General features: G+C 37.1%; 3 protein-coding genes across 3 annotated transcripts; 1 reads left to right on the forward strand and 2 right to left on the reverse strand.

The window, feature by feature from the left end:
• Positions 1 to 2,210: 2,210 nt before the first annotated feature.
• sec63 (SEC63 homolog, protein translocation regulator) lies at positions 2,211 to 14,470 on the reverse strand (the record flags this gene model as incomplete). Its single annotated transcript, XM_015394502.1, has 18 exons — positions 14,221 to 14,470; positions 13,545 to 13,644; positions 10,683 to 10,797; positions 10,431 to 10,543; positions 10,256 to 10,317; positions 9,026 to 9,084; positions 8,861 to 8,911; positions 8,675 to 8,783; positions 8,450 to 8,544; positions 5,825 to 5,957; positions 5,292 to 5,384; positions 5,050 to 5,195; positions 3,471 to 3,618; positions 3,219 to 3,301; positions 3,023 to 3,091; positions 2,768 to 2,920; positions 2,496 to 2,678; positions 2,211 to 2,411 (listed from the first exon to the last, which is right to left on the reverse strand). Coding segments are annotated over exons 1-18 (2,037 nt in total), but the record flags the coding sequence as incomplete, so codon positions are not given.
• Positions 14,471 to 15,271: 801 nt separating this feature from the next.
• On the reverse strand, positions 15,272 to 21,032 carry iyd (iodotyrosine deiodinase). Its single transcript, XM_015394505.1, has 5 exons — positions 20,774 to 21,032; positions 17,915 to 18,112; positions 17,581 to 17,740; positions 17,294 to 17,450; positions 15,272 to 17,164 (listed from the first exon to the last, which is right to left on the reverse strand). The coding sequence occupies exons 1-5, from the start codon at positions 20,970 to 20,972 to the stop codon at positions 16,982 to 16,984; spliced, it is 897 nt and encodes a 298-aa protein (XP_015249991.1). The 5' UTR covers positions 20,973 to 21,032; the 3' UTR covers positions 15,272 to 16,981.
• Positions 21,033 to 23,821: 2,789 nt separating this feature from the next.
• On the forward strand, positions 23,822 to 47,140 carry ppp1r14c (protein phosphatase 1 regulatory inhibitor subunit 14C). The gene is made up of 4 exons (XM_015394512.1): positions 23,822 to 24,147; positions 43,914 to 43,997; positions 44,815 to 44,847; positions 46,651 to 47,140. The coding sequence occupies exons 1-4, from the start codon at positions 23,914 to 23,916 to the stop codon at positions 46,723 to 46,725; spliced, it is 426 nt and encodes a 141-aa protein (XP_015249998.1). The 5' UTR covers positions 23,822 to 23,913; the 3' UTR covers positions 46,726 to 47,140.
• Positions 47,141 to 58,349: the final 11,209 nt, after the last annotated feature.

The following is a 58,349-nucleotide window of genomic DNA, read 5'->3' on the forward strand; positions in this document are numbered from 1 at the left end:
TTTGTTCTCAGAATTCTGACTTTAATCTCAGAATTCTGACTGAATTCTGACAATAAAAAAAGTCAGAATTCCCATTCTAAATTCCCATACTAAACTGAAATAGAATTTTAAAATCAGTAAACTTTTTTTTTTTTTCAGTGGCCCTAATCCTCTTCCGTATTTAACAGCTGGTCACAAACCAGCCATTTTTCTTGGTAGGCAACTGAGCTCTCCTTGGTCCAGGACAATCCCCTCTCCCCCTTACTAAGTTCTTCTGCTCTGATAATAAACCAGAAATTAATCCAGTGACCTGTCATTGGTGCCAGATTAACCAGGCTAGTCTAATCTGATCTACTGATGTGTGATTTGAGATCGCTCCAAACTTAAATTTTAGCTGTTTTTCCATTTTACACTAGTGTTAATTCCAGCCTCTTATTATCCTCAATAAGTCACAAAAAAAACTACTGAAAAAAATGTCATTATTTGGTTTGCAAAGAGGAATCTGACTTTAGACAATTTATGTATTTTCCATAAAACATGCCAACACTGCTTTGTTCCTAATAGAATGTGTTCCTCTCGTCAGCTTAGACATAGAGAAGTTGGTTTAAGATAATTAATTTACCATTATACCTGAAGCTATAATAGTTTAATCACATTCCAAAAATATTAGGAAAAAAAATAAATAAAAAACATTTTGCCGTAGCTAAGAGAGAAAAAAAAATGGTGGGCCTTTTAGACCTTTTAGAATGTGCCTTTTAGAAGGAAGAGGCAGGGATGTATGCAATCACTAATTAAACTTATGGTGATAATGACGTCTGAATAATTTGTATCAATCCTATGAGGCTGCAATTGCAAGGTTGTGCAATTACAGAGTAAACATGTAATTATCAGCACAATGAGGCTATTCATTATTCAGCGTAAGCAAACTGAATATAGCTGCCTGTAAACAACCTGGGAAAGCAGCCAATCTAGATTTCAGGAAACACACTCCTCGCAAATGCAGGATATAAATCTCACGATGCAAACAGGAGAAACTGTTGAGGTGACAGACTGATTGGTAGCCATTGACCCATCATGCATGAAAGGGGGTGGCTCCTGCCGTCCCGTCCGTTCTGAGCTGTGACAGCTGGCTGCGCAGCGTTCCAGCAGGGCCCTCATTAAGTTTTTACCCTGCTGTCAATCTGGCTTGTTGTTAGAGAACACCAGACTGAGAGGGGAAGCACTTTAAGATAAACACAAACTCCCCAGAGGGAAAAATGGCAACTGCAAAGGTTTGTCTAGCAACATGTCAGGAAATGTAGATGAGTAAGGTGTAAAGAAAAGCTGAAGATACACTGATTAGAAGTTCATTTAAACAAAATAACCTAAAAACTCCAATAAATTACATTGCTTTGCACGCTTCATGGTTTAAGGTGGCTAGACCGTAAAATACTTGTTTTAAACCAAATCAGAGGCAAAAAAAGACTAAATGGACCCTTAAACTCAAAGATGTCGGAGGAAGATGGCATCTTCCTCCGACTTTCTTTTCAAAGCATCACACTAATACTGAAGGCAACTTTAGATCACAACTTCCAAACTAAAGAGCGTTGTCAGACTAATGTGTTAGCATGATGCGTTCACTGACAGTAAGATAAGATTGGCTCTGTAGTTCCTACAAGTTGATTACCAGATTGAACTGTTGAAAAGTCATCATTGCAGTCAACAGCTGATTTTTCAGTTATCCTTCACAGAAAACAAAGAAAGAAGCAAACTATCGATTTTACAAAAAACAGCTGTCATGCCATTAAGGCTGAAACAATCGATTATTGAAATAACCGTCAACTAATTCAGTTATTTATTAATCGTTAACTGGAGTATAGAGACTGTAAAATATGCCTTTAGTTGACAGAGCAACATACTTGGAGCAGGAATTATACCAAAATTATAAATATATTATAGTATATAAACATTTTTCATTTAAGATGAAAAAAATATATATTTTTTTTTGTTTCACCTGGTTTGATTCTTAAGACTTAGACAGTAAAAAAAAATCTTTGAGCAACCTTTTGATATTTGATTATTAATCATTTAATCAAGAAAATAATCCACAGATTAATCGATTAGCGAAATAAGAATTACTTGCGACACTAGATGACATAATGTTTTTAAACCAAGGTTGCCATAAGAGGAAAATCTAAATTTGTTGGTTTTTTGTTGATATTTTGTACAGCATCTCTTCTTGAAGGTCTCACCTCTTCAGAGTCTTTTAGCGTGCAGACGTGGTAGGGCATAGAGACGAGTGTCTGATCTCGGCGATCAGCGATGTACAGCCACCACCACTCTTGCTTCTCTTCTGGGAAGTAAAGGCTATAGGCCGAATGCGTCACCTTCGACTTCGTTTCCAGCAGCGCCCGTTCTCGCCGCTGGATGCTCTGCTGCAGTGCCTCCCACTCCTAAAAGGTTGGATGAAGAACAATCACTACTCAGTCGTTATGACAATCTAATAAGAATCTGAGAATAAAAACAATCATGCCGACCTCTTCGTCGTCTCCAGCACCCTCATCAACCTCAGTGTCGCTCTGTTTGTCGCTTTCATCGTCTCTTTCGCTGGGAGAGTCCTTGTTGGCTTCACCTTCCTCTGACTCGCTGCCCTTATCTGAGGCTTCATCATCTTCCTCTTTCGTTGCGGATGCTGCAGATGATGCTACAGCGGCCGTTTCCTGAGAGCAGAGACGGAACAATAAACTGATCCCAGACGGTTGACATTGTCGGAAGGAGATTCTTTCAGACAAGATTTGGGGATGCTTACATTTCCTGCCACATTGCCGTTAGCCTGCTTGGCTTTAATAGGAGCAGGCGTGGCTTTTTTCTTGGTCAATTTCTTCTTCTTGGACTTGGCTGTCTTTTTGGCCCCTTTATTCTTGTTTTGCCAAACTTTTGTTTTGGCCTTATTCGTGTCTCCCTGATTAAAACCAGACATGATTCATAGTTGTGTTTTATTGAAGGTAAAATGTTAAAAAAAACTTTTTCTATCTGCAGATCAAAGTTGCTATGGTATCCTTACTGCTTCCTCTGTATTGGTAGCCTCCTCTCCTTGACATGTTGATGCTTCCTGCTCCTTCTCAAACATATCCTACAAACAGATAGCAGCATTTAGATAGGTTAAACAGCACCCTCTAGGGTTGAACATACATAGAGTATGCTCAACAAAGCAATTTCTTTCTATTAACTCAAAGTGTTAAGCCAAATGAAATACTCACTGCCATACGCTTTCTGGTTAAGGTAACAGTTACTGTGACGATTGAGCCTGCGGTGATGTTATGGCTGTCTTCATCATCAAGGACTGTAAATGAAAAGGAAGAGAAACTGCTGAATTAAAACAAAACGTCAAATATTGGGCCAAGAAAAAGACGGCATCGCATTAATCTGTCTAATCTTTCAAACATGTTTCCTGACAAGGAAATTCAATTTAAATGAAATGGTTTTATCATGGATTGAGCATTAAGACTAACCCTGGAGCTTGATGTCCATGGTGATATGAGGGAAGCTGCCCAGCACAGCAATGACCTCATCGTACTTCTCCTCCCCGAGGAAACGCAGCATGTTGCGTCGGTCTGAGTCCTTTAGACTGACCAGGTCCTGCAGGGACCGCACCTTATACTGAAGGGAACAGGAAGAGAATGCCTCCTCAGTGTATCACAGAAAACATTGGTTGTCCTTATAGAATTAACCATTAAATGTTTTTTGTATTCTAGGAGATATGGTCATTGGACAGGCTGTGTGCAAAAGGTTGATCAACCACCTGCACCGAGAATAATAAGGTCATGTGAACTTATACTGGCATTAAAATATAACCGATTCATTCCTTTAAAAAACAAAATGGCAGCCTGCTTAAAAAGGGACATACATTGTGCGTTTAGAGTTGTTGTTTATGATGTTCTAAATTATATTAGATGAATAAATATAGTAAAAAATGTGCTTTAAAAGTTATTAAATACATATTTATAAAAAAAAACTTAATTGCATTTAAACAGCTTATATAATAAGACATTAAATGTCTGTAACCTGGAGGATATGTTACCCAGTTAGGGGTATGAAACACCTCTATTACTCACAGACTTTATGAGTGAGGGCGCCCCCCACAGGATCAGAAAACACTCCAAAATCATCAAGGATTCAAAAGTCTCCAGGTCCCTGGATGATATGTATCATGATGGGATAGGACGCTTCACTATTCTGTCAGTAAAGGGCCGATGCAGGATGTGCCAGAACTGACTGACCTCAATCACACACCAGAAGTGAAAAGAGACTTTGCATTGTTACTGGCAAAAAGGCTCACAACTGTTTCCTCAGCTTTCAACAGTTAAGTTTACATGGAGATAAATAATCAGAAGAAAGTTCTGATCAGATCGAAAGTTTCATGTAAAAATCAGACTTAAGATTTTAATCCGACTCTGTCTGATCGGAAAAAAATTTTCACCCCAAAAGAAGAATTTGATAAATAAAATATTACAAAGATGTTTAAGTGGTATTTTGTAATGCTAAACAAAGGGTCTATATATAAAAATAATAATAATAATTGTGCCATTTAAACCTAGATCAGTTAGAAAGTGTAAAAAAAAAAAAGGCGGCATCTAAAAGGGGTTTTTGAGTGAGCTTCAAGCTAAAAATAACTCCTTGTTTTGCAGTTTCTACCATCAAAGAGAAAATCCAAGGTGTTCTCTAGTTAAAAGTATAATTCATATGACTGGTGCCTTTTAACATCCGTATATTCTGTATTAGGCTGATGTTTGTTTGAAATATGTTTCTAATATCAAAGCAAAAACAGTTTCTACTTATATGGTTAATATTTGCTGCATTGCATCGACCAGTTAGAAAGAATGTTAAAAATCAAGAGGAACCAGAAACTGGGACCAGCGGCACTATCAGGTAACACAACAGAACAGCTTTACTAAAGCCTCTGTTGCATTACATGGCAGACTACTAGAACTCCTCTACAGTGTTAGGATGTCCACATTTGTTGAAGCCCTGATTATCTGCTGATACAGACTGAAACTTAAGACAGAGACCAATAAAGGTGTTGATGGGTACCTTCTTTGAAATGCAGTAGCGGAGATTCTCCTCTTCGAAATGAGGCAGTTGCAGCAGCGGTGACTTGGACTCCTGCAGGCCCTGCACGATCATTTGGGTCAGCTTCATAAAATTCTCAATGGTTGTCAGTCTGGGAGCGTGGAAAGCTGTAAATGAGGTAACAAGTGCACAGCTGATTTATAAAGGAAAGAAAACCCAGACATCATGATGCTGATTGAGTTCGGTAATCAGGCTGTGTGAACCTCCTCTGCTGTTTGCCATCATGGTGAGCTGGCAGCCTATGTTGATCATCTCCTGGAGGAGAGCTGGAGTCTTCCTCAACACAAATCTCTGATCTGATGAAGAAACATACACAACTTGCTCACTGTTTCTTAATGTAAACAATTTTTACTTTAAATGACCTTTAAACATAGCTAATAGAAGAAATGTGATCTTATTTCTGCATGACTAGAATGTCTAATGACTTTCCCTTTAGTGTGTTTTAATTTCTTCCAGTTTATTTAAAGCTCATTAAGCCTCAACAACCAGAGCTACTTTCTTTATTACCCAACCAGAGCCTTTAAGATCTCAGGCACTTCTGCTACTCCAGAGACTTTTATAGACATATGCCTGCAGTGCACAAATTTATATTAACAGAAGTACAACCCAACTGAGAGCCTGGTTGGAAAATACAGTATTAATTTAGCTACAAACCAGAAGCTTCATAAAAGCTTTACATTTAAAGAAGTTTAAGAACTTTATGTCAAACATATTTAAACACATCAGTCAGTCCTACCTTCCTCTAACTCCTCTGACACCTCCATGCGGGCCAGATGTGAAAGCACCAACACCCTGGCCTTTAGACTGTATGGATAACAGAAAGGAGGCTCCTTCTTCTTCACATTGATATTCCCCAATTCACGGATCAACTGCAACAAATGTTTAAGCATGTTAAATGTTAAATCGGAATCCTGAATATTTGGGTGTTAATGCTTCTTAGTTCTGGTCTGGCTTAGTTAGAGGGTTGTAAAAGTACAGAAACCCAACTGTTTTGTTTTCTCTCCAAATATACTTCTTTGGGAAGGGGTTTATAACAATACCCCAAAGAGTAATGCTTATGCAGATTATCTTTCATCGATTACCTAACAAATGTGATGCACCAATACATTACTTTTTTAGATTAATGTAATCATTAACTTTAATTCTCATAAATGATAAAAATTCAAAGATCTTTTCTGCCTTTTAATCCTAAATATCAGTTGTTTTTCCAGTCCAAATCTGGTGTTAGAAATATTTTGTTTCCTTATTTAAAAAGTGGATTTTTATATGTAGTTTGTTGGAAGGTTGGCAGACCGAGCTTGGTGTCCACAGCCAGGGCAGTGGATTTACATTGTACCCCTAAATAAACTGCGTGGTGAAGGGCGGTTAAGAGGCCAGCGGTGAATCCCACAAGCTGAGAGCGTTCGCAGCTCCGCTCTCACCTCATGCTACTAGATAGAACTGGGGTGTTGTCAAACAGCAGCATCGCACGGAGAGAGAAGGGATGATCGGTGAAGTTGAAAATTCAGAGCTTTTCTTTGAAATCGCGCCGTGGCACCAATCAGGGACTTGTTGTGACGTAGGTTGAAGAGTAGCAGCTAAGGCAAAGCTTCTTTCAATTAAAGGAAAGTTGTAGGACAGTCATATTTAAATTTCAAATCATTCTGGCTTAAACATAAATATTAATGTACCTTTTAACAGACGATATTGTCCCAAAAAATTCTATTTAAAAAAAATAACCTGTCTTAAAATCTGTGTTTTTTTATTTATGGAGGCCAGTTAGTTATATGTCAGCCTGAACATCTAAATTCGGCCAATCATATATCAATGATCATCTGTCAATCAAATTTCTTCGGTCATATAATCTTGATTCATATGTCGCAGCTCATATATACGAAACAGCTGAAAAGCTAACATAACTGGCAGCGTTTTAAGGCAAGGGCTCAAACATGTACGGCTGTAAGCCTTCTACACCAAACCAAGCTTCTGCCGCCCTGGCCGTCCTCTTCCACAACAACTTCGTCCCTGCTTTCCTCCTCTAAATAAAAAATGTATTATGGAGGAGACTCTTCCACGACCTCTGACACTAAACTCTCCTCCTCTTGCATGTTTCCGCTGTCCATAGCGTTCCTTGACAGTGTAGTTGCTAAGTGCTACTTGGTCCTAATGTAATTTCCCATTGGGAATAGCACTAAGTTGCTAACTGGTTAGCAAGAAGCTAACCACAACTAAAAAGCTTGCGAACCTTACGCCACAAAAATCCCGCCCCCTTGATAATCGACTAATCACATTCACTTTATTCACTCGTGTAAAGTCCTGCACCACTCGGGAGAATTCAGAACTGCAGCTGTTGGAACGGCCGCTTCCCTACGAACATTGAGGAAATCATGTTTACTTCAGCCTTAGAAACCCTGTTCATCATCCTCCCTTACCTCCAGCACAGAGCCTGGACTGTCACTGCCCATTGCCCAGCATCTGTGCTTTCTGTGTTGATAGATTTAAAAGGAAGTCCCACCAAATCCGACCGTCATCCAGATGCAGCTCTGGATGAACCAAAGTATACTTATTTTATCAGCGCTCCCAAGACTTTTCCAAAAACTGAGCGTCTCCCCAAGCTAATTCAAAAGTTGTTCATAGAGAGCAATTAGCTTTTTTTTTTTTTTTTTTTTAAATGCCGACAATTAGATCTTGACAGGAAATGCTGTGGGGTTGCCAGGGGCAGCGGCAGGTCCAAACTGATGAGGCTGGGGAATTACTAAACTTAAATAATAATTCCAGCCACTAAATAATAAACTGTAAAACTGCCCGCTGTTACATTTAATACAAGCACAGGAATGACGTGATGTTATGCAATAACTTTATTCTGGAAACAAGCACAGCACTAACGTCTGCAGGGATGGTGACGTCATCGGCCAAAATTAAAAATGATTCTGTCTTAAAAACAAAATCAGCACAACCAACAATTTTGCTTGGACAAACTTAAGTAGCACTGAAAATGCAGGTGATTTTCATTCAATTTGGAGCTTAACGAGGGATAGTTGACCTTTGGATGATCTAAAAAATTATCTTTATTATCTCTGAAAATAAATGATTTATTTTTAGAAATGTAAATTCAACAGGACAAAAATGCACTAATGAAACAATAACCATTTAGTCTATTTGCTGAGTGTTTTTCACATGGGTGGAGTGCCAGCTTTACACAACTGAAACTCCTATTCAATGATGAGGTCCAGGGTTTAAACACGGTGCATCTGAAATGCAGAGCTGTGAACTACCTGCAATGCTCCTGAAATCACTGGGGACATCGCAATAGGTCTGAATGAACCTTAAGGGTGATGAAATATTTTCGGTCAAAATGCCCCCAAAAGAAGGTTTGTTTTACCTGTGGCACTTCAGTGTTGTCTGTGGGTCTTATGGTGGCTTCTTTAGTGCTGCGAGGGTCAAATTCAAAGGCTGCAGTCAGCACCATGATTAAACCTGGAAGGAAGATTTGGCATAAAGATTAAACAATGATATTCTTTTTACTTATATACACATATACATATAGAGCTGAATGAGAAGTGTGATGGAGTTCAAAGAAAATACAAGCATTAAAGAGGAAACTCACGTTTCATGTTCATGTTTGGTGTCTTGCACATAAAATGCATAAAAAGCTGAGTGGTGCTGATGAGAATCTGGTCTCCACTATATCGGATTGAGCGGTACCACCACGTTCCCTGAAGAAACAGGCAAAATTAGAACATACACTAAAAAATGCCAAGTTTAAAACGTAAAAATCCTGTTTTAAACTTACCACAACTACAGGAAGGATGACCATGAAGGCAAGGCCATAGACTAACAACACCTGAAGAAGAAAAGTGTCACTGTCACCATAGAAAAGGTGCAAAATTGACAAGAAAAAAAAAAAAAACAGCAGCTCATAACATTGTTTGAATAATTCATGCTACTATTTTTATACCAGCATTGAGTTCTTTTGGTCAACAATCCAAGCAGGCAGGGCGATGCCAAAGCTGGTGGCTGTGAAAAGAGAGACAAAGCAGACCAAAGCAGAAAGGTTATACATCTGGGAAGGAATCTTTTTATACATCTAGACCCCCCCTGTTGGTTTGGTTTTCAAGACCTATTCTGTGGGGTGGATAGGGCTTTGTCTGTGAGCATTTATTATGTCGAAAAGGGATTTTTTTTCCTGAACTAAACAGAAATAAATCCACCTTTCAACACAACAAACTATCCTCTGTGAGAAAAACAAGAAAGAATATTTTTACTTTTCTTTCCCTCTAACAAAAACAAAGCTTGTCGACCCTCATCAACACAAATAAGTCTGAAATAATAATTAGGAAGGTTTTTTTAGTCAATGCATACTTTTCATGTTATAAGATTTTTTTCCTCTCAATCAAAAACCTTTCAACTCTAACTTCGGCTGCCGAGGCTGCAGTCTGATGGAATATCTACACAACAACAAGCTGGTAAAGAGTTCAGTTAAAAGAACTCTTCCAGAACTTCTGGAGATGGTTTCAAAAAGAAGAATTATTCATAAAATGAAGAACATTATGGACAGCAGTGCTGAAAACCTCTTCAGAAAACTGTTTATTAACAGAGCATCACCAGCAAGAGGCTTCCTGCCAATGGCTATCGACATCTACAATAACTTGTTGAAAAAAAAAAAAAACACTATACAGTTGTTACATTTAATTTCCGTTTAGGATCAAAAAATTTTTTTTTCCTATTTAATTTGTTGTCACCATACCGGTGTGTATTATCGTACATACAGTGCCATCTACGATTCAACTATTTTGCTTTGATCGTGTTACATTGTGAAAAGTATGTCACTGTCCAATTAAAACACATTTTATCCCAGGAAATAGTGCACAAGTACTATTATGTTAAAGTGCATAAATAACTAATTAGAAATGTTACAGTCTTCATTATTTGGCATTTAGACTAATGATCGCATGAAGAACAAATGTTTGTTATTTAGTTGAATCACCTTTTTGACCTTATACAACTGTCATTGGTTGTTTTTGTAGCAAATAAATAACTAATGTGGAGGAAGTTCTTTATCATGATGGACGTAGTTCATACTTGAAAAATCATCTCTGTTTACATCTAACATTTTGGTATGAAATAGAAAAAGTTGTTTTAAAGAAATAAACTGATAGAAATAGATTGTTTTAAAGCTTTAACTGACCTGTTGGGCCATCTGGGTTACCGTACGTTTCCCAGATGTATCGCGACTTTTCATTGGTTAAACTGCAGAACACAGAAAAAATAAATAAATATGATCCATTGATGCAAAATACAGAAATATGATGTTGATTTGACTGAAAAAGAAAAAAAAAGAAATAAGAAAAAGCAACACCTACGCAGAATATGCTTTGGCAATTGCCATAAATGTGGCCTCATCACCACCTTTGTCAGGGTGGTATTTTAGAGACAGTACACGGTACTGCTTTTTGATTTCTGGCAGCGAGGCACCCTGGAGACAAGAACACAGTTATATCTATATGTTCACTGTTCAAGAAAAAGCTAGGATTTTTATGGTAACTGCAAAAAAAGAACATTTTATTAAAGTTTCTGGGAAAAACACACAAATTAATCATTCAGACGGATTTTACCGGGTCCAAGTTGAGGACTTCATAGGGGTTGTATTCCTGGTACTCCCTGTCCAGTTTGGACACCTTGTAGGCTAGCAGCAGGAACACAGCCCACCCAAACAGCAAGGCTGCTTTTCTGAGGGAAAAAAAATAAAATAAATAAAAAAATTACAATAACTAAAGCCTTGTTTTGTTTTCTGTAGAAATTCTGAAACTTGTTTTGCTTTGTGTTTGATGAGCAAAGCTGGAAACGCACTCAAAGGCTTTGTCTTCTCCAAAGAATTAAGATTTGACAGAGGTTTTCTGCACTGACGCATAATACTAATCCATAACCTTACTAAAATAAAGAGATGGTAGTAAAACTGTTCCTTATAAAAGCTAATCAATAAAAAAAAAATTAATAACACAAAAAGTGAACAGATATAAAAAACAAAAAAATGAATGCCTTCAATTTTTTTATACAGTTTTTTCATCATTAGAGGCTTGTTATTGTAAACTAGTCTCACGGGAAGGCAGGTACAGGGCGGCGTGCTTTGGTGGTGCAGTGGTTAGCGCACATGACCCATTTATGGAGGCCTTAGTCCTCAACACGGGTGACCCGGGTTCGAATGTGGCCTGTGGTCCTTAGCTGAATGTCTCTCCCCCTCTCTTATACCTTTCAGGAGGACTAAGGCCTCGGTACATGTGCCATGCGGGCTAACCACTGGACTAACAAAGCACGCCCAAATATCAATGCTTTCGAATTTAACAATCTGCTGTTGTAATTCGTTTTTGACTCAAACTCTCTTAACAGAGAACTCGAGAATTTCCTCTGACAAAAGACTGTGGAAAGGCAGAAGTACTTAGAGGAAAAACACAAAATATTTTTCTTTATCAGACAGGGAAGAGCCTCTAATTTCTAACCGGATGATTGTGGTGGCACCGTTACGACTGGAAGTTAAAAAACCGAGTACCAGCTATCTATCGTAGTGCAGCCGAAGGGCACAAAGGTTCTGGTAAAGTTGTTGTTTATCATTTACGCACGGATGTTAAACTTGTTACCATGACAATAGCAAAAGTAAGGAAATATATGCCCGATGTACCACAGCATCTGTTGCCATAACAACAGCTCACTTGCTTACACCACCTCAGATGTCTGAGACACACGAGATGTAGTCCCATAGAGATTGTAATAAGCGTGAAACAAAAGTGATTAGCTGGCAAATGAAAAGATTTCTTCAACAGCCTTCTTTAAAGCTGTGCGGTGTTTGAAACTCAAACAATAGTGACACATTATTATTCTGTGTGATCTTTACCATTCGGGATGTCATCAGCTCTGTGCTCCGGAGAAACAGCAGCATATTTTATTGGCACGTTAAATTTTGTTGAAACTATTAAAAAAAAACTAGGAATATAACACTGAAATAGTTCATAACCAGTTAATTTTGCATCTATCCCTGATCAATGTTGTCGAAAAATCTGATCTTAGTGGAGGCTTTCTAAAAACCAAATATTAGATTTTAGTATGTAAACAAGATGCAATATAAATGACGGAGCAAGGGTCTAATGTGGGCGTCAGAAGACAAACTGCTTAAAAGCTGCAAGAGATTAAATGTAAGCAGCTCATGGAAAACATGGGGGGGGGGTTATGTCAGGCGATGAAACATGTTTAGAGAGACTGCAAACATCACGAAGAGATTAAGACAACAAACTGAAAGAAAAGTCTGTTAAATTAGGGTGTGGGTGTGTAGTAAATGTCACCCAGCTGCAGTGAAGTGGTTTATCTGCAAGCCACAAATGAATTTTAACAAAATAATCTGGAAACAAAACTAGCAGGTGGTCAGCTTTTCATCAGACAGCTATGTAATGCGCCATTTTAAATTAACAGTCATGTGACCAATAAGGATCGCACAGTTGGTATATTACACATAATAACAACTGATCATTACAGTGCTGCAGTGGGCAGCACTGCTGCCTTGCAGCAAGAAGGTTCCTGGTTCAAGTCCCAGTGTTCTGTCAGATAAGCACACCCGGTCAGACCAGCATACACATAGTCAATATCCGTTTATCCCTTTAGTTTTGTATGAAAAGCACACTTAAAACTACCTCAACAGGCGTATATCCCTTTAGTCATGTACAAAAAAAACTACTTAATTACTTAAGTTTTGGTGTTTTGTGAAGCATAAGGCGATCTGACCTTAAATTTAAAGTTTCTTTAATGACTAAAGGGATACATGTCCATTGAGATAGTTTAAAGTATATTTTTCGGACAAAACTAAAGGGATAAACGCAAATCTGATGTTTTGCGCATGCGTTTTGACTATAGGTATGCTGGTCTGACGGGGTATGCTCATCTGACAGAACACCAGCACAGGGTCTTTCAGCATGGAGTTTGCATCTTCTCCCCATACATGCTTGCGTTCTTTCCGGGTACTCGCTCACAGTCGAAAAACATGACTGTTAGGTTAATTGGCTTCCCTAAATTCCCCTTAGGTATGATTGTGTGTGAGAAAGGTTGTTTGTCTCGTTTGTGTCTGTGTTGCCCTGCGATAGACTGGTGACCTGTCCAGGTTTTACCCTGCCTCTCGCCCACTGATACCTGGAGATAGGAACCAGCACCATTCGGAACCCCAGCAGAGATAAGCGTGACAGAAAATGGACGGACGGATAAATAATTACAGCATTCGATCAGACAACAAAGATAACAGAAGTTGTAAACTTTTAAAGAGTAAAAGGATGTGTTGACACCCAAGCAGGAAATAAACTAATCTAAAAAGCCAAATGCTGAATATTTCACTATGGTGCAATAACGTGCTGCCGTAAATCAGTCAGAAGTGGTGTCCCGTAGGGTACCAGCCTTTTTGTTCTTTTTAAAAACCATCAAGCCCAGCTTTTTGCACTCACTTTAGTGTTGGGACCATGCTCTGCTGGGATTTGACCAGCCTGAGCCGATACCACAGACACCTGCCATGCACCCTCCTCAGGCTCTTCAGACGCAGTTGCTCTGCAAGGAAGATGCACAGGGAGCAGTTATTGACACATCAGCACAATCAGAAAGATGACAACATTGTATTCTTAATAGGATACCCTTTGCTAAGTCTGATCAAAATATGAGGAAATGTTCAACACTCCAGTATAGGTTGATTTCAGTCAGAAAGAGCTTTTATTTAACAGATCGAATCATTTTAAGCATCAACAGAGAGACTCAATAAGCAACAGCAACCAATGAACTTTGTCAGATTAAGTTACATAAGAGCATCTCTGTTGTTTACAAACAGATAGCAGAAAAATCCTGAAGGATATCAAAACAGATCCTAAGAAAACAACTCTAGGACTAACATTGGAGCTTTAAATAAAGCATTAGCGACATGGTTTTATACAAACACATGAAGCTAAATGCCTAAACAGACACAAAAGACACAAGTGTATCATCTTTCTGGCGTGTTTCTTCTACCACAATAATATATGAAAATAACAACACGTCCACAGGTATAATTATTTTACAATACAAAAGCATCCAGTGCTCCTCTGGGAGTCACTGGGAAATAAGTGACCCAAGTTAGCAGCCACCAGGCCTTACCAGCGTTCTGATCCCGCGGCCACAGGTAATATGTGGCCGGGATCACAATAAGTCCAACGAAGGACGTGAGGAAGTAGAAAAACGTATTGCCGCTGTCATCATACTGGAACTGTTGTCCGGCCATTTTGAAGCGGCTCTGGGGTCGCCCTTGTTCCCCACCGTTGCGTGTTGCCCCCCGTCAGAGCCCCAAATGTGACAGGCTTTTCGTTCACTAGCCTGCTAACATCCAGCCAAAGAGCTCGATGATTCGGTGTACGTGGTGTACGCATGCGCAATGTGTCTTCTCTTCTTCTCCTCCTCAATTAGCGCAAAGCAGACACAACGATAGCGCGCTGCTGCCCCCATCAGGTCACTGTTTAAAAACTGGACGTGAACCTTTTTTTCTTTTCTTTTCCTTTTTTTAAATAACTTTATTTGGAACAGTAACAATGACAAACTCAATCAATACAGTATAATAAAGCACAACATATAGTCAATCATACCTCCTAACACTTTTCTTGATATTTTTTCTTTTCTTTCAAGTTGCGAGGTAAACAGATGTTAAGTTTATGCCATACACTTCAAAAAGAGAGAGAGAAAAAAATCGAAAATCAAGGATATCTATAATTACATACGTCGAATATAACAGAATTATAATGAAAGATAAATGAATACGTAAAAATAATTAAAAAAAAATACATAACACACACAAAAAAAGCCAAGTAAGCATTATTCTTTAATTTGTATCGAGGGAGGGCTGAAAAAAAACAAAAAACAAAGAGGGGATATGACAAACCTTTTGCTTTTGGTTTCTGAATTTTTTCCAAGGAAAGATTTAAAAGATGGTTCTCCTGTTTAAATACAGACCATAACGGCCTGGATGTGAACCTACATGTCAAAGATATAGCTGTCTCCCATTTTGACCGGCAGTACGGAAGAGTAAAAGGGCCACTAAAAAAAAAAAAATAATAAAAAGTTAACTGATTTTTAGACATTATGAGAAAAAATACTTTAATCTCAAAATTCTGACTTTTTTTCTCAAAATTCTGACTTTAATCTCAGAATTCTGGATCTTAATGTAGATGGGCACCATGAAGAAAGAGAGATGTGGGAGCACTTAGCTTTACTGACTAATATGTGAGTTGTTTGGGAGGGTCAGTAGATGAAAAATGACGGAATCAGGCAACTTTTTATGTGCCTGAGGGGTCCCAGGTGATGCTATTTCATTAAAGGAAGAGCAGGAAGTGATTAAAACAAGAAAGCTAGTTTAGTGTCTAAACTCCACACAGTGAGACAGCTGCGTCAGAACGCTCTCTATGGTGCTTCTGTAGAAGGTGGTGAGGATATGTGGGGGCAGGTGGGCTCTACTCATCCTCCGCAAGAAGTACATGCGCTTTTTGCCCTTTTTGGTTCATAATTTAAGTTTCTACTACAGGAAAGGTGTGGTTTACAAAACTTAATTCATTTAGCTTCCAAAAAACTATCAAAGCTGTTCAACCGTACTATTTTGAACAAAAAATTTAACAAAATGTCTTTATAGTGGCAATATTTCATTCAGTGTCATGCTTCGTAAGCAAATTTATGGTGCCCAACTCTGATTCTTTTCTTTAACGTGCTTTTGATGACTGCATATTTATAGCAAGAAAAAAAAAAAGAGTTCAAATATGCCCAAGTGTTCCATATGCATTGCTTTCTCATATCTTTATTTGGCTTTTCTTTTTTATTTAACTAACATAAGTCTAAGCTGTCATGCTGCATGTCACCTACCTTAAATGTAACATGCATAAAATCAACATTTTGTGTTGGAGACAGCCGAAAGTTGCACAATCACACATGAAAGTGAAATGATAGATACCTTCTTAAAATGCCATGTGCTAATTATTACATTAGATCATCTTTCACTGTTCACCTCAGCACCATATAACTGTGTATTTTAAAGTCTGATGGCAATTGTGCTTATACACTAAAAAATGTTGCAACTGCTTTTGGCATTTACTTAATCATATCTAGTTACGTTAACGCAAAACTTTTTATGTCCTACCCTGCTAACGTGAAACAATTGTGTTAAAGTAACTAAATATGATTAAGTATATGCCAAAAGCAGTTGCATTATTTTTTCTGTGTATTATGTTATTAACTACAAGTTAATAACATAATCAACAAGTTGTATCCCTTCAGAATCTAGATATATATGCCAGAGTAATTGACCCCTCCAATTGTCCCATTAGGTGTGTTTGTGTTAATAATGGAATTAGTGTGTTTGTGAATTTGGCCTTTTGACTGATTGTAAATAGAAAATAATATATACATTTTTGCATGGTGGAGTTTGCAGTACTGGTACCCTTCAGCAAGAAGTCACCGGGTTTGGAATCCTGGCCTGATAGACAAGTGGTAGAAAACAGATCTATAGGTTTTATAATTATAACATTGAGTATCTAAAATATTGTGTTTACAAAAAGAAAATATTATTTTTTTCAAAGCAAAAAGGAGCTAAACGATGTAAATATTTTAAAGGACAGGTTCACATTGCATTAAAAACTCATGTCCAAGAGAGACGCATTGATAAAACAGCCATGCAGCAGCTACTTTGGACATTTATTCCATCTTATTACTGTATACCCATGATTTAAAGTGTTTAAAAAGAGCAAAAAACATTGTTTTAACAATTGTTTTAACAACAACTAAAATGCATCATTTTTCTTTGCAGCTGTTGATAATATTTAGATTAACAAATTTTATATTTAAAAAAACTGATATACTTTTACAGATGTTACTAATTAGTTCAGATGGCCACCAGGATATCCTCCAGATGTTTCCGTTTCAAGTCCGGCACCGTAGCGTCAGCAGCTGGATAACCCACAGGAAGCAGCATCAGCAGCTTCTCATTGGCTGGTCGTTTGAGGAGGAGCCTGAGCTGTGGGCCGCAGTTCAGGGGTGTGGATGTGACGGTAACAAGGCCTACATTCTGACAGACACACATTCATTTTTTAATTTTTATTTAACTATGTAGATGCTTATTTTGAAGACTGACGAATTTAAGTTTGTACTAAAATGAATTTGACTTTGACCTATATTTTATAATAGTATTCCTGACCTGTAAAGCTGCAAGAAGGATCCCACAGGATATGGAGACACTGATTTCATTGTAATAGTGGGTCTTTTTTTTGCCATTTGGTAGAATCCCATAAGCCTGTTTAAAAATGAGGATCAGGTACGGAGCAACATCCAAGTATTCTTTAATCCAGTTTGTTCTGAAATGCAGAAAAACGCAAGATACATTTTGGATTAGTATTTTTGCAAAACCATATAAGTTGCTTATTTCTTCCTTTTTTTCTAGTAAGCATATTAATGAAAAGACATGGAGTAATTATGTATATTAACCTTAATGGGGCCAAATCATGGACCCACTTATCTCCCATCCTCTGGCGGTAGTTCACCTCCTCCTCTTCCTCAACAATCAGCCTGATCTGGTGCTTTGTCTCTGGATCAGACACAACAACAAATGTCCAGGGCTCTGTGTGAGCTCCACTTGGCGCCGTCCCTAACAAGAAAGTGTTTATGAGCATATTTATAAATGATGATTGAATAATCAGCTGTGTGCTCATTATAAATGATAATAATAAATACAGTCTAAAAATATTTAAATCAGTTATAATACTTTTATTGGCCTCTTAAATACAGCAAACGTGTGAACAGATAATTGTTTTACTTTCACCTGCAGTGAGGATGACATTATTGATGACTTCTCTTGGGACTGGTTCAGGGCTTATGAATCGGACAGATCTCCGCTGGTTCATCAGGCAGTAAAAATCACTGGACCTCTGCAGCATGGCCTCCTCTGGGTAACGTTGGGGTGAATAGGGCACATGCGCTAGTTCCTTCTCTTCGTCGTTTTCCACCCATTCATCTTCATCTAAAAGGATGACAAAGCAAATACACCTGAGGCTTATGATGTTTAAAACGAATTAATTAAGTTAGATCTGTTTAATGAGGAGTTTTTTTCAATGGAAATTATTTCCATATCGAAAAAAAGGGACAAATAAAGTTTTGACTTTCAAATATCACTCAAGGGTTTCATGATAAAGAAGGAAATATTATTAAATGCTGTATTTAAAAAAAAAAATACTGAAATTTAAAAGGCTGACATTTTATTTAATACCAAAAGCCTATATCTAATGGTACATGTGCATATATTTTTTAATACCAACTTTACTGACTTTACAAGCAGAAAACATAAATATAAGAGTATTTGTATACACCCATAAAATGTAATGGACATGGTAAAAAAAAAAAAAGAAATAAACAAAACATGCATGGAAAATGTATGTTGACTGATTTGTCTATACACTAGATTCATGGATTTATTATGATTCTTGTAAAATGAATTACAAGAATTGACAAAGAATATATGCAAAAGGGGATACTTTTGAGAGTAAATCATATAAGCTTTTTATTATATGCAATTCATGAAATATAAATTGAAGATGATTTAATGCTTAAGTTTTTTAATATGTTTCTCTTTTCCATCTGGCACGTAACACAGAATAGAGCAAAAACAATATAATTATTTATTTGGGCATTTAGTAATTAAATAATATAGGCATTTTAATAGACATATGCAAAACAGAAATGTTGGGCACATAAGAGAAATGGTTATGTGAGAATTTATACAACAGGTAATTATTTGGGCTCGTATTGACACTAATATTTATACTGAAAGTGGCCCTTAGTGACAATATTTCTGAAAAAAAAGGATGTAATTTCTCAATATGTAAGATTTTTCTTAAAATGATACTAAGATTTAATAAAATCTACTTATAGAGCACCATAGGCTTTATGGCAGCTTCTAAATGTAACAAATGTTTGGAGTAGCGAGGACGATATTTATTGGGCTCAGTATATTAGGCATAGAAGATGACAGAAACTAAGAGAACTATCTAGGCATCTAATAATTTTAGAAATATAAATATGGACACTAGATAAACTGTATGATCCTGTTAGGGGATATGAATTACTTTAGCTGCTGGATAAGTTAAAGGTTACCTTTGGTAACATAATTTATTGAGGATAAATTATTCTTAGGAGAAGTGTAAAGCAGTATTTAATGAAAATTTGACAAAATTTGAAAAAATCTAAAATACTGAGGAATTCTAATACTATTATACACTCTAAAACGGTCAAAATATTTCTAAGGACTTTAGAAAAAAATCACAGGAAAAAAAGTAAATATAATATATAAAGTAATAATAGTTATATGTACATAGTGGCAAGATGTTTTAGAAGTGAGAAAATATTTAGTGTATTTGGATGATGTCAGCATCTACAGACTAAATGGCCGTAAAGAAAATGTATTGTGTGACCAATCTTCTCTTTGGCTCTTGATTAATGCATTAATCTCTTCTTTCGTCGCAGCCTGGTGCATAAAAGTAGAGAAAAAGAACAACTGATCTGTCACAATTAACATACTTCTAGGGCTATTTTCACGCTGCAGGCAAATGCAACCCGAACCCGATCCATTGGCAATACGAAACACATATCTAACATATCATACAGTATTTTTACATGAATCTGAATGGCTAAATTCAGATTTTTTCACCTCCCAGAATATCCAATTTGGGCCACTTCCATATGTGTTACTAAACCGGTACTCAATTTTGCCAAATCAAACCACTTTTTATAAGCAAGCTGTCTCAGTAAAACACAGGTGAGTGAACCATGGGCGGTTCTAAAAAGGGGCCATCAGGGGCCAGTGCTCCTGGAGACTGAATCCATAATACTTAATACAATTTTTATGATATTATGCACTGACAGAATCGATTGCAACTTATTTGTCCTTTGGGCCAGCTTCATTTTTTTAAATTTACAGGTTACTCATACAACTATTTAGAAGCTGAGGTCAAATGAGCAAGATAGTAAAATGGCAAGCAAGAAGAGTAAACATTACGACAAGCAAAGCAAAAAAAACCCAAACATTTAAATAAAGTATATTCAGCCATTTTGATGCTGTGTGACAATTTGCTTACTTTTTCTAAGTAACATCTTGACAACAATTTCTAAATCCAGTCTTCATTCTATGAATTCATTCTTCAGAATTGGAGTCGACCACACTTCCTTGCTCAGAAAGGATTTTCTGTCTCCTTCTTGAGCCGCTCTTAGCAACCAGTGAGCCAGAAAACTCCTTGGCTGTCATTTTTAGACTAAGTTAGAAGCTCTATGAGAGGACTCGGAGAATCTCTGTGGATATGGACCCTGGGTTTAATGGAAAAATGAAGGCCTGGAAGTCTTGATAATTCTTGTGCATAAAGTATGAAAGTTATAATCATCAAGTTATGTCATCATCATCACCCTATATCATCTCAGTCCTTCAAATCACCTCTGTATGTTTTCCCCATGTAAAGCCTGTTTAGGGCATTATTTATTTTTTTGCAGTTTGACTGCTACGCTTTAATATGCTTTTAACTGTTTTCTTTTTCATTTTATGTAAAGCTTTTTGCAGTCTCTGCAAATCCAAAGCTTTAAACAACCTTTTATCAATGGTTAGAAAGTGAACTCTGCTTAGATAAAAGGCACTCACCTCCTCCTCCTTCTGCTAATATTGTGTCATCCTGCAAGTCCTGATCCACCCAGGGTCTGAAGCCACTTTTTGAGGGCCCCTTACCTTGTCCCCCTTCTTTCAGGTTGGATTGCGGTGCACGAGATTTCAGAAACAGAAAGCCTGCCACCATGCAAAGGACCAACGCGAGGACGGGTGTGAGGACGGACAACAAAGCCATGTCCGACTGAGTAGCTGCCTGAATAAGTGGGACTACATAAGCTGAGTGTGTGACCACGTGTAAAAAAAAAAAAGAAAAAAACTTCTTCTGTTATCTGAAGTGGGCCTTTATGCTGAGTCAGGTCATGGGGAAAGACAGATGGGCTTGGTACTCTGGTGTTGAAGAAAAACAGCATACCCCAGGTTGACTGGGTCATGAAAAAATTACAGCAACATACAAGTCGACAGGTCTGTGTTTCAAAGTCCTGCCCGGTAGGTTAATGTTCCACTTTGTTCTTTTACAGTGCTGGGTTGCCTGAGTAGCCTACATACAAGCTGAAATATCTAACAAAATTCCTAAACATAGTATGAATTTTACTTGAGCGATCCTAAAAAGCATTTTGGACATAAAGCAGCCAATTGAATGTGTTTCGATAATTTATTAATATCCAAATTGCAATAAAACCCAAAGAAAAATAAAACCCTTGTAAATATCATTGAGATGATGTTTGTTCTGTACTGACACTATATGAATAAACTCAACTGAACTTAGACCAAAATTTGTTATTCTTTAAGCAATTGCAGGGTTCATACAATAATTAGTAACTCTAATTAATGCTTTTTAATGCTGTATGAAATAATCTTGCCATCCACCAGGGTTGCCATATATATGGTTCCTAAATCGTATATATATATATATATATATATATATATATATATATATTTGAATTTGCATTTTTGCCTCGAGCTTCTTTTCTGAACATACGGCTTTACGATCAACTGGAAGCCATTCAGGGCAAATATATTACGATACAATATATCTGAAGAAATTGTTTTTAATAAACCTTTTATACTTTTTTAAATAAAGCATTTTAAATGCCGCAATCTATCACTTTTAATTAATTTTAATGCAAATAAAGGCCTTAATTTTAAAAAATAATAATTTAATGACTTTTATGATTTTTTTAATGATCTGCAGAAACCCTGAATTGTTACTTTGAATATATCAGCTTTAGTTTAGGGATGGATCCAGGTCAGGTTTTGAGGAAAGATTTCTGTTTTTTGGAAGTAGTAATCAAAATTCACATTAAATTAAATTAGAAAAGCACTTGGAGAGTCAGAAGTCTGCCAAGCAACTGATTTTGCCCCATATTATGACTTACACTTATAGATAAAACTCACACATGATTTGGGTCATTATCAAATGTTCCTTTTTCATCTTCTTTATTCACTCTGCTTTCTTGCTTGATCAGTAGATCTAGACTTTGAGCAAGGCATGTTTCAACTTTCCTGTGTTTTTGTCTTCAGTATAATACTTGCTTAAGCTGTCAATAGTCACTGCTGCCACGCTCTGGTTTAGGGGGAAACTGCTTGTTCTGCCAATGTTAAAGAATCCTTCTTAAAAAAATCCTGGATCTAGATTATGATGTATAGATCAACACCAAAATTGAATGTATTGTTCCTTGGACTGAGGTGCACCTTTGGTTAAAATAAATCTTGTAAAATCTGTTCATAACTTTTCAAGTTATCCTGTGCACAAACAAACATGCAACCTCACCCACAAACTCAACTAAAAGCACAATCTCCTTGGTGGAGGTAAAAATGCTCCTTCAAGACAGAGTCCTAAATAAAAAAAATAAAAAAATCTATTAAAAGGTGACCTATGAAAAAAAAAGATCAAATACCCCTGGTAGTGGGACAAATGTGAATGAGTCATGAATGTGCTTTTACTTTTACTATTTTTACCCTTAACAATAAGTGTGATCCTTAGTTATTTGGTTTTCCTTTTTGACCCCTTTCTCACTTCCCTGTTTTTGCTAATATTTTTGTGTATTTTTTCCATACTTGTCTACTTTTAAAGTAATTTCTTTTAGACACCTAATTAGTCATCCTCCTTCAGCTGATTGCTTTCTCTTTGTCTAAGCTGCTCCACATACACAGAGTCCCTCATGTTTTTTAACTTGCATCCTCCCTCCTCCAGATCCTCATGCTCTTCAGAATTTGTTGCCAGTTTCTTCTCAAGTGTTCCTTGTCCTGTTCTCCTCATAGGTTTTCTGTCCTTGTCGGTTCAGCTACCATCATGTTCATGATCAAACATTCATGCCTGGGTCCTTTTTTGCACCCTCTCAACATATTGGCATATTGATGTAATGGAGTTCCCGCGATAGAGTTCACACAAGGTCAAAATGTTTGTCCAAAAAAAAACACATCTTCCAGAATTTTATTAATCCAATTAAGCAAAAGATTTTGCAGGGGTTATTTTAAGAAGAAAATTCTGTTAGCATTTATAAGAAAGTGCCAGTAATAACTGGACAGAGATTTATCTTTTTGTGCAGGCAAAATGATCTGAACAATTTTCTTAATAGTCTCTGGGGCATCTTCAAACCCAAAAACTACACTGGAATATATATATATTTTTTTATTTTTTTTACTTACTCCTGCACATATAGTAGCCTGGGTGCCATATAGGACCATTTCAATTAGAATTTATTGGAGTTACCATTTGCCTCCTCTTGGTGGCACCACTGTTATTAAGACTGGTGTGACTCTCATAAGACCATTGAGGGGAATCGGTTCATCCACTGCAAGAAAAGACTGACGTCTATAAACCTCACCCGTTCCTGAAGATGTCACTATTTGAACTCTGACATTCTAATATCACCTGTCATAGGTACATTGAATTATTTGATTCACATCTGTGTATCCAGTGATTATTTTTACCAAAGTTTCCTCTGTTTTTTTAAACTGAGAAAATGTCACCCCCAAATCGTCGTCTACCATCCTGCATTTCTTGCAGCGCAGGCTCCGCCCCCTCGTCTCTCTACGGCGCTGCGCTTTAAATAGCAACTGTTTAAAAGCTGCTGCACATTCTCCTGTCTGCCGCGCAGCTCTGCAGTGTTTCTCTCCCCCCTTATCACTCCATTAACACATTTATTCAAGCAAAAAAACCCTTTCATCCTGACATGTCGGCCGCCAGCACCGAGACCAGTGCCCCTCTGCCCACCGCAGGCAGCCGAGTCTTTTTCCAAGGTGCGCCCGGTGTGGGCTGCGTGAGCTCTGCTCCTATCAACGGGGAGGACCCGGTGCAGAAGAAGCAGGGCAAAGTGACGGTCAAGTACGATAGGAAAGAGCTGCGGAAGAGATTGAACCTGGAGGAGTGGATCATCGAGCAGCTCAGCGAGTTGTATGACTGTGAGGTGAGTGATGGATGGGGAGGGGGGGCGCCCTTCAAATCACCTGGAGACAGCTGGGTTAACTACAACACCTGCAATATCAGCATAATTAGGCTTAATTCAGACGTTTTCATCATTTTTTGGTTGTAGTGGGACTGATTTAGTGGACAGCTGCAGGACAGCATTCAATGAAAAACTGAAAATCAATACAATAAAATAAAACTTCACATTAAACTCAAATTTTTTAAATCCAGGAGCTTGAATCTTTCATTTCTTATTTTGCGGTATCACTACTGAGATATTCAGCGGTCTAAATAAAATAGTAATTAGTTATATTTGATTATAAATAGTTATATTATCCTTGATCAGGGTATGGATGGTTTCGGGGCCGCAGAAGGAAAGCAGCATCAGAAAAAACGGATGGTTTCCTTTTACGCACCAATCGCTCCCCACCTCCCGCGAAGCTTGCAGCTATTAAAAAAAAGGGAATAATTTGTGCCTCCAATATAGAGTATACAGGCTGTGTTATTTCTTGTTAAATGCACACAGAGACTCCTTTCATAAAAAGAGAGAGAGCAAAGCCCCTGCTGCTTGTTTTTTTATTTTTTATTATGCGTTCGTCGCAGCTCTTTCTGGTGTTTATGGAAACGTTTTTATTTCCTTAACCTTTTTTTTTTTTTTGGCCTTTTTTACTTTTTGTGGATCTGGTTCTGCGCCTTAATGACTGTCCAATTACTGTGCGCTCGCATGTCGGCGCGTCACATTCATCATTGTAAAAAAAAAAAAAAAAAAAAAAGGGGAGGGGCGGGGGATGCCATGTGCTCGCATGCGGAGAGAGAGAGAGGGAAGGGGGGAGGGGGGTCGTGGGGTCCGATAGCAACAAATCCCCCTCCCTCTACTGCTGTCTGCCACATACAGTGTGCTACCACGCATAGCTATGTAGGGGGATGGGGGTGTTTGAGAAGCTGGAAAGAAGGGCACTGGGTTAAAGGATGCTGATGCTGTGACTCTCCTCACCAGCCAATCACCTCCTCTGATGCTCCTCTGAGGATGGAACACACTGTTGTGCAAAATATCTCAACTCTAATCAACTATTTAGATAATTACCTATACCATAATCAGCACCAAGGACGTAGGTTGGATTTCAACTTTGGTAGGGACACTATTGGTCTGATGTCATTGGTCCTGTGCTTGATATGAAAATCAGGGTGTATTAGTTTAAAGAGAAAAGCAACGTTTCTTGCTACATTTGTACAAATTTTATAAGCGCTACACACACTAGATGCTGTTTATCAATGTTTGAAGCATCATCGGCTATGATGAATGAGGAAGTAGGGCTATTTTCCTCTTTGAAAAGGTTTGCATTTGAAATTAAAAGCGACTAAGACAGAAAGTAAATATGTTTAACTAAATATAGTCTAAATGTGTCTGTTATATGTGGATTTATCCTGTTTTTTCTTTTGAAGATATACAATTGTGCAGTGGTAAAACCCACTTTTCTTTTAAATCGTCATGATGGGTTTTAAAGATCTCACCCACATGCAGAGATTCACTCAGAGAGACAGGGGAAACATTAACAGGTTTATTGAGAGGTTGACAAAAAACAGAGATGGAGATTATATGCAGGGTTATCGCAGTGAGACTTCAGCGGTCTGGTGAACCGGAAAGTTAGGGAGAATCTTGGTTTCCCTTGGGTCCAGTTTGTAGGGGGGTTTAATCCAGAAATGAATGAACTAGTTGGAGGGTGGACAGGCAGACTTGCGTTGGGTCCAGAGGAGCAATGGAACAGACTGTCACCGGGATTTCCTGAAGTGGGCTTGAACAGATCTGGTGAAGGTTTCCACGTGCTCAGTGTGACTCTTATTCCTTCCAAGGAGGGTAGAAGGACCAGGCTTTTAGAGTGGATCAGGAGGGCTTCCTACTGGAGAACAAATACAAAGGCAAGGCTTAGACTCAGAGAGACTAGGCAAAGGTTAGACTCAGCTAATCTCAGTAAAGCTAGAATACCCAATACTGGCAAACACTCTGGCGTTGAGGTGGTGACAGTCCGTAGCTCAAATACTCCTCTGGTAATGACCCAACGAGCCGCAGGTGTGCAGGGAGGCCCAACGAGAACAGGGCACCGTACAAACAGGGCACCCACACAAACTGGAACCCTAACATAAATATTCTCCCTGTATCATGAAACAAAGCAAAATAATAGATTCAAGGACCCAACACTCCATTCAAGGGACACCAAATAAATGTATTGTATTTACATGAGCACTGGAACTGACACTTAGCATTTAGAATATTCATTTCACTCTACAAGTCATCTGGGCTGTAGTTACTCTATTTAACCCATATCATTTATTTTACCTTGCTCTGAAACAATTCATTGGAATCGATTATTGAAATGTCAACAAATTTAGTAATCAATTAATCGTTAACTGGAGGATAGAGACTCTAAAACATGTCTTTAGCTCACAGAGCGACCCACTTAGAGCAGGAATTGTACCAAAATTGTAAAAAAAATTTATAAACAAAAATGTTTTCTTCTCTCAATATTCTCCATCCCCTCAACTGCTGCAACAAAGCTGTATTGTAAATTATAAACATGTTATTCACATCTAATTGTTGGTAGGGACAAGTAGGTCGGTCCAAAATGTTGGTAGGGACATGTCCCTATGGTCCCTATGCAAACCTACGCCCATGATCAGCACATGGATTTTATATTTGGTTATTAAAAGCAGAGGATGTATGAAGCTATAGTTACTAGTGTGTGTTTAGTTGGTGTTGCCAAACTGCATATAGACACCATGAATTCTTTTGCATTGTGACCAGTTACAGGTGCAAAGGTTAATGTTAAAATCCAATGCAAACAGCAGCCTAAAAAATTCATGAGGTGCTAGAATGTGTTAGAAGGAAGGTTCATAGTTACAGAATAAAAGGTATAAAAAAATTCAGTTATTTTGCAGCAGCCATTTGCCATATAGGGGAAACAGAAAATATTTTTCATGAATATGCAACTATTAGATTTGCTGGGCAGTCCCAGATCAGAAGCTGTGAAACGCTGCAAAAAGCACAAGGCTGTGGTTTACCCTCCAGCAGACACTGACCCTGAACATAAATTCAGAAAAGGAGTGGAATGGAACAGATCAAACCATTTTTGTCTTTGAATATTTTGAAGAAGAAAAAAATGTGAAAAAAAAGACTGAAATGAAATGTATGCCATGCTTTCCAGATTCTTCTTTTTAAATTTTATTTTAATAAAAACGCAGTGTTGGCTTCCTTTCACTTTGCCATTTTGATCCATCAAATACAATCCAGTTAAGTTTGTGGTTTTAGCAAAACACAGTTTCACACTTTGCTTTGTTAAAAACACAAATATAAAGTTGTGTATAACCGCAGGACTGGATTTGCTCATTTGACATTGACTGCCAAACCTGTTCTGTGAATTTGCTCTTCTGTGAAGAGAGAGCATTGCAATGCAAATATTTCCCACAATGGAGGCCAATAAATCTCTGCATGTGTGCATCGATTCCTAAAGCTCCAAACTTCTACATCCCCTATGCTGAAAATGCCAAATGAAAGCATAGAAATCGAAATGTGAAATCTGTGGAGCTCTCTAACACAGGCTGATATGTTGTTTAGGAGCTTCTTCCTTCCTTTATAGCCCTCTTTATTGCTCTTCTGTTGTTTTATTTGAGCTCTAATAAGCTATAGTCTTGTTTCCAAGTGCAATTGTTAAAACCTTTAAAGTTGACTGAACTCTCGGCTACTTGTCGGTTTAACATCAACAGGATGTAGTTAATGCAAATAAATTTTTGGATTTACAAAAGAACTAGAACATTTCATTTCTTTTTGTTGCATGACATCCTATCCTTTTGACCTTAGTCCATGTGGTAAAGACATACCCAGTAGTATGACAACTTGTCATATTGTTTTACACAGTAAATAGGATATTATTACATTATAATATCCTATTTACAGGCTCATCTCACGGTTTCAGTTAAGTAGAGCTTTATTAGTCTGTGTCCCAGAGTTTGGAAGGGTTTCAAGAAAAGCAGGAACTGAAACCGGTGCCTGATGATGTTGACATGTTGTCATTTCATTGCATTGTTAAAGCTGTCTCTCAGCTCATCAGGATGCCATTGTTTAAGCAGGTGGTTTTTATTGCTTACCAGTGATCTTTGCTCATACGCCTGTGAACAGGAAGTCACACTCCATCCAGGCCTGTAAATACCTTTAAGCTCAAACCCAAAGTGGATTCAGGGGCTTCAATATCTGTGTGTGTAAGAGAGACATGTAGGTGGAAAGGCTGAAGATTTGACCATGCTTGCTTAAAGGTCATCCTCTGGATCAGTTTCAGAAGAACAGCCCATTACATTAGAGACATCATATAGGGGCTCGTTTCTGTCTCTTATTTTTTTTAAAGAGATGTGATAGAAAAAGATAAATGTTATCTTGGGCTAAAAATGGTACTGGGGTTTTCAGGGTTGTTAGGTAGAATGCAGTGTCATTCCTCTCTCTGTTTACACTGTTATGGCAAAGGCTGAAATGATATTGGTTGGAAATGGGGTTCTTGGAGAAAATGAAGTTGGTTTAAAGCTAGCAACATCCATCTGCTGGAGGGTTTTTTTCAGAACTGTTTCTTAGGCAGTTCTGAAACACAATGTACTCTAAATGTGGAAGATTAGGGATGGAATTAGCAATTGAAAATGTAAGACTTTTAGAATAATTACACAATCTAGATTGTTTAATCAAGATTCAAGTAGCCCAGGATAAGGCTGTCCCAGTCCGCTATTGATTAGTATTGCGCTGATGCCATTTTTTCGCCCCAATACCTTGCTGTGCAGTATTGGCCGATACTGATACCATACCAATACCATCTGTTTGAAATTGATGTGTGTGTGTTTATATATGAAGAACTGCATACTACTTGGATGTAAAATAATTACCATCATGGCTTTGTCAAGCAAGCTGCCGCCTGCCTTTGTGAAGCAGGAAGAAGACTAATACAAAGTGAATCCAGTAAAGCTTTTTATTGCCTACCTTGAATGGGTGACAATACTTGAATACACTTTTGGCTCTCAAAATTGTATCTGTGCCATATTTGTTGGTACTATTTTTTGGTCGGTATCGGTACAACACTACTATTGATATCAGAAATCGGTCCGATATTAGCCAAAAAATGAATGTCGGAATATATAATAGCCTCCCTCTAAAATCCTTGATATTAGCTCATAGGAACACTCTGCTTCTATGCTGTTTGTTTATAGTTTATGCAACTGTTTCGTGAATAAGAAATGGATCAGTTGTTCTCATTCCTGATGTTGTTGACCATGTTCTCTGTTTGAGAAATATCATTTGATCAAGACTTTAAATAAAATAAGCAATAAAATAACAAAATAAAGCAAGCAATAAAGGTATATATGACTCATGCTGATATAGTATTGGGTCAATACTAGTATGGGTCAATATTCAAAGCTACATTATCGGTATCGTATTGAAAATGAAAATATTACATGAGATATCTCCAGTCCAGGATATTACGTGCATGTTAAGATTTTATTATTTGTGGTTCATTGTAAAATTTTGATTCGGTAACATCAATTGTTTTTGTTACACCTTAATAGTCATATAGTGTGTTTGATACTGGTGCAGATAGTAAACAACACGTAAGCAAAGGTTGAGATTAGATTAGAGGTATTGTTGAATAGTGATATAAATCAATTGCTTTTTTAAATAATAAGGCTGAAGTTTCTGTTTAGCTTGTATTTCCTACTGCTTGCACAGATACAATCAGGTGAATTACTGGTTATGTTATTTAAACTTTGAACAGACTGAGAAGGAGTTTGAGATTAATCAAAACCAAATGAATTTAGATCATTTCCATTTGCATGTCTTTCCTTTGTAAAATATAGGACCTAATTTTAGTTTTTTAAAAGATTATGATAATTGGGTTCATATTGTTCTTTTTAAGTCTCTAGTAGGAACCATAAGTATTGCGTTTTTCTGTGCTTTAAGTTTTTTATTACAAATTATAATTAAATTATAAAGCAAAGGGCATTATTATTAACTTGTGCACAAGACCTTTTTTTTTATTTTTTTATAGCTTTTATTGTCATTACACTGTTGCAAGTACAGAGCAACAAGATGAACTCTCTGCATTTATCCCATCCCTTTGGGGAGCAGTGGGCTTCCATCGTGGGGCATCCGGGGAGCAGTGTGAGGATTAAGGCTCTTTGCTCAGGGACCCAGAGTGGCAGTCTGTGGGAGTGGGGTTTGAACTAAGAACCTCAGGATTCCAAGCTCTATGCCCTAACCACTAGGCCCACCTTTAAAAAAAAAAAAATCTGCGCTACAAGTAAGAAAACTCAAACTGAACGTTTCCTAAAGTTTCAGACTTGACTTGTAAAATAGAATGCCTTTTATCTACTTTGAGTGTAGACTCATTAGGAAGCAATTTTTATTTAACCAATGTTACCATAAAAGAGTATCTTGACTGAATGTTTTTCTATGGTTTGAACACATAAACTGGCAAGAGATTTGTTATTTAGTTTGCATTGCTAATAGCTGTTGGCACAAATATGGCCAAGCTATCTTAATTTGCACCTTTCGATGCAGATAAGCTGCTGGTCCATTTCTTTTACCCAACAGACCACAGCAAAGCCCCATTCTGTCCACCAATCAGTTTTTTACCACTCCAGTGCATTATGAAGATCATTTCATAGGGCTGCTAGAATCATAAACAACAACTTAAAAAGATCACATTTCTCTAAGGAGATTTTTTTGACAAACACCTATTTTTTGTTGGCCTGTATGTGTTTTTCTCTTCTCCCTGACTGCAAACACTTTCTGTGTTTGCAGTCAGGGAGAGGTGCCCCTCTGCTCTCTAGGGATTCAATGACTGTTCATCTTTCTGTTTAAATAATATAGGAGTAAGCATAGGGACCAGTAGGAGGTCTAATATTGAAGCTTCAAATACAGTTTAATGTACTTGTGATTGACAGATTTTCTCCATGCCCCGTTTTTATTATTGGTTGTGTTTTGTAATTCTTGCCTAAAACAGGTCATAGTTCCTTGTCAGTTTGAAAATACTGACCCGCCAACACATCCCCACTTTACTTAAGAGATGAGCTGGACTCTAATGGAGTGCCTGTTAATGCTGAGGTCCAGTCTAGGTAATTAAAAGGCTGAGACTGTCAGCACACTGATGGATATGGCTGTCTAAGACCAATCAATGAAGATACTGCAAGACTTAAACCCCTTTTACTTGACAGCTGTAAGTGCATTTGCACTTTGCATCTTGTGTTATGTGTATTCCTTCCAGATGCAAATGAGTCAAAGTAATGCCCTACTTTTCAGTGGATTTTCCAGCTCAGGCACTGTTGGTATACTGGTATATTCTGCCCTCAGGCTGTCAGTGTCTGTGATTTTGTATGAGGCTAAGTGGCTTTTTGTAAGCTGATGATACTGCACTACTCTTCAGCAGATGCGAAGTGGTGACTTTTCATGAAGTGATGAGTATGAGAGTGATAAACAGGTCAGTGTACATATTCAGACCAAATGGAGCAAAATCAAACCCGTTGAAGCATCTTCTTAGATGACACACATGCTACTGACTTCTATTCCTGTTTTCCTTGTATTATTATGACTGCAGGGAATTGTGATTGTTATTTTCTTTAGCTGTTGTTTTGTGTAGGAGGGCCTCAGGGTGGTATTTGTATTCGTGAATATGTGCAAGGAACAAACATACGTTTCAAGTGTCACTTCAGCTTTACATGTTTTTCATCTCTTTGGCTCCAACTCCAACTGTTTCCCGACTGACACCGTCGATACGATTTTCTCCCTGTGTGCCTGTCATGTGCGTCTTCCTTGGGAACAAGAGCAACCACTTTAGCTTCATATAGAACCGCAAGAGTGAAATTCAAGCCCAAGTCATTAGAGGTTCAATAGCATGCTAGGGAAAAACACATTGACACTCATTGTCAAGAGTATTATTTTACATGCAGAGTTATTTAAAGCAGTATACTGCAAGCACAAACAACTGCACGAGTACAGTGCTTTGCAAAATGTTAATACTTCTTGACATTTTTCACGTTTTGTTGGGTTACAGTCTGAATGAATAGTAGTTTAAATCAGGATTAGATGTGAAACAATCCCAAAGTCATTGAACATCTTGCATGATGTTTTTAACTGGACAAGGTACCAAAACTGCTGCTCAATTAAAATGACAAGCCTGTCAAGAAATAGAAATGGAATAGAAATAGAAAAAAAGCCCTGTATTGTCCCACAATGGGGAAATTCTGGTGTTTACAGCAGCAAAAAGATTATAGAAAAATGTATAAGCATAACATAATAGTGAGGAGTTAAAAGATAAACAATAAAGTGCTGTACTGTAAAGTATTTTAACAATATAAAACTGTGCACCTGGAAACGGCATTACCCGTAAAAGCAGCTAAGACATTTATGGCAACTCTTGAGGGTCTGCTGAGATCCACAGATCGGGTTGATCATCTGTCTAAACTCTGCAAAGCTAGACTTTATTGGAGGTTGGCTCACAGAAAGCAATGGCCATGTATGGGACACAGTAAACATGAGGAAGGTGCTCTGTCTAGGATTGATCCAAGCAGGACTATATGGCCTATATTGCTTTCAGATGTTCTAAACTAACTCATCTTCATCCATTATTATTCCTAGCAAAATTAATTATCATCCCTATATGGTTAAACATGGTGGTGATGGCACCAAAATTGATGTTTCCATTTTACAACATCCCTTACTTACCCAGGTTTAGCTGCCTGGCAGAGGAGAAGGGAACATTTTAGAAGGTGACTCTTGATGGAACAAAATTACAGAAGATGTATAGTTTTCCTTCCACTTGATGACCATGCATTCTTTATGTTGGTTCATCACTTAACACCCTGGAAAAATGTGGCAAGGACTTTGGCAATTTGCTGTAGATTATGAGGGAATCTTCAGTTACCATAATAGAAGCTATTAATCAGATTGTTACAGCTGCACTGACTGATCCACAGAACTCGGGGTGAGGGAAGATCAGTCTAGTGTTTACAATATCCATACTTGGAAATTTATATAGTTGCCATTTAAATTTCACGGACAAAAATAGATACTTGATCGAGCATCTGTGTCTGAGCACACGTCCGCACATTTCACTTGGACGTGTGCATCTGCTGCTAAACAAATCAGAGGTGTTGACAAGGAGGCCTCTCCGCCAGACCAGCTGCTCGGACACACTGGCAGCACTGAGTGTCAATTTCAAACATCAACACCAAGGACAAAGGTTGCAGTGTGTTTATTGGCCCTTCATCTATCCTCCAGCTACTCTTTTCTACCCTCCTTTTCCTCTGTTACCTCCTCTTCCAGTTTTTCCTCATGATCCTCCTTCCAGCATTTCACTCTGAGCTATATATTTTTTTGGAAGTTAGAACCTTAGAATTGCAACATTTATGCAGCTGAAGACAAGATAATATATATCAACCTGCTTGAGCTAACCATGATAACTCAATTTTAGTGATTTAAATCCTGATTAATATCTTGGAATTTGAATCTGTTGTTCATTTCTTGCTCTAACATCCTTACCTGACTTAACTTACCTGATTTAACTAATGGTTTTTTATTTAAGTAGAGTAGAAAAAATGGCCGTATTGAAACACCAACTCGCAATCCCTGTGCACAGAGCTGGGAGGAGGTGATGCAAAACAGTGTCTGCATTTAATGCCAGAAAGAGAAAAGAGTTGTTTTGACTCTCAAAGCCAAAGGAAAGTGTCCCATCACAGTGTGTATGTGTGTGTGTGTGTGTCTTGTTTATTCATCTTTGCATGTGCAAAAAGGCTCATGCAAAATCATTTGATGGCCTTGGTAAGGAGGTGCTTTCATTTTAAAATAATGTCTGGCCATCTTTGTTTAATCTTGTATACTGCTTTTAAAAGAGGAAACAAACCTTTAATTTAAATACATTCTTTAGAACTGACCTCCTTTTCTGCTTGCTGAAGGGCTAGCTGTTTTTTGTCCTCTATACTATTGATATTTTCTCAATAGAAACCGACCACTGGGTTTCCACTGAGAGCAAAGGTCTGAGTTGACCTCAGCTGTCGATTCATGTGCCTCAGGGAGGAGATGTCTGGACAGCACATATACAGAATTATACCTTCTGTCCCTCATATCCCATTCTGGTATCATTCTATTGCGATTCTGTCGAGCAATGGTATATCACTGATGAGAGCCATTAGTGAGGCTGCAGCTATGACCTGTTTATGTGGGCGGGTTAGTTACATAATGGAGGACCCAGAGATTAATTAACTTTAGATTTTAAAACATCCATCAGTTCCCTCTGAGATCATGGTGAAAACCAAGTACAATAAAGGTTCGTTAACTCAAGTACGAGAGAAATACGATCAGCTTGACAGAAGCACCCGGTGCTTATATGGGATGACAGAATCTACAAAATATTGTGCCTTTAACCAGCTAATGCAATAGAGATAATTATGTTAGGATGCTGCACTGCATTGGATAGATAGTCACTAGGGGGATTATGAGAAAAATCAATTTTGGAAAAAAGAAAAAAAACTTTTCATATTTTGCCTGATATTAGAACAAACCTGCATGTTTTATCCTTTTTCTTCTAATGTTAGTCATTTTAAACAATTTGGGAAAACGCTAGTGATAATGGCATTTTACTGTATTTGAGTTAAAGTTGAAGCACATTTATGGAAGTATTTTAAAATGAAAACACAGCTTCCTTCTTTGAAATGATGGAAAAATGAACAGAAATTAGAAAAAAATTATCAGAAACAATACTCTGGACTTCCACATGTTTGCTTCTACCTTAGGTAAGGATGCTTGAATGTACCAAGTTAGTATGTTTTTTCAATGTAAATGTCAAGCCATTGCAGTGTTTAGGAAGGAAAGGGGTTATTTTTTGGTGTGAAATTAAGGTTTTCATCTTAGAATAAAAGACGCTGTTAATCTAAAGATGGTAACAGTGTTTGTTTTCAAATGTAAAATCAATGCTCTACTAACATGGGCTGAAATGCCACTCTGAGAGGAAGAAGTGATAACTCCAATGGAACACAAAAAGACAAAGTTGGTACATTTTTGATCTTGAAAAAAGGAATTAAAGTATCTCCACAAAAAATCTCCCATTATTCTCACATTGAAATAGGTTGTGTTTACTGTGTTTACTAAATTAAAACGGATAACATTTAGTCTGATTTGAATTAAGAAGATTATGATATGGTGAGTGCAAATGTCTAGTGTCAGCTGCAGTGAATGAAAAATACTTTACATATGATAATATTGTAGGTCTCCTTAAAAACAATATTATTGTAAATAACTGTTACTGGATTTATATAACTGTATTTTGAAGGTGTGAGGGATTTGAATGATAAGCAACAAGAAATTTAGAAGGTCAATTTGGTGCTTATGCTGTTTATTTTTAACCTTGAGGATCTCTCCCCTCCAACCCACTGTTTTCTAGCAGTTCTCCTTTTTAAAACTGTGTTCTCTGGAGTAGAGCTGAATCAGCGTGGGAAAAAAGCTGTGACTGCAGCTGCTAGCATCACCCAATAAAGGCACATCATTCCTGCTGTGTGGCCCTAGCAAACTGCAGCACCCGACAGTAACAGGGATGCGCCTGAAAATGAGGGAGGGAGACATCTAAATGATCAAGGCCCTAAACGTAACCTTGGCTGAATCTCTTCCATCCTCTAGACTGATGTTTAGTTTCTGTACCTTTCCATCATTTTGATCCTACTAATTCTCCCATCCTGTAAATTGTCAGTTCCTCCATCTTCAATAACTTAATCTCAGGGGATAATCTCAGCCCACCTTGAGCTCCTTGGCACTTTGATTTGACACAGTGTGACAGATTATAGAGAATAAGGCAGAGCTGTGTGATTTTTACAATGTTGCGCAATCCTCCTCTTCCTTCTCATCATCATCATCATCATCACGGTGACCCACTTCTCTATGCTAGCTTCATTCCATTGGATCTGAGTTGACTGTATTTCTTATTTCAGTTAATATTTCTGTAGCTTTTAACCACCTTTTGTTTCTCTTCTCTTTGTTTCACATTTGAGTGAAGATTTGATTTTATACTTAATATTTTTGTATCTATTAGTGGTCAACATTCTTTATTTTTTTCCCTGCTTGCTAGATAAAAGTACGGAAGAGGATTAGGGCCACCTGAAAAAAAAAGTTTACTGATTTAAAAATTTTATTTCAGTTTAGTATTGGAATAAAGTCAGAATTCTGACTTTTTTCTCAGAATTCTGATTTTTTTTCTTAGAATTCTGACTTTAATCTCAGAATTTTGGATTTTAATGTAGATGGGCACCATGAAGAAAGAGATGTGGGAGCACTCAGCTTCACTGACAAAGATGTAAGTTGTTTGAGAGGGCCATTGACACATTGGTGGAAAATGACTGAAATAGGCAACTTTTTACGTGCCTGAGGGGTCCCCTCATTAATAGAGGAGCAGAAGGTCATTAAAACAAGAGAGCTAGTCTGTAAAACAGACATGGCTATGGCTTGATGCTAACATGTTTATCTGTCAGAATTCTGAGAAAAAAGTCAGAATTCTGAGATTAAAGTCAGAATTCTGACTTTTTTCCCATACTAAACTGAAATAAAATTTAAAAATCAGTTAACCTTTTTCAGTGGCCCTAATCCTCTTCCGTATAAAAGTGACTTTAAAAAAGTATTTAAAATATTTATCTTACTTACACTTCGTCAAGTCAGAATAAAACTTTTTAGTGTTTTTATGGGAGTTTTATTTGCTTTCATGAGTATGTAGTACAACTAAAGTAGGGTGTGGGTTTTCATTTTGAATTTAAAGATATGAATTCTAAAATCTTTTTTTTTTACCAACGATATATGAGCATACCTGTGGTCATCAACTTTTTTTTAGATGATAACTAGGCACAAGATATTTAATGCTGTAAAGAAAATCACAGTTTTGAAAAATAAAAGTGAGAGAAAAAAATAATAAATAGGTCTAATTTTAGTTCTGAGATTTCAGAGCATCCAGAGTGCCTCTGACGTCTAATCATATGCTACTTTAAAGATGAGATCAACCTCCTCACACATGGTTTAAAGTTTGAATGTCAACCAAGTCCTTTATCCAGCAGAATAATCAAATAATGGATCTTAGGAAATATTTAGATAGATATTCTATAGGTATGTACGTTAGCCAGTATGTTAACCAGTACTTATTTTAATAAAACGGTACACATTTCTTTTCGTATCACATATCAGCATGAGGGCAATTCAAAGTGCATTAATCCATAAACACATCAGAACAAATGTGCAGAATAATCATCAATAGCATCAATTAAGTACACAGTAAATCATCAAAACATCAATATCATCACACAAAATTATATTAGTTCTGATTTTAGTTCTATGGTTTATAAAATCATTAGTACATCTAATTTTTTTTTTAATTTTATATCTTATACTATACAATAAGACCAGGCCAAATATCTCTGGAACTTTTAATTGGCTTAAAACACATTTTAATAGATGAAATATATATAAAACTTGCTGTGACATAATGAGAAAAATGTTTGTTCAGCATTTTAAGCAATAATCAGTCATCTGTGTATCAGTCTGGTGGCTTGATGCTGCACTAGTTGGTGGGATGAGAGCAGAGCAAAAAGCCCATGCAGAGGGTAGGAGGATGTTCACAAACCTTCTGCAGCACTGAGACATATCAAGACCAGAGGGCAAAGTCACACCAGTAACCTCAGCCCCCTCACTAGTCTGCTTTTTGCAGAATCTCACCTTTCCAGAATGCCGAAGGGTTTTATGTTTCCTGATTCCTAGGCAATTGAAGTCTTTGTTGTTTCATTATCAAGAATCTCTCATCAAAATGTGTGAATTTTTAACAATAATAAATATTTGTTGAGACACAAACGCAAAATGCACATGTGGGACATAGACCTAAAAAACAGAAATTAAGAAACAGCATCCTTTATTTAGACCTCAAAAATACAGAAACAAGAAAACGTATTCATTTGGAATTTGGAAAGTAGTGTTTACCTAAAGTGCAACTTGTGTTGAAACATGTCCATAAAATAGGCTAGGGGTTTAATTATATGAATGGGAGTTTAATGTCATTTGCTCGGTCTGAATACCTCAAATTGTAGCTCCTACCTCCTGTTCCTGGCTCCTACTCCTACCATGGGGCGAACTGTATCACCTCACTGGCAAGGTGCTTGGCCTCTGTCCCCCACAGCTTCATGTCTGGTGACACCATCTTGCCGTGTTGATGAAGTCACCAGTGCGACAGAAATCAAGAAAGTAAACAATGGAGAGAAATATGTAAGGAAGCCAGGGCATAGTAAGTGTGTCCGTCTGACTCCCTCTTACCTGTGCTGCACCATATTTAACGAATGTAAACAGAGTTGTTTCGGCATGTTAGATCAGACACGACAGGCACAGTCTGTTGATGTCCGTACCTTGTGGTCAACGGTCTCATGTAATTTAGCGGTTCAACCCTGCTTTGATGTTCCCACAGCATGCCGATCAGATCCGAGGCGATTTTAACGCTGGTCGCCTGCCGAGTCGTTTGAGCAGGGTAGACTCATACGTCAGTGAGCCGTTCCCACTGCCACTAAAAGCTAACCGTTCCCGGGTTTGATCGGGCTTTTCGGACAGTGGGAAAGGGGTATAAGAAAACTCCCAAAGGTAGGAAAGGAACTCCGTACTGCTGTGCTAAATCCGGACAGCCTTCAAATTTAAAGAGACGCACATGGATGATGCTGGTCACATTGGAACTATAGCCTTCTGAAAATAATTATAAAAAAGAGCTAACTATTGAAGCTCTCTATTATAAAACCCAGAAAATATGGCAGAGGTGTCAACATTATCATGTGTCACACATTGATAAAATAATTTATTTTTTGATAAACCCCATGAGGTACCTATACATCCTGTCACGAAAAGAATGTATAGGTACAGCCTATTTGTAAACAACCATACAGCACTACTCCCTCATCGTAGCTTCTTCCTAACTGTTCATACTATTCAGATAGCACTTATTATACCAACTATTGACAACCTATACTTTAGCTTAAGGATCCTTACTGATTTGCAGTTTTCGGTTCATCTTTTACTTTTGACATAATGTACCTGAATTATTTAATGATGGGATAAACATTGTAATGCAGCTGGTGCTATTCTACTGCTTTATTTCTATAGACAGGAATAAATACCATAAATCCTTTAAATAGAAAAATACATGTACAGTTAATTGAATCATCTTGTTTTCCAGTCTGATGATCTGGTTGAATTGTCCCTGTAAAGTGCACTTGAAGTGACATGTGTTATATAATTAAACTGAATTGAATTGAAATATATTTTCAAATAAGTTGCCATCAAAGCTGTATCTGTTTTTTTGTTAATTAGTCTAATCTTACATTTTATAGACAGGTAAGGGGGCTAAGATTGGGTCTGAAAGATGCATCCAAAACAAGACTCGGTGTGTGTCTTGTGGATATTGTGTAGAAACTCTAAGCTAAGTTTATATTAGAATAAACTGTATTTAGTTCTACTGGATGTAGAGCATGAGTATAAATATAGTACACACCCTTAAAATTGGAGGGTGTACTATACACTAACAGTCAAAGAAGGAGGAATCTGATGACTTTGGAATAGCAACCATAAGCTGCTGATGAAATGATGAAAATCCATGGGCAGTTTTGGTCTGGCAATATTTAAAACCGTTTTTCTTTTAACATGTCTTTACTGCTTCTGGGCTGCAAAACCACCTCTGTGACTCCATTAGCAGTTGGGTAATTATCTCCTCCTGAACCGTAATTATAGGAAACTGGTTGGTCTGGTTCAAGTAAGAAGGTTATGAAAGGGACTGCAATGAATCATTAAGCCAAGTAGAGCGATTGGTCGGGCCTTTGCTCTTATACTGTTTAAATACAGTCTGAATGGAGTTTGTGTTGACTCACAGGGCTGGGCTTCTCACATTAGCTTTCATTAGCCTCACCGCGGCTGAACCCAACTGAAAACGCTGCCGGCTGCTGAGCTGACGGTGAAAACAAGCCTGACACACATGCACCCTCAGCTGTCTGCACACACTGCAGCCTCACAGCCTGACAGTCCAGCTTTGTGTTTTACTGTCAGCCTTTCAGGTTTTTTTATTTTGCTGGTTCCCGCACACAGTCTTCATAAAGTTGTCTTTTATTACCAACACACTGCTCCTTATGCACACATCCTTTTCACACACCAACTCTTTCATCTTTCTTTCTCTTATCTGCATATGGAAATCAACAAATTGGCCTCTATCTGCAACAACTGATTCTGTGTGTAGCAAATAAAAACAGAAATGCACATTTCTTTAGTTTTTTTTTATTTGTAATGATGTCTGCTGTAATTTTATAAAATATAGCTGCTGTAGAAGCTGAAAATGGTCTTCCCAGGAGCAGGGGAAGTGGAAGGGGGTTAGACTATTTTAAGCTCTCACAGTCCACCAGGACTGAATATCTGCTGTGTTTTTCTGCATGCTGTGTGATTATGTCTTTTAACTTTTGTCAGTGTTTAAAGCACCCGATAAATTTGAGGGCTCTTGCACACAATGAGCAGAGTGCCTCTGAGAAGATTCATGGTAGGATGTACTTCTTTGTGCATGAGGATTTGTACGTAGCTTAGCAATTGCCTGTTGTCATGCTTCACACTCCAGCCATGTCTGCAGTCATCACCAATCACAGCGATATGGGGTGATGGACTGCTTGCTGACAAGTGGAAAAATCCGTCTCTTACAGAGGTCAGTGAGTGAGTGATGACCCCAGCAGACAGATAGATGGACTGAGAGGCAGAAGGGGCTGATTGTTGCTGTCTGTCCTTAACCCCTTAGGCAGAATCAGAGTGGACTCATCCACTTACTTTACATTATTTGTCCTAATTTCCCTAAAAATATTGAAGCTAGTTTTGAATAATGTCTTAATCAATTGACTTTAATGCTCTTATTATAGCTGGAAGGCAGTAAACAGGCTCTCTAATTGTTTTTGAAATACTAACCATTTTTAAATTTAGACTTTTATTTTATTGAAAGAACAAAGGATTATTTTCTTTTTATTTAGTTGTCAATGCTATTCTATATGATGCATTTCCTACTTTTCAGTCTTGTACCCATAAATAAAATCTAGCCCAGTAAACTGACCTTTTCTAATTTGTGTAATGTATGTAATTTAGGCGATTATACCATTCGGCTTTATAGCAACGGGTGTGGCGGTATTAGGTCAGGAAATGGTTTGTTGCTGGAGGGAAAGCTGCACCTTAAAAACAGAAAGCATAATCTTTTATAATCTCATAATCAAGAATTTTTGGCATAAACGGGTCTTCCAAATAGGCAATGAAACTAAATGTGGCTTTTAAAAATTATTTTTTTCCCTTAAAAACAGAAGTCTAGACAGAGCTGAAAAGATGCGCGTAGGGAGAAGGGACTCCATTCTGGACTCATAAGCAGTAGTTCTGTCAGGAGGAGTTGGCCAAAATTCCAGCAAACTATAGTGAAAAGCTTCTGAAAGGGGTTTCCATTACATGTGGCTGAGCTGTCATACAGTTTAAAAGATCATTTTGCTAAATACGGAGGAAACATACATTTCTGAATTTCAAAGTGGGTTAAGAACATGAATACAAACTCTCTCATATGACATTAGAATACACAAATAGTTCTAGTAATTCTAACATCGTTAAAGTGGGACATGTTTAAGGCAGATTTTATGTCAGACACTGAAAAACAAAATATAATGCAGTGAGTACAAACATCTGTTTTCAACTGATGTTGAATCTGCATTAGCTTTAAACCAAAGTTTTTCAGCTTCGCTGTTTGTTTTCTCTAAAATGGGTAAGAAAGAATCAAGGTGATCTGCTTTTTGTACATTTGTTCATTACCTAAAAATTACCTAAATTTTTTGGGTAAATTACCTAAAATGATTTACCAAATCTTTGATAAAATAAGATAAGATGGGATAGACTTTATTGATCTCACAGTGGAGAAATTCACTTGTCACATCAGCTCAATAGACAAAAGAAGGTGCCAAAAGGAGGAAAAGGTGCATGAGGTATATACAGTGCATTCAAATATATTCAATGGATGGAGACAAAAATAAAAAAAAATAAATCGGGCAGAGGTTTAAGGTTACTTATGTACATCTAAGGTGAATTATACACCTATGGATTACATTAAAATGGTACCACGTACGGAACAACAGTGAGGTAGTGAGATAACTATAACAGCTGAAGTCTCTTATTTATTTAACTGGAACATTGCACAGGTTATTGCACAGGGTATTAAATAGTAATTGTTTCAAACATTACCGGTAGTTATTGCACAAGTTATTGCTTTTATAGTGCCGCATTGTAAAGTCTAATGGCAGCAGGGATGAATGACCTGCTGTAGCGCTCCATTTTACACACAGGATGTCTTTCACTGAAGGAGCTGCTCAGCTCCTCTACAGTCTGGTCCTGGGGAGAAAGGGGGTGTCCATGATGGATGTAAGCTTGGACAACACTCTCATCTCAGTCACTTCCTCCACCAAGTCCAGATTACAACCCAGGACAGCCTTTCTCACCAGCTTATTCCGTCTCTTTGATTCAGATTTCATAATCTTGTCGTGAGGTTTAGCTTTACTTGTAATAGCCTATGTTGTCTATTAGTTCCTTCTAAGTATATAATATAATTTCAGCTTTAATAATGCACTTTTTTGCTATCTTAATGTTTATGTTTTGCACTGATTTCACTCTGGTCACATTAATCTGCCCACACAAAATGAAGCCAGTGACTATAATTCTGTGAGCTAATATCATCGTTGCTCTAATGCTCTTTGTCTTAATGCCATGCTGGGCTCCTGGCTATTACACAGACACACAGCAAAAGCCCAGAATAAAATCCCTGTTGCTGTGTTAGCAACAGAGATGATAAATTATCTCACAGGTATTGTTATGAAAGACGGTTAGTCGGTACCTGTGAGCAACATTTCAATCCTGAACTATGTGAGATTGCACCTCCTGGACCTCCATTAGGGGCTTAAATTTAAACTTTGTGTAACAAAGACAGCAAATTAGCTTTTTAGCACGTTTATCAAGAAAGGTTTTCAGCATGCATACAATGAGAAGTTTATCCTCAAGTTCTCATCAACAAAAACATCAGAGCAATTTTCATAGATGGTGCTCTTTCTTGAAAAAAAAAATCAAAAGCCTTAATGTTTAAAAGGATTAAAACAACATGTAAAAATAGCATATGAGAATTTAAACTGTGCTTTCTCATTAAAATCAGACCCCTTACTTGGAAGATTGTTTGGCAGCAGCAGTTACCTCGGTATTAATGTTTGATGTGCAAACAAGGATTGGAAAATAACTAGAATGTGATGACAGTTCCTCTTGTAGCCTGCACTCAATGCCATCTAATAGGACAGCATTTGTAAGACACGTCATGCGGTGGCCGGGAGGGAAAGGTTTATCCTCCCTGCTTGCCTTCTCTGCAAAAATCTTGTGGTAAAATAAAAATAAATGTTGGAGCTTTGATGTCCAAACAGCCTCTAACCACCGAGCCACTAAACTGCCCAACCCTGATGAAATGACATTTCCAAATAATGTATGTTTTTTACATTCAAGTCCAACATTAGGTATGATCTAAGAGTTTATAACATGTTACAAAATTTGAATGAAAATTGAACTAGAATAATTCTGTTTGTATGTTTCTCATCCTGCATGGTTGTTTTCGTCTTCTTAGTTGATCTTTAACATAGAATTTCCTTATATTTCAGGAGGAGGAGATGCCAGAGGTAGAGATAGACATTGACGACTTGTTGGAGATCAGCAGTGATGATGAGAGAGCCAGCAAACTACAGGTATGTTCCTGTTCCTGTGGCTTCAGCAGAGAGGATTGGTTGTCACAGAGGAAATCAGAAGTTCTTCTTAGGCTTCTGGCTTAACTCTAAAATAATGACTACACAGATCTCTCAGTGAATGAACTCTTTTAAGTTACGTCAGTTAATCTCAGCACAAAATGCATTTAACTCAACTTTAAAATCTAAATTTCTTAATTACTCAAACTAGCTCCATTGTTATAAAGAACTTATGGCCTAGTAACATTAGAGCCTCTATATGTCTTCATTATTATTATCTTCATCCTCTGACATGGGAGTTGGCTCAGAGCTAAAAGGGAGTTTTTCCTCTCCACTGTCACTACAAGCATGCTTAGTGTGAGGGATTGCCTTTGAGTCAATGAGTCGATGCAATCAATTGGTTTTCCTTAGATAGAAAACTTGGAATCAATTTGACTGTATGATCTGGTGAACTGTAAAGTTCCTTGAGATGACATGTTTTGTGAATTGGTGCTAAAGAAATAAACTAAAATGAATTATTCTGCTTTTTATTATATTCTAAACCTTAGTGTTAAAATTTCCTTCAGAATTTTTTAAATAGGAGTTTTAGAAGATAATTTTCAGTCATTAGAGACTTGACTTAGGAAAAATGACTCAAATATTCCTGGAGTCTAATCCTTTATTCTTTTTTTTTTTCTCTGATAATCATTTATTCTGCTTGGACTCCAACACCTGAGTAGAATATGAATTTTTCTTTAAGATCACACATACAGGACCTGCTGTGGTTTTTAATTATCATCTAATCTCTAAACAATTGTTTGTTTTTTTCCTCCTCCCTCAGGAATCACTAATAGACTGCTATAAGCCCACAGAGGTGAGTTTCTTTGCACCCAGCATGTTCTAATATGCTGATAGTTACCTAATTCATAATGCCGACACAAGCACAAATAGGCTACCTCTTTTTGGCTTTTATAACAGTACAGTGTTCACAGTAATGAGTTCATAGAGGTAAAAGTCTGTTTGGATGAGGTTGTGTTAGGCTATTTGCGGGATTAAAGGAATTACCAACCAATCACATTAACTCTGCACATGGTGAATTTTCTCAGGCTGAGCTTCCATCTGTCTTAATCAATATGTTTGTGTTTTCATTTGGAAGGTCTTTGCGACCAAAATCTTCATTACTGTCTTGCTACTTTAATATGTGCTCATACATGCCACCTATTTACCTGCAAGTAATTGCATACTTTTCTTTTTCCATAATAGTAAAAGCTTAAGAATTACAAACACCTACAGTGTGAACTTCAACTGACTGTGAAACCAATGTTTAATGCTGATAAATAAGTCTTATCCTAATTGGACCTATTTGATTTTTTTTTCTGTGACATGCTTGACTCCATGTACCTACCATGAGGATTCAAAAATGATGCACATAGCTACCAATAAAGATGTACCTTCTGCCAAGTGAAATAAGAAATGAAAGACAGAGGTATTGGTGGAGATGACGAATGAGGATAAAGGAAAGGATGAAAGGAAGGGGAAAGAACATTGAGATTGCTTTTTCTTAGTAGAGCAGAGAATAACAGGAGATTAAGGATAGGAGGTGAAAGGAAAGAGAGTGTTGGGAATAAATGATAAATAAAATGAATGCAGGTATAAGGGAAGGAAGGGAGAGACATCAGGAATTGGATCATGAGCCCTGACTGTCATCTGTAATCAGGTAGTTTATAATAGTGTTGCTCCGATGCCATTTTTTTTTTTTTGGCTCCGATACCGATACGCAATACCTGGCTGTGCAGTATGGGCCGATACCGATACCATCTGTTTGAAATTGATGTGTGTGTATATATGAAGAACTGCATACTACTTGGATGTTATATAATTGCCATCATGGCTTTGTCAAGCTGTTACCTACCTTTGTGAAGCAGGAAAAAGACTAAAACAAAGTGAATCCAGTAGAACTTTTATTGCCTACCTGGAATGGGTGACAATAGTTGAATAAACTTTAGGCTCTCAAAATAGTATCGGTGCCCTATTTGTCAGTACTCGCCGATACCGATGCCATCATTTTAGTGGTGTATCAGGGCCCCGCCCAATACTGGTATCTGCCATGAAAAATGTTTGTTTTGTCTTTTACAGACACAGTAAACCATTACAAAAAAATTTATTTCATAGTGCCTTTATTCAAATGATAAAATAACAATTAAAAAAGTCCCACGCCTTAATACTACATCTCTTTTTGACATTTTAAAATTTTTGACAATTTAAAATATATTGTGATTGTTGCAGAACTGGCATCGCGTCTAATTTTACTTATCTAATACTTGTTTAATTGTCTATAATAATTAATAATAGACAAATATTTGATAAATTAAGTTAATGTAGCTTTAAATGCACATGAACTATTTTAGCTCATTATGATCTGCTAATCTAACTTGATTAACCATCAAAACACACAGTTTCAGTTGATTCTTGTTGCTCTTAAAATAACAAATTTTAGGATTTTTCAACAATTCAAAACAGGGAGGTGGCTGCATTGTTTTGCAGAATCAAACCAAGACTGATTATAAATTGAAAAACATTCTCTTAAGGGAAGCATTTGAATTCCTCCTTAATACAGTAACTTCCTTGAACATGTGCATCTGGACGGTCTAACCATGTTTTCCTTTTTGCTCCTCAGGACTTTGTCCGCGAGTTGCTGGGCAGGATAAGGGGGATGAGGAAACTCAGCGCTCCAACCAAGAAAGGCCTATAATGGCTTTCTTATCAGTATCAACCAGCCATTAGCTTTCACTCCAGCTTTACCCACTTTCCTCATACAACATAAACTGCTATAATACAGAATTATTTATCAAAACATTAGGAAACCACCTAGCATTACCATCATAAATCACAATATCCATAATTTGGCATTAGTCATTCATTATGAAGCACAGTGAATTATCACGATAACATAAGACTGTTGAGAGATATCTACGCACAAAAGAAAAAACGGTGTTTGTTTTTTCAATGACAGAATAAAATGTTAAGCCCAGGAATGTGCCCAGACTGCAAGTACGTTCATAACCAGAACATTACCACTCAGATCATGTTAGGTTCTCATTTTTAACACCAACCTTGCAGAGAAAAAAAGAGCTTCAACATAAAAAAAAGGATAAAAATAAAATTCAAAATAGAGCATATTGAAAAGAGAAAAAGTTATTATCTTTTTTTTAATCTTAAATGAAAGCTACCGGTAGGTGGTTAAAAACTTACAGTAGGTGCACAATTAACTGTAGCACTATACAAACACAGTGCATAATTATTTCTTGTTTTTTCCTTTCTTTTACTGGAGTGTCTGCTGTTACGTCTTTTAAAAAAAAACGTGTGTGACCATTTCTTGTTCACATGAGTCAAATGTGGTTTTCTGCCATTATTTGTTGTTTTTTTTATTAACCTTTTTGTCCTCATTACATCAACGCGACCAGATATGTGGCGCAGCTGTTCTTTTGATAGATTTTTTTTTTTAAGCACAAAGCATTTTAATTATGCATACTGCATCCGTTTGGTCATTTTGTAAACGTATAACTTCTGAATAGAGTGGAGACATATTTAACAAAACACTATCAATATTTTTGCTAGTTAGTCATTGTTGTGTCTCAGCAAGGCATGATGGGTGTTGTAGTTCTCTGGTGGAGACTACAAAACCTGTATGATTGGCAGCCTTCCATTGGTGTGTTCTTCATGCTCCCTCAGAGGGCTTATGTGACCCTCTAAGCTCCAACACTGTATTTTTTTTTATTTAATTGGTTTTATTTACTTCTGCTAACCTTTTTCTGTGGTATTTGACAGAATTGCCTTTAAGGACATTCGGGTTCAGTTTCCTTTTTGCCAGCGGTAAACCTCAACTATTATAGCTGAAAGGCAAAGCTGGTGAGGTAAAGACCTGAGGCCAACACAGGATGGTTTTAAAGAGCCTACAGACCTTTGTAAAAATGCAATTAGTTTATCATTACATCTATATGGAGGAATGTATTCTTAATTACAATCTGATTCCATCCATTTTCTGGAGAGAACCCATGCATGCTCAGGGATGCAAATGATCCCAACAACATGCAAACTCCATGCAGGAAGAGCCAGGCTGGGAATTGAACTCTGATCTTCGTGCTGCAGGGCTGTAGTGCTGCAGCAAGAAGATCAAAATAACAGAAAATATGTGGTTCTAATATGCTAAGCTACTCTGTTAAAGCAGCTTTTTTATTTTATGGCAGAGTTCAATTTTTGTGTGTAGGAGTTGGCCATCATGTTACATCTATATCTGGCAATCTCTTCCCCATTCGTCTTTGCAAAATGCTCCATACCCTTCCAATTATGAGGTTCACCTCTGTGTTTCTCGCACTTTTTTTATGTAAAGCTCCTGGTGCTCTAGCAGCAGTTTGCGTTTGTATGAGATTGTGACACAAAAGGTTAGGAAAAGCTTTGTAGAAGCTGTATTTCTTTAATTATTTTTACTTTATACCCTAAAATATCGATATTTTATTCTTCTGTATCACTTAAAGGTCACATTAAAGGTGGAGAATGTTTTTACATCACAATAACCTGCCATTCAGCTAAAGGTGTGGTAACTTTTTCAATCCATTGTAAATGTCAACACTTGAATTAGTCATGCTCCTTAAGTGAAGGTGTATCACATTCAAAATATCATATTATGTCTTCAGTCATAAATGTGCATCAGAGATTTAAAACAGACTGTTTTATTTAAGGCTTTATAAAATTCCACAAAGTAGGTACAAACTTAAAGAGTTAAACACCTTAGAGTTTGCAAAAAACATGTTATACACACAAGAATTAATAAAACTCTGAATTAATAGCCTTTCTTTGCACCAACAACTCCATAAAACCTGTAGGCTCTGATACAACTATTTGTCTTTTATTGCGTTTGGATCAGCTATTACAAAGCAGGAGTACCAAATAGATAGGAGCATAGGTTTAAACATATGATTGGATCCATCAGCTACTAAAGACAAAAGCAGGGAAATGTTGGATTAAAATATCTGAGAGGCACCCATTTTGCATGCTAACAACAGATATTCATAGAGAATATAATATAACCATATATTTAAGCAAAAAAAAAAAAAGTTTTTATTCTACAAAAATCTTTTTTGTAGATCCTTTACTGTTGAGGCAACGTGAGTGACACGTTAGAAAGAATCCAGGAAAAATTTAAATGGTGCTGTTTTTGATGTTCTTCTCAGAGTTTAGCTGTTTTAAAAGACGTTCTCACTGTTGAATGATGACAGAGAAATATGTTTGGAACAAACATGTTTGTCTAAAACTGGATTTAATCTACTTTCTCAGCTGGTACTGGTCCGGTTTGGGGCCCCAACATTTAATAAAGATGAGATGTTTGCAAGATGAAGCCATTAATGAAAACTAGGATATGTTTTTATTTTTATTTTTCCTTTCGTTCATCCAAATAATTTTCTTTCAAGGATCAGTTCAGGGACAAGAGGCTGATATTTTATAATTTATTGGGTTTCATGTGGAGAGTGTTTTGAAAGTGACTGTTTTAGAAAGCTTTACATTTGCATGAATTTATAGAGTAGCATGTTGAGGGGAAAACTTTTTTTTCACCCAAGTTTCATAAATTAAAACCCTTTGCTTTTTATACATTTATTATGATTAATATTATTGCTATTATCACGGATAGTAGGAGTTAACTATTCAGCTTTTAAGCTGAATGTTGATTTCTGTACATCCACAACGAGTATTCCTGTTTATAAATTGTAATGTGGTGTGTGGTTTGTTTTTTGCTGATAATAAAAATAAGAAATGCAAACTCCCTATGCATTGTTTGAAAAATGTCTCTTATTTGTATAGTTATTAATAGTCCTGATATATACACACAGTACTTGAGTTGAGGGGGTGCCAAGGCACCTCCCTTCTTAAAAAAATCTTAAAAATTATCCTCCTTCTTAACTGACAGTCACCCTGCAGTTCTACTGTAAGGTGCCTTGGTCAAGGTCAATGACCGGCGTACCTGACATGTAACAACTATACCATGCATATTGCTTTAGGTTAATAGACTATATTAATTTTTTTATTTGTGCAACTAGACTACTTTACATGTATAGATAGATAGATAGATAGATAGATAGATAGATAGATAGATAGATAGATAGACAGACAGACAGACAGACAGACAGACAGACAGACAAAGGTCTAAATCATGTAGGGGTATACCAAACTGTCAGACTACTGTACTCATGAATACATTTGAAGCTTTTGGGAATGTTCAGGAAAATTCTTCCACATGGCTGTGCTTCAGCACGAGGGGCATATTACATCTATATAGATGGCAGTAGTTAAGTAGGACACCCCATACGCTGTCTAGCTCTGTAAAGTCCATCCGGGTATAACATTATTGTTCAATATGTGCATGAGTAGCTTTTCTCTGCTGCATGTCTGGCCCCCATATTGGCTAGCCTACTGTATCTTGTTTCTGGGTAGAAGTATTTATTTGAATGCTTTAATAAGAGACTAACACCGTAGATGTAAGATGGTATAATTCATTTTTTAAATGTAGAAATGGATAGATACTGACCACTGTACAAAATTCTGATGATCTGCATCTGATTTTTTTACAAAATACCTTTTAGCAAACAGACATGCTTCACACCTAAGGGGAGCCCGGTGTGGTCACATAGTGGTGCCATCAAAATCGTGCACTGAAATGGGGCTGCTTGTGCCTTTAAATTTCATGACCCACTTTTCACAGCTGGGACTGGTGAGGAGCGCTCATGCACTCGTGCTGCCTTGAATAATTGGGACTGCAAGGTGAATGTGAGGAGAATAGTTAAAGACAGAAGCCTCCCTCGCTGCTGGGAGAATGCGCTTCAGTAGGCTGGCTGCACACCAGCGTGTTCGGTCACGCTGTTTGAGGGGTGGAAAGATGATAGCTGTTTGACAGACGACTGGAGCTCATCTGGATCCATGATCCAATTCAAAATGACAAATGTGCCCTACTGATAGCAGTTGCCAGATTGTAATTTCAATGCTGAGCATTTCTCAGGAACAAAACAAAAACTAATCACCCCAAATCAACATAATATATTCTTTTCATATATTCCCTTCCTGTTTTTCAGTGTCTCTCCTTTAATTCTGCATTTTCCCCTACTACGTTTTAAATCATTAGTTTTTTCCCCTTTCATCTACCTCACAGAAAAGGTAATCTATCATGTCATGCTCTATAGAGACAGGAACAGAAAGGGCAGATGAATAAATAAAAAAAGACTGATATGCTATTTGACAGAAGCAATACAGAAAGGGAAGACAAACAGGGAGAGATGGAGAGTGGCACTGACAATATCTCCACCCAGCCCCCAACAGTTGAAGGACAAACCACCCATCTCCACCTCTGTGGAACTCACTCAGCACCACGTAAATGAGGTGACGTTTCACAATGCATGACGGGCAATGCACTCTCTATTAGATCTAATGGACAACGAATTGCCTAAAGCGATTAACCTGTATACTGTAATACAACACCTTGAAAAAATATTTACAGCCGCAAACTTGAAATTATGTTGTGTTAATGATTTATGTGATAGGCCAACAGTAATTAGCACGTACAGAAATGGAGCTGCAAATAAGTTTTTTTTTTTTTAGAGGAAAATCTAAAATATTTTGTGGATTTATTTCCTAGATCTATTTACTATATTACCCCTCAGTAAAATAAGCATCATGAAGGCAAAGGAGCACATGGTTAAAGGCTAAAAGGATAAGCTAAAAAAAAAAAAAAAACAAGATTGCTCTTAGCAGGTCTATAAATACCCTCCATCCATCATTTGAAAATGAAAAAAAAGTACAGCACTGCTGTCATGATACACACCATGAAATTCGGTGGTGGCAGCATCATGCTGTGGGGATGCTTTACTTCTGCTGTGAATGGAATGAAAACAATTTTTCCACCTTACTCACACGCAGGCTCAGTAGGAGGGATTGCTTCAAAGTGAACAGCTGGATGCCATCAACTTTCTGCTCTTTCTACATGTTTGTTCTGGAAGGGAAGGAACTCGTCATTGAGAATCAGGTACAAACATGACATTGATTGTGCTGCTTTTTAAAGTGGGATCAAATGGAATTCTATGTAACCTACTTTGAATGTGTTGATTTGACTGGATTAAATGATTTGGGAATGCATAAAAAAACAGGATCCGTTTTTTTTTTACAGTGCATTTAAACATGTTTGTTGTAAATTGATTCAGCATAAATAGCTACAGTTACACAGATAAACACAGGGTGTTCACTGAACAAAATCTGCAGGAATCTTCCATCATAAACAAATCATTCCACTGTGTACTTAGGGGACTTAAAAAAAACACCATTCTGTAACCAGACTAAACTGTCAATTTTATTGTTGACACTCTCTACATTGAGCAGTGTGGGGTTAAGGGTCTTTGCTCAGGAAGCTAGTGTCAGTCCGTGGGAGTGGGGCTTGAACTCAGAACCTCTGGATTCCAAGCATAATGCCCCAACCACTAGGCCACATTCACCTATAAATTAAATGGGAATGCATAGAAAAAACAGGACCTGAGCAGGACTATGAGACTAAGCATACAGCTGCAGTCACACTTTATCAGTTAAAGTATTTTCCAGGTTAAAGCGACTCATTCAATAGTTAGACTTCAACCCAAACAAGAATTTTTGGAAAGGCTTGGACATTTTAGTCTATAGATGTAAATTCCCATTACATACTGAAAATATGTGGAAATGTCTAGTGGGAACGCTTCTGAATACTTTTCAAAGTCAATGAAAAAGTGGATTACAACATTGCATTTCCAGCAGCCTTACGAGCTTTGGTGACCTGTCTACTATTCTATTCTACTATGCCGTGACGTTTACTCCAACCAGCCCACTAAAAAGCACGTTCTCTTTCCTCTACTTTATGAATACTACATGCTACTGTTCCACTTCCACAGCTGGTGTGTATGTATGTGTGGAAAGGGGGCGACGCATGTTACAATCTCAAGGGAAATCCTTTTAATTTCACTACAATGAGTCCTTTCTATTTTTTACTTTACACTTAAAGCAGAAAGGTCTGCCAAACTGGCTTCACCTATTTCTGCTTTTACTTGAACAACTGCTGTTCAGCCTTGTGTTTAGAATAGATTTAATCTAACCAAATGTTTTTTTGTGAGATTTTTAAGGAGAGCGCTTTAAACCGTAGTAATAAGAGGTTAAGTCGCGATTAGACAATAGGTACTAAAAACAAGATTTTAAGATTTGCATGCACACTATTTTGTGTTAGCGAAACAATCACCTTTGAGAAGTTTTCCATTCAGAAAGAGGTTGTCTTCTTCTCTGGATTACTTCAACACATTTGTCTAATCAAGTTGCAAACATCAAGAAAAAGGTGATCAGTTCTTATTACTGTTGGAATGTTGTTGTTAATGAATCGCTTAATTAATTTACAAGATTTGCAAACTGCACCTTATTAGGTTATAACTGACAACTAAAGTTAATCTTTTTACCAAGATTGTCTTTTCTAATGAGAAGCCCAGCGTCTAGTGTCTTAAAAAGAGAAAACTCAAACAACACCTCTAGAGACTTCTACTCTTTAAAAAATTGTCTGGATCTAGACTGGACCAACTAAAAATTAAGTAGTGTACCAGAGTTTGTCATAGTAATGTCACCCATATATATATATGTGTGTGTGTGTGTACACAGACTTGATTGAACTAGACCTCAGTGCTTAAATGCATATATTTTTAAAGCTGCCATTTTGTGCTTGCACTACAATATTCTGTGTTATAGAAAGCACTTTACGCAGTTGGTTGAGCTTAAGCAGCATGCCCTGATCAAATGTGACATTACTGCAAACAATGTCATTCTTGCTTATGTATATTCATCTATCCTACTTAATTTTAACCCCTACAGTCGGTATGCAGAGATGGGTGGTGACTAGTTGTATCTACACAGTTAACTTGGGTACAAAAAAGTACCTCTTCAAGTAGTTTTACTTAATCATACCTTTTACTTGAACTGATATAATATTCTTGTGAGATTGTATTCTAGAGTAAATTAGCTGGTTTCTTTACCTACCATGAGTAACTTGACCTATTCAGGGATACGGTGAAAATACAGTAAACAGCAGATATTGTAAGTGGACGATCTTTATCACACAGTACTGTTAGGATTGAAAAAAAACATATTTTGAAAAAGTCTTCCTTTTGCCAAAATGTGTTACTTTGTAATCATGTTTTCATTTGTGTTTCCTTCTTTATTCAATTTCTTTAAATACCAGAATTTGCACACAACTCTCCACCTGATTATGTCATTGCAAATGGCAAATCAGACCTATCAAGTCTACAATTACTCAGTACTTCAGTAGAAACTTAGTATGAACTTTTTAAATCATGAATAATCTTGAATAATTTTTTTGGATGTTTTTTTTCTATTTTTACTTGAGTAGGATTTGTGGGTTTTCTACCAATCACCCTTTATATGTCTACTGTCCAGTTGAACAGTATAACATAAATTTGTAAATGCTTTGTCATTTATACCCTGAGCTTGAAAGCTGAAAACAATAATCTGCTAGATGTTGCACCAGAAATAGTGCTTAGAAAGCTAAATGATCACATCAAGAATCTATAACTGTTGACACAATTTCATTCAAACACAAATCCATATGTCTGCTGACCTGTTTTGGCATGGGTTAATGACTTTTTATTTATTTATTTTTTTTTACAGTGTCCTGTCTGGCAATGTGGCAATAAGAATAATTGTCTTGATGCCAAAAAGAGCCAAACAGATTTTACTTTCACAAGTGTAGCAGTATGGCAATTGCCGTATTGTTCCACTTGTTTAATGCATTTAAATTGCTTTATTATATTTATGCAGGGAGTTTTACAGTTTATATGGACACTGCAATGTAAATAGAGCAGAAAAACAGAAGAAGAAAACGGGGGAAAAAAAGAGAAAAGATGAAAGAAAGAGGAGATAGAAAGGAGACAATGACAAAACATTTTCAGTCTGCTTCATCACCTGCAACGAGATGTAAAAAGAACAGCACAACCGAAAGACATGGTACGAGACATACAATAAAGCAACACCTTGAAACTATCGCTGAAGTCACTTTTAATGTGTTTACTTTGATGCAATTTGTATTTTGTGTGCAAACACAATGAATTACATCAGTATTGTAGCACTGCATACATAGTAAAGATGAGAGAGTGCTTATGTGTGTTTGTTTGACTCTGCACAGGAAGGGTAAGTCTGTTTAGACAACATGGAAGGAATCCTGGTGGGGGGTTCTGCGTCTGCTAAGACGACTCCCCTCAATGCCATCTGTTTCAAGTAAATTATTTAGATAAGTATAGATGAAAATATTACCACCAAAAACATTCTTAATGGATTTTAAAAGGAAGATTATGCCCATAAATCATTAATTTAATAAATTATAACAGTTACCTTCAAACAAACTTTCATAATTGCTAAGTTAAATTAATACTTCAGGATGTTTGAACTGCTAATAGGTTATAAGCTGTTCATATCTTACCAGCAGTAGATAATGGGTTGGGATCTTTCTTTAGTGAAATAAACAGACTGTAACTATAGTTTGAAACTCAGACGTAAGTAGCCCTTGAGTCACTGAATAAAAGAATCCAGACTCAACCTGAACTTGGGCCATAAGGACTTGAGAACTGACTTTGACTCTCCGTCTGTGGATTGAGTCAATATTTTATTAATAGTAAAACAAAGCCATTATTGGAGGTACAGATTAAAAAATAACTCTCACCAGTAAGATTCAAATATACATTTTTAAATGCTAATTTAGTTTTCGATGCCTAAAATAATGAGAACATTTTTTATTTTAGTTTTTTAGTCAATCAGACTTGACCTGGATTTCCCCTGGAAGTCTTGAGTCCTTAGTTGGACCTCAGTGACTTCAGACTGAACTTTTTGACTGAACTTTTGTTAAAATCTCTAATCTCTAAAATCTCTATCATAAAAAAACCTAAATCAATCCTAACTCTAAAACACTATAGCATTAATGCTAATGCAACGTTATACACCTTTAAACAATTGCTGCATTTAAACTTGATGTCTTGCTTTTTAAAATCAGTATCCAGTGAGTATCTATTCAGGTAGATGGAGGTAGAAGGCAGTTTTAACTGAATTAATGGATTCCAACTAATCTGGGCTTAGTATTTCTACTGTAGTGCTGTTTTCTTCTACCACCAACACTATGGTAAGAGGTGCAAACAGAAAATATATCAAATTAAATACTCTAGAAACCTCTTATAGTCCACTAATAGCCTGATATTCCTGTAATTTCTATTAGTAAAACATAAAAAAATGTATGTTTTATGGTGTGAAACCAGAGCATTTAAACCCTGATCTATTCTGAAGCTTCCTTGTGCTAGGGAGACAACCCTGGCTCAAAACAACTATTCAAAGAGAACCTGTAGACGAGAGAGCAAGAGTCCATTCGCTCTAGAAATCAATCAGTTTCTCAAGCGGCTTACAGCTCACCCCCATCCCCCCTTCATGGAGTGCAGCGAGGAATGAAGAACCCTGGGAATTAATCAGGGGATCTACATCATTGAGTGGGAAATGTCTGATAACTATTCCTAGTCCAGTTTGATTCTAGTGAATGAATTGATGTTTCTGATGGGGTCTTACCTTTGACAAAAGTGAACTGAGGAGCAAAGAGAAATGAGGTGTCTTTGTCTGTCTGAAAAAAACGCCATAGGGTGGACAGTCATGGATCAGACCTATCAAAATAAAGACAACAAAGGGCTAAGTGAGGGATCTTTTCCATTCCCAGTTCTTAGCTCCCTGTATACAGACAACATGTTTATCTGTCTGCTAATATCCAGTTTATACCTAAGGGCCAGTCTCCTCTTTCCACCTCCTGCATCTGAGAATCCACCAAACAGCTGGTTGCCATGGCTCCAGATTTCTGTGCACCAATCAGAGACTGTTTTGCTCAGGGTAAGGAGAAGAGGGCTACACCAGCAGTCTGGTAAAAAAAAACACACAAAACAGGGATATTAAGAGAGATTAGTGAACACTCAGACTGATACAACAAAGCCTTAACAAATATCACAGAGCAGATTAACAGAAATGTGTTTTTTGTCTCATTTCACCGATATATTAAATGATCTATTGTACATCATCTGTCTTGTCCATGTTCTGGAATGTAATTAAAGCATACATTTATCATGTCGAGAAAATAATGTACAATCTTCTCTCTTTGCTGAATACATTAAATTTATGAAAGGATCAAAATCACAAAGATTTTGAAGTAACAAAGGGCTCTGAATGTTGTTTTGATGAATGAAAGGCTTATTATGTTACAAGGGAGCTCCCTCTGCTGGTGGTAGGGGGCAATTGAAGTATAAATGGCATACATGGAACATTTAGGTTCACTAAAAAATAAAAACTTTCACAAACAACACTAGCACATTTATTATGAACTAAGGCAGCAGAGCAATACAAGTAAAACAGAACAGTGAAGAGGAAGGAAAATAATACATTGTGAACGGATCAAAAATCTTAGAATGTGTCTTTATTAGAGGCAAAAATAATCAATCAATAAATAAAAATCCCTTCAAAAGTTATTAAAAATTGGACAGGGTTATAACAACAATAAGTTGTTATCTTCTTTTAATTTTTTTAATTAGTTTTCAGTAGTGCCAACCTCTACACATTAGTGCTGAAGTTCCTGCTATCTTCCTAGTTGATTGAATCTTTTACTGTTTTATTTTAACAGTAATCTTTAATTATCCTCCCATATTTGTTTGTTGTTCTTTGTATGGCTCAGTGTTTATGTGTCCCTTCTGCTCTGCTGCTAAACTCCCAGATTGTCTATAAGGTCCATAAAATAAGAAGAACTGCAGGAGGAACATCTCCCTGTCCTTTTTTAAAGCTAATTTGTTTTGACACTGCAAGGTGACAAGAACAATTGTTCTATTAACATGAGCTGTCAGGTCAGACCCCCCAACAGAGAAACAATAATAACCACCAATCTGCCAAAGCGCTGTACTATTGTAATATTAGGACTCTTGCTCCATTTGACTTCAGTTTGGTTTATTTATAAAGAATCAATTTACAACAACTTATTTCAAGACACTTTACCAGAAAAAACAAACAGATCCTGTTCACATTACTGCAATCAAACCATTATTATAGTGAAAAATAACAGGTGAAGATAGAACAACAGGAAGCATACTTCAACAGAACCAGACCCAGTAGGGGGATTTAATATAAATCAGTATTAAAATAGAAAAAAAGTCCCAGCAAATGTCATCTAAAGGCAATTAACATGACAATTTTAATACAGAAACATGTAACAGAAGTCAACACAAACACAGAATCAAATCTAAACACAAA

Source organism: Cyprinodon variegatus, unplaced genomic scaffold (genome assembly GCF_000732505.1).
Source record: "Cyprinodon variegatus isolate N-32 unplaced genomic scaffold, C_variegatus-1.0 Scaffold690, whole genome shotgun sequence".
NCBI lineage: Eukaryota > Metazoa > Chordata > Actinopteri > Cyprinodontiformes > Cyprinodontidae > Cyprinodon > Cyprinodon variegatus.

Coding starts and splice junctions, on each gene's coding strand:
- ppp1r14c (XM_015394512.1), top strand. CDS start 23,914: ATGTCGGCCGCCAGCACCGAGACCAGTGCCCCTCTGCCCACCGCAGGC. Junction 24,148..43,913: donor GCGAGTTGTATGACTGTGAG/GTGAGTGATGGA, acceptor CTTATATTTCAG/GAGGAGGAGATGCCAGAGGT. Junction 43,998..44,814: donor AGAGAGCCAGCAAACTACAG/GTATGTTCCTGT, acceptor CTCCTCCCTCAG/GAATCACTAATAGACTGCTA.
- iyd (XM_015394505.1), bottom strand. CDS start 20,972: ATGGCTTTGTTGTCCGTCCTCACACCCGTCCTCGCGTTGGTCCTTTGC. Junction 18,113..20,773: donor ATTAGCAGAAGGAGGAGGAG/GTGAGTGCCTTT, acceptor TCATCCTTTTAG/ATGAAGATGAATGGGTGGAA. Junction 17,165..17,293: donor TCCTTCTTGCAGCTTTACAG/GTCAGGAATACT, acceptor TGTGTCTGTCAG/AATGTAGGCCTTGTTACCGT.